The sequence below is a fragment of the Ruditapes philippinarum genome, unplaced genomic scaffold (genome assembly GCF_026571515.1).
Source record: "Ruditapes philippinarum isolate M1 unplaced genomic scaffold, ASM2657151v2 ctg368_1_1_1_1, whole genome shotgun sequence".
Classification (NCBI taxonomy): Eukaryota; Metazoa; Mollusca; class Bivalvia; order Venerida; family Veneridae; genus Ruditapes; species Ruditapes philippinarum.
This window is the reverse complement of record NW_026856704.1, coordinates 399,089-471,177: the sequence shown is the minus strand read 5'-3', so window position 1 is coordinate 471,177 and position 72,089 is coordinate 399,089. Positions and strand designations below refer to the sequence as shown.

The window sequence follows — 72,089 nt, the reverse complement described above, 5'->3', positions numbered from 1 at the left end:
GTCAAAATTTCAAAAATTTAATGAGAAATATAAATTCATTTTGAATGATATTTAGCTCATCTATTTGAAGAATATGGAGACTGAGCTAATTTACTCACACTGGTGACCGCCTCCGTGGTCGAGGGGTTAGAGTCAATGACTTCTAATCCAGTTACCTCTCTGGCCTGGGTTCGATCCCCGGGAGATGCTTTGGTAGTTTAGCACGGAGGAAGGTATTCTAGTACTGATGTAACTCTCCAGGAACGATGGTTAGAAAACTACCCGCCTATATGACTGAAATACTGTTGGAAAAAGGCGTAAAATGAAACAAACAAACAAACAAACAAACTCACCCTGGTCTCGGTTAAAATTTCACATGCAAGTTGATATCTCCAAAACTACTGAAGACAAAAGATTGACATGCTGGTTCTATGCCCCGTTTCTTACTGTCAAGAACTTGGAATAATAAAGCATGTTTTGTGTTTATAGATATAACTTTCAAAAATAATTGCTACTGTAACATAAGATATTTTCACAAGACCAGAAGTTTCAGGAAGTCCAGATTTTTGACTAACTAGTGATAATCGATATATTGAAAATTGCTTTTTTCAGTTCTGTTAATTTTTTAGTGAACATTTATTTTCGCAAAATTCATTAATTTATTTAATAAGCAAAATTAAACCACTGGTGAAAATTTAAGGCCTATGATATTAGTGTAGCTTTGAAACATCTTTTTATGCCCCCGCCATATAATGGCATATAGTGTTACCCAGTTCCATCATTCCATCCTGCCGTCATTCTGTCATTCCGTCATCATCAGTTTCCATTAATTATCTTAGTAACGGTTGCACACATTCAACTCAAATTTGACATATGGATATGTCATGAGAAAATACAGGTCAAGTTCGAATTTGGTCATGGTTCGATGATTTTTGGCAGAGTTATGCCCCTTTTACTTTGAAAATAATATGAAATTTTCAGTTTCCGTTCATTATCTCCCCAACGGTACAACAGATTCAACTCGAACTTGACATATGGATACGCCAAAGGAGTGCGCAGGTCAAGTGATGACATATTTCTAGTTTACATCTTTTTTATACGCCCGTTTGAAAAACGGGACGTATTATGGGAACGCCCCTGGCGGGCGGGCGGGGGGCGTCCAATTTTGTCCGGAGCATATCTCCTACATGTATGGAGGGATTTTAATGAAACTTCATAGAAATGTTCACCACTATGAGGAGCAGTGTCGCGCACATGAACCAGGTCTCTAGGTCAAAGGTCATGGTCACACTTAGAGCTCATTGAAAAATGCTTGTCCGGAGCAAAACTTCCACATGTATAGAGGGATTTCAATATTACTTGGCACAAATGTTCACCATTGTGAGGCGGAGTGTCGCGCGCAAGATTCAGGTCCTTGCGGCCAAGGTCAAGGTCACACATAGAGGTCAAAGTTCAGATAAAAATATGAAGATGTGTATATGGACCATTTAGTCATCATTTATTGAGGGATTGTAACACAAATGGTCATTATCAAGACTATGGCTGTAATACATATAATTTATGTCAATATATACAAGGTCAAGGTCACTAAAGATGATGAAATATCCAGATTTTCAGATTTTGTCCCGAGCATATCTCCTACACGCATGGAGGGATTTTAATGAAATTTCATAGAAATGTTCACCATTATGAGAAGCCATGTCACGCACATGAACTAGGTCTCTAGGTCAAAGGTCAAGGTCACACTTAGAGCTCATTGAAAAACGCTTGTCCGGAGCAAAACTTCCACATGCATAGAGGGATTTCAATATAACTTGGCACAAATGTTCACCATTGTGAGGCGGAGTGTCGCGCACAAAATTCAGGTCCCTGCAGCCAAGGTCAAGGTCACACATAGAGGTCAAAGTTTAGATAAAAATATGAAGATGTGTATAGGGACGATTTAATCATCATTTATTGAGGGATTGTAACACAAATGGTCATAATGACTATCATGACTATGGCTGTGACACATGTACTTTAGGTCAATATATGCAAGGTCAAGGTCACTAAAGATGGTGAAATATCCAGATTTTGTCTGGAGCATATCTCCTACATGTATGGAAGAATTTTTATAATACTTTATGGAAATGTTCACCACCATGATATGTATTGCTCCATGCATGATCCAGGTCTCCAGGTCAAAGGTCAAGGTCACACTTAGAGCTCATTGAAAAACGCTTGTCCGGAGCAAAACTTCTACATTCATAGGGGGATTTCAATATAACTTGGCACAAATGTTCACCATTGTGAGGCTGAGTGTCGCACGCAAAATTCAGATCCCTGCGACCAAAGTCAAGGTTACACATAGAGGTCAAAGTTCACATTTAATTTAGGTTAATATTTGCAAGGTCAAGGTCACTGGAGATGATTAAATATCCAGATGTCGTCCGGAGCATATTTTCTACATGCATGGAGGAATTTTAATGTTACTTTATAGAATTGTTCACCACCATGAGACGTAGTGCCCTGCACATGAACCAAGTCTCTAGGTCAAAGGTGAAGGTCACAGTTAGAGCTCATAGAAAAACGCTTGTCTGGAGCAAAACTTCTACATGCATAGAGGGATTTCAATATAATTTGGCACAAATGTTCATCATTGTGAGGCTGAGTGCCGTGCATAAAATTCAGGTCCCTGCGACCAAGGTCAAGGTCACACATCCTGTGCATATCTTCCCTACTGATTTGTTTTAAGGTTCATTTAACAACACAGTGCCAAGAATAAAAACTTGCTTGCTAGATAACACTTATCCATAATGCCCCCATCTCCATCTAAAAATTTCGTAAACGGGCGTATTTTGTGACTATGGCACCCTTGTTTATGTGTTAACTGTCACTATCGGGGGATTTATTATAATTTGGTATTATTACAGGTACATGGCAACTTCAGGTATAGACAGAACGTTAAAGATATGGGATATGAGAACATATAAAATGTTGCAGTCATACAAGGTTCCGTCAGGGGCAGCTCAACTTTCCTTCAGTCAAAAGGGACTGTTAGCCTCCTGTATGGGAAATATAATACAGGTAAGACTGTTGTTAGGGCCTCCATGGGCTGATAATAAAGTACCCCTTATAGCTAAATCTTCAAATTTTGCTAGGAATTTCTTTAACATTTTCTTGTGAGGGAGCTGAAAGTCAATTAGAAATCTGGAAAATAGGTGATCCCTCATAAGCAATGAAATTACAAGAAGTTAGTTCATGAGAGATAATATTAAAGCGCAACATTGGTCACTGCCCTTTGGACCAGCTGAAGCGTAATTCAAACTCAACGCTAATGTGCTTGAATCAATGATCCTGTAATACCCGAAAAATATAACAACGCTGTCTGCATGAAGCGATGCTGGTAGGGGCCTCTTAGGGGCATTCTTTTGAAGAGAGCGAGTTCTATAAATAGTAATTCTATATTAATTCTATTTTTAGGTATATAATGACTGTTGCAGACAAAAAGTAAGCAGTCCATATTTAGTTCATGATGTTCATGCATCAGCACACAGTCTACAGTTCTATAAATAGTAATTCAATATTAAATTCTATTTTTAGGTATATAATGATTGTTGCAGACAAAAAGTAACCAGTCCATATTTAGTTCATGATGTTCATGCATCAGTACACAGTCTACAATTCTGTCCATATGAAGATGTTCTGGGAGTAGGTCATGCAGATGGATTCAGCAGTTTAATTGTTCCAGGTAAATCTTGTCATTAACAAAAAAATCTTTAAGATTTTGAGTAACTTTGCCAGTGGTATTCTGAAATTGTATATGATTCTTGCATTCTTTTCACCCCAGTTTACAGGAATAATCCTTAAGTGGTCACCTTAAAAAGTAGTAAAAGGAAATGAGCATAAATATTCAGTATGATGCAGTGCCTAGTGGTCCATGATCAAACTTAAATAAAACATGCCTCAAAGGGGTGTCTATGTTCAAGTGATTAAGTCTGTTGACGTCAAATCACTTACCATTCACCAGTGTAGGGTCATGTCCCGCCTGGGACTTCTGATTCTTTTACATGAGGAAGCTATCCATCTATCTTTCAAATGTTGGTAGTGCTACTCTGGTGCCCATTCCTGTATGAAATAATGCATTAAGGGTCAAGGTCTTTCTTCACCGCAAAAGCTTGAAAGTTGTCACATGGCCTATACTGTGATGGTGTGCCATAGAACCCTACCAAAAGTATTCAGTGGTCAGTATTAGGTCTCTTATTTCATATCTATTGGTCAACATGATTAACCACAAGTGTATCTTGTTGTCTGAACCTACATGGGCCAAAGAGGATGGGGGAAGGGTGCTGGTAATGATAAATAAAATCTAAAACAATTATTTGCAAATATTTTGTATTTAAGGTGCTGGAGAACCAAATTTTGATGCTCTAGAGACAAATCCATACCAGACCAAGAAACAGAGACAGGAAGCAGAAGTTAAAATGTTGTTAGATAAGGTATGTACAAGTTTATTTCATTTAACAATTTCATACACTATCGGAAGGGGTTCTCAGTGGCTAACCAGCTCATGGAAGGTTGGGTGGTTCTACTTGCACGCATGCCTATGTTGCTGTTGCTTTTTTTCCTCAAATAAAACTGGACCAAAAACCAAACCTATTGGGCAAGGTAAATTATTTCATGTGAGAAAGCTATCAGGCTGCACCAAGGTGGCTGCTTGTGCCCCGAATGATGCACTGTAGGGCCATCTTATGTCTATCTCCACCAGTAAAAGGTAAAGAGTGACCACAGGATATGACTGTCACAGTGAATGAGTCAAGGCCAAAGTGATACAAACAAATTGACATTTTGCCAAATATAAAAAATGTGCGCATAATAGAAGAAAAGTAATTATACCCCCAAAAACGAAGTTTGGGGGGGTATATAGGAGTCACCCGGTGGTCGGTTGGTCGGTCGGTCGGTCGGGCGGTCGGTCGGTCGGTCCAGACGTCCGTTGCATTTTCCTTGTCCGGACCATAACTTGAAGACTAATGGTTGGAATTCAATATAACTACATACAATGGTCAAGCACATTGAGAGGAAGTGCAGTGCACAAGAACCATAACTCTATCTTGACTAATTACAGAGTTATTGCCCTTTGTTACTTTTCCTTGTCCGGGGCATAACTTGAAAACTACTGGTTGGAATTCAAAACAACTTCATACAATTGTCAAACACAATAAGGGGAAGTGCAGTGCATAAGAACCATAACTCTATCTAAAGTAATTACAGAGTTATTGCCCTTTGTTACTTTTCCATTGCTTTCTTTTGTCCGGACCATAACTTGAAGGCTAATGGTTGGAATTCAATATAACTACATACAATGGTCAAGCACATTGAGAGGAAGTGCAGTGCACAAGAACCATAACTCTATCTTGACTAATTACAGAGTTATTGCCCTTTGTTACTTTTGCTTGTCCGGGGCATAACTTGAACACTACTGGTTGGAATTCAAAACAACTTCATACAATTGTCAAACACAATAAGGGGAAGTGCAGTGCACAAGAACCATAACTCTTTCTAAAGTAATTACAGAGTTATTGCCCTTTGTTACTTTTCCATTGCTTTCTTTTGTCCGGACCATAACTTGAAGACTAATGGTTGGAATTCAATATAACTACATACAATGGTCAAGCACATTGAGAGGAAGTGCAGTGCACAAGAACCATAACTCTATCTTGACTAATTACAGAGTTATTGCCCTTTGTAACTTTTCCTTTTCTGGGGCATAACTTGAAAATTACTGGTTGGAATTCAAAACAACTTCATACAATTGTCAAACACAGTAAGGGGAAGTGCAGTGCATAAGAACCATAACTCTATCTAAAGTAATTACAGAGTTATTGCCCTTTGTTACTTTTCCATTGCTTTCTTTTGTTCGGAGTATAACTTGAAGACTAATTGTTGGAATTCATTATAACTTCATACAATGGTCAAGCACATTGAGAGGTAGTGCAGTGCACAAGAACCATAACTCCATCTTGACTAATTACAGAGTTACTGCCCTTTGTTACTTTTCCATTGCTTTTTTTTGTCCGGAGCATAACTTGAAGACTAATGGTTGGAATTCAATATAACTTCATACAATGGTCAAGCACATTGAGAGGAAGTGCAGTGCACAAGAACCATAACTCCATCTTGACAAATTACAGAGTTATTGCCCTTTGTTACTTTTCCTTGTCCAGAGCATAACTTGAAAACTACTGTTTGGAATTCAATACAACTTCATACAGTTGTCAAGGACATTAAAAGGAAGTGCAGTGCATAAGAGCCATAACTCCATTTTGACAAAATACAGAGTTACTGCCCTTTGATACTTTTCCTTGTCTGGAGCATAACTTAAAACGTACTGGTTGAAATTCAAAACAACTTCATACAATGGTCAAGCACAAAAAGAGGGAGGAAGTGCAGTGCACAAGAACTATAACTCCATCTTCAGTATTTATAGAGTTATTGCCCTTTGTTCCTTTTCTTTGTATTTCTGGACTTATTACAGAGTAATTCAATAAAACTTCTTCAATGGTCAACCACATTGAAAGGAAATGCAATATACAAGAACCACAACTATCTTTAATTGCCCACAACCATAACTCTATATTTCAATTCTTTTACAAGGTATTCTGTTACTAGTAACATCCTCATTTCGGAAGCAGTCTTGTGGGGGTATTAATCACATTTAGTGATAGTTCTAGTTTGATTTGTATTGGATGTCTGATAGTTGTAAAACTGATTGTCAATAAAACTTAATGTGAGTTTTTAGATTTTGAAAGAGATATTTCACCATATTGTATGTTTCTGTTGAGATGGACACAGGTTTTGCCTGAATATTTTCCTCCACCAGTAAAGCTGGAATATTTCCGCATGTGTCTTACAATGTTAGTGTACTTTGACCCATACCTAACAGTGATCAGCCTTTGTCCTTAGTGTAGAGTCAGGTCAGCCTGCACATCTATGTAGTTTTACTCTGTTGGCTTACAAACTTTAAATTTTTATCTAAATATTCCCAAAATTTGTAATGAACAGTCCCAAAAACTGGAAACTGCTCATGTTTATGTGAGAAATTCAGCAGGTTAAGGGTTTAACATCTAATCAGAGATAAAAAATATCAATTTGAGCCAAACAGTTTGATACAACATTGATTTCTTGTAAATGGAAAATTTAATGTTTAATGATAGTACAATATAGTGTTGTTATATTATAGATCCCAGCAGAGATGATACATATTGACTCCAGCATTATTACACAAGTTGATAAGAAAACTCTCCAGGATAAAATAGATGAGCACAATAAAATCAGGGTATAACTATTATCTTAATATAACAATAAATTGTGTATTTCAAGATGTTTAAGAAAATGTCATTGTATGCTATGTTATCAATCTTATCTATTAGGTAATAGCAAACTTATGCAAGAAGCCTTGAAGTCAGGCTAGCCTGTATATCCATGCAGTCTTAACAGGCTATATACTGTACACATTTCAAAAGAGCTAAGTCGATAGGTCTTCCCTAACATGAACAATAAGGGCAAGTCCTGTATAGATTTAAATCAACATAAATCTGTTTATTATATTAATCTTATGTACATTAACTTAGTCCTTCATTGCTGTGGGTTGAAATCCTGCCAGGGACTTATGACTCTTTCATGTGAGGAAGCTATCCAGCTATCCATTTAGCTTACAGAAGGTCAGTTGTTCACCTCGGGTGCCAGCTTGTGCTTTAACTAATACAAAGGGGGCGCTTTAGGCCCCAACCCCCAACATGAAAGCTTGAAAGTTGCCATTTAATCTTACCAGTGTCAGTGTAACTAAAAAAAAAACAGTCTAAAATTTGTTAAGAAAATGTGAATATTATTGAAATTTATCATCTTTTTCAGCCCTATGCTGAACCTCTGAAAATGGAATATGAACCAAAATACAAGAAGAAGGGTCGGTCAAAAGGTGCGAAATTGGTTCAAAGAAAGAAAGGCTTTGTGGAGGAACATAAACGAAAAGAAATTAAACAATCCCTGCACAAGAAAAAACACAAAGCCAGACAGAATGTTGTGAATAAAAATAGAAACTTAACTGGTGGCAATGTTTTAAACAGATTTAAGAGGAAGACATAGTAGTTATTGTTTGAAGAAGATATGCAGGTCTATTATATACATCATATTTTCATCTAAGCAAAGACATATATTTTGATCTAAATATGAGTTATTAATCAATTACAATAGTTTCAAAGCAAAGCAAGGAGTTTATATGGAGTGCATCAGAAGTGAATAGTTCTAAGTTTTTAAATCAAGTTTGCCAAGTAAAAAGAAATCTGCTTTGAGAGCAGCAATTACAGATCTTTGCAATCTTTCTACAGCTATACTTTACTGGCTGGCCTAACTTTGAAGACTGAGCAGACTTTGCTGGGTCACCAGACTTTTCTGGTTGACTTAACTTTGCTGGTTCACCAAACTTTGCTGGATGTCCATGCATTTCTAGTTTACCAGAATTTAAAGACTGACCAAACAGATTTTTTAACTGTCCAGTCTTTGCTGGCTGACCAACTTTTGCTGGTTGACCAGACATGCTTACTGAGCAGTTTGTTCTGAATGACCAAACTTTGCTTGTTTACCAGATTTTGCTGGCTGACTGGACTTTGCCGGCAGACCAGACTTTTCTATCATCCCAAACTTTGCTGGTTGACCAGACCTCTAACATCACTTAATTTGCTGGTTGACAGCTTTTCTAATTGACCAGAATTATAATAAAGTTCTCCAAGGTTATTGACTGCTTGCCTATCACAAAGGTATATTGAGAAAAGTATCTAATTAGTTAACTAGGTTATGTTTGCGTTTCAAGCAGTGTACCCTAAAAATATCATATGGAAGGACATGTAGGGTATTCCTACACCAGTAAAGCTGCATTGTGTAAATGAATCAACTTGAATCCCAACAAAGTAGATAATGTTTTTTACTAGACATAATGTGTTCAGGATGGTTATGTTATTTACTCGCAATATTTCTTTCGAATCATGTAGAATTATGTTGAAAATGTAATTTTAAGTCCGTTGTTAATAGAATTTCAAATAAATTGTTGAACGAAATCATATTTGTTATCATTTTTGTCTTCAAGATGATAGTACAATGTTTGACTGGTTTGGTAACTTGTCTATATCACTATTATAGATGTACTTGGCATATACATTGTATACAGCCCTGTACTGTTGCATCTAAATTTATAGATCTGTCCTTAAAGAAAAAGTGTGGCTTTTGTCATGACCCACTCAGAGGCATTGGTTAATTTTCTTTTTTGTTAATCATTTTTGGTTAAGTTTTGGTTTATTATAATTATTACTTCAATATTGAAAAGTCTTTCACTAGTTTCCTACCAAGAACTGAGAAAAAGGAGCACCTCGGACTGCTTTATTACTTTATTTTTGTAAATTCTTTATTCAAAGCATGGCAAGTATGTTTTGCAAATGCAGCTTGATTGGGGCTATTGCACAGTACCCATTACCACCAATTTTAAAGGAATGCAATGCATGATTATTTAAATCACTTGTTGTATTTTCATTTTATTATATTAAAACAAATTTTAATTTCATTCACAATCTGACATACACATGGTGAAATTCGCCAAGTTCAAGAGCTAATTTAAGCACAAAAATTTCTTGTCCAACACTGAAGACATAGAAAATTACACTGCTGCTTTTTCTTCTGAATATACATTATCACCTACGTTGACAGTGTAAAATTTGTATACCAACTTGTCCTGTGGTCTTGTCAGAATACATCTTTTCACAGCTTGAGTAAAATATATTACCTCAGATAAACATATTCCATATTAATATAACTGATACACTAAATTGCATTACTGAAAAAAACTACATGTATAACAAACAACAATTGTGGTTAGATTTCTGTATTTTATTTCATGACAGATAAAAAAAAAATGTAACAATTTATCTTATTAATTAAATAAAACTTTTTGTCAAAACACAGTAAGTTTTTTATGATCATTTCGTTTTTGTTGATGTGTTTGCATGGTAGACTCGGAGGTTTTTAATCGTTCAAGATATCTCTCCATGGACTGTATCTTCTGTCTCACCTGACCCGCCATATTCCTATCCCTGTAATTAATTATAATATAGTTTGTTAAAATCACGGAATAATCTCCTCGGTTGAACTGGGTGATGCTCCCCAAATAGGTTTTGGACACAGGAAGTTATACTAGTACCTCTTGTAGTGTAAGAGTTATGTCACAGACAAAGTTCAAAGTTTTAAAACAAGGTAAAAGCGACCCAAATGTTGCAAGCGACAAGTCTTCTCAATATGATCATCATTTCTGTGAAATAGTTGTAAAATCCGACTTCAAATAAAGTTATGGGCCGGACACAATTTTGCTGCAAGGTCATGCTGTGACCTTGACCTTCAAGGTAGCGACCCAAATGTTGCGGGAGACACGTCATCTCAATATGGTGATCATTTCTGTGGAATAGTTGTAAAATCCGACTTCAAAGAACGAAGTTATGGGCCGGACACAAATTCGGGATGTTTGTACGGACTTTCTGACTGACGGATGGACGCACAACCCGGCGACTATAATGCTCCCCAGAAATTTTTCGGGGAGCATAAAATCAGTAATCATGGATAAGCCTAACACAGACTACAGGTTCTTAAGTCTTAAATTCAGGACTTGAGTATTGAAACCACTTAAAATTATCAATGAAAAGGTCTTAATTTCAAGCAAATCATATCTATTTCATCAATAGATAACAATAATGGGTTCTTTATTTCAGGTTTTCACTATTAAAATTCCATAAAAATAATGGGTGGCAACAAATTTTAATCATTATACTTAAGAAATGGCATTTACTTTGTCTTTCAAAATTTATCGTAAATAAAGTCTGTGAGATGGACCTATTGGGAATGGAGTTTTCTATCTGAGGCAATTTATATAAAATAAACTGGAAAAGTTTTATCACAAATTAGTTTGAACTAAAGAAAAGTCCTGTTGCTTCATCTGTTAACAAGTAGCTCCACAAAAATTACAACTAGAATTGTGCCTATAATTATGACATATAACTGTCCCATATGCATGACATGGGACAAAAAAAGCTTCGACCTCTAAGTATGACCTTGACCTTTGAGCTTAGAGCATAACACATTGTTTTATGATGGTTGAACATTTTTTGCCAAGTTATTTCAAAATTTATTTAAAAATAACAAAATTATATTAACCAGAAACTAATTTGGCAACATTTAACATTTTTATGTAGACAGTGACAAGGTAAAAACTACATGCCTAACCAATAACAAGGTCAGGTCATTAAATAAAGATATTAATAACTATAATATTTACCTATTCTCATTCCTGGACAGGGATTGTTTTAACTTGACAAGTTCTTTCTCCACAGATCTCATTTCCTCACTGGTTTTTAGTAACTGGAAAAAGAAAGAAATAAAATAAAACTGAATTTTCATAATGCCAATTGAGTGACTTAACTAGAAATATTAGAAATATTCTTCAGTACAAATGTTCTGCAGTTAATCTATGACCTCCAAAGTGTTAACTTGACCAGATATACTATGGAAATAAAAATTGTTTCCTCAGATTTATAGTTTGGTGATTTTCAAGCTTTACTGATGGGGAAAAAGTCGGGTGCACCCATTATGAAATATTTCAGACTTGAGCAGGTACCTGAATAGAACCACTAACTGTTTGTATGCTAGAATGATAGCTTCCTCACAAGATAGAATCCAAAATCCCTGTTGGGATTCAAAGTCAAAGCAGTCAGGGGGCAGGTTATTAGGGGTCAAAGACCTTAAAGGGACTCCACTGAGGTTTTTGACGTGAAGGGACCGGAAATAATTTTTCACTAAATGTATGTCTAGACCAGTAACTCATGTACAAAATTTCAGATCATTTGCTCACTCCGTTTCCCAGAAATAATCAATTTTATAAATGAAAACTCTTTTAAAAGCACTCAAATCAGCCAAAAATCGCATAAAAATTGATTATCAATTTAATAACGTGTATATTTATATATTATCTATTGCTTGGTTTCAAATTTGAATGTTCCAGTTGATTTAAGAAAGAATTTCAAAAATTATTATTTTAAGGCTATTGGACCTCAGTGGAGTCCCTTTAACCACTCGGCAAAAGATAATTTACTTATTAATATTTACTTTTTAAATCATCTTTTTACGTGTAGACCAGTGTAGGAAGTATATTTATTTTTAGGAGTTATTATGCCATAAATAAACATGCCCATTTTCTCTCTTTGCTATGAATAAAAACTCTGAAAAACATTATATCTAAGTAAAAATTGTATGTTTTCTTTTTATCAACATGACAATTACTTTGTTTGATTACAATTAAGTAGTGACAAAATTTATACTGTGCTGATATCAAAAATGTATTTTCCCAATACACAGCCATTTTTACATTGTCTATGAAACCTTCAATTTATACCTTTGTTCAGTCAGGTGTACTTCATGTTTTAATTAAATCACATTTACTAATGTATCTATCTCTCCCCTTTATCTTATTGTTCGTGTCTTTTATTTCTTCAGACGTAACATCACGCCATACATTACAATCACCCTTCACATGTTTGTATTTATTTTTCCATGGCCTGAAGGGCAATTACCATACACATGAACGTGATTGAGAATTCATTAAACAACTACATTGTATAAACAATCTATTTGTAGATTGTTTAGTTCAGATTGGTTATTATCTATAGGGGGAAATCATTCAGGATGCTATTTTTAACTTTAAATGTTTTTGGCGAAATAATTTTGTTTCAAGTAAAAAAAGGCTGATCTGGTATGGATCAGATAAAAGTCCAGTAAGTGGAAAAAAACACTGAGTTTATACAGTTTGTATCGCCAAATCTGTTTCTTTGTGGTGTTTAGATTTTGTTTTATCGTAAATCGTTGAAAACTTGACAAAAAAAGCCCACCAATATAGACCTGCAAAAATCATTTCAGTGAAAATATTTTAAATTTGTATAATTATATCAATTTATCACTGAACCTGTTTTATTCCCATAAAATCTAGACAGACAGATGTAATGATTAAAATATATAAACATGTTTAAACATGTTCATTTACATCCTGAAATAATTTTAAAGAAACTCAACTGCGGTCCTAAAAACATAAAATCTAAATTTATTACATAGATCAAATGGGACACAATAGTGACTTAAAACAAAAGATATTCAAATACATGTAATAATTAAAATTGTATTTTTTATGCTTTTCTTTTCAATTTGAGTGAAAAGCACTTCAATGCTTTTCACTTAAGGGCCATTAAGATTAGAATAATTATTCTGGAAAAAAAGAAGTGAGCAAATGATTTGAAATTCTGCACCTAAGATATTGGTCTTGACCTACATCAAATGGAACATAAATATCGAAAAATCATTTAAAGTCCCGTCTTGTCACCTCCGTGTAGTCTCTTTAAGAATACTTTCAAAACATTGCTTCACATTATGTTTTAATATGTCAATTTGTAACTGCACTATTTTTATGGTCATAATGCCTAATGACTCCTGCTTGTGGCAACAGCTTCTACCTATTATGCAAGCAGTACAGACCAAGATTAGATGGCACAAATCATAGTCTGCTCTGTCCACCATTCAGTCAGTAGTTATTCTTAAATTTTCCCTAATCAACATGAATGGTTTTTTTCAGATTGAAAGAGGGACAAGTCCATTTCATGATATCTAGTGGGGTTAGGGTACAAGAATATCAGTAATATAGATTATTTATTTTTTGATCTAATTGTTATTTTTTGTTATTTTTTTTTCTCTAGAAATTTCTTACCATGTCTTTTACATGATTGAAATAAGATCCTTTGCCTTTACAATGTGAAATCTTATAATGTTTATATGAATTCCTTTGGCCATGTGAGCTCACGTTCTTTCTATTATGATGATTATATTTGTTACCTCCATTTCACGTTTTGAGGACAATCAAACCGTAACTGTTATTTGCCACTTGTTTAAACAGGTTAAACCATCTTGGATTAGGAACAAAAATTAATTCTTTTCATTATGAAACAAGATATTGCTAATGGCCATGGATGCTCCCTGAAACCTGCACATTTGTCACTGTATTTTATAGACATTGGTCAATAAATACAGACTATATCATGTCATAACATGTAAACCAATATTAAGAATGAAAAAGGAGTTAACCTGTTAAAGTACTCAGTTGATGGTGCAAGCAAATGTGTAAAAACCTATTTTTAACAGTGGTGACATTGACCCAGGTGACCCCTAATTCAATTAAAAGTTCAAGGATGACCGAAGGTAAATACATACCTTATATGAAAGTAATTGATCAATAAATGACGGCTTTGTGAGCAAATGTAAAAATTTGTTTTTAGTAGTGATGACCTTGACGCAAGTGACCCTTACTATCTGAATGCAGTACCACTTGTAACACAGGTGCACAGTTGAGTAGGATAACCTCACAGTTATTCAAAAAGATGAGCTAAAAATTGTCCTAGTCACCCATTAATTAATATGCATCCTTAAACTGAGAATAATAATGTCAATACATTACAAAAATAAATCTTCACATATCTATAACTTTCGACATTACCTGTATATTAATATTCCTGTCTGATTTAGATTTCAAATCATGTTCTGATATTGTTCTTTGCATCCCTGTTTGACCTTTGTTTGACCCTCTGTGACCTTGACCTTCATGCTTGTGTATCAGCTCACTAAGCTTTCCTGAAAAGATGTAAAATGTTATTTTTTGTAAAATCTGCAGCAACTGATAAGATAATTTGAAACAATGATTGGTAAGCTATTAACCAGTTGGTAAGATAATTATCAATTGGTAAGATATTAACAGATTGGTAAAATATTAACTGATTGGTAAAATATTAACTGATTGGTAAGATATTAACCAGTTGGTAAGATATTAACCAGTTGGTAAGATATTAACTGATTGTTAAGATATTTACTGATTGGTAAGATATCAACTGATTGCTAGGATATTACCCAATTAGTAAGATATTAACTGATTGTTAAGATATTTACTGATTGGTAAAATATTAACTGATTGGTGAGATATTAACCAGTTGGTAAGATATTTACTGATTTGTAAGATATTTACTGATTTAGATATTTACTGATTGGTAAGATATAAACTTATTGGTAAGAAATTAACTGATTGGTAAGATATTTACTTATTGGTAAGATATTAACTGATTGGTAAGATATTTACAAATGGTTAAGTTGCATGGTGGATATTATGACTCATTAATGATATATATAAACTTTTCTTTTCATTGTTGTAACAATAAGTCATTAAGCAGGTGTTTAAGCAATTAATTTATATCATAATAAATGAGAGTTAAAAAAGAAAGAAAACAACCACAAGAATAAGGTCTCTATTTTCTTTTTCCAAACAAATAACACCAAAATTTTAATGATGTATAATTCATTTAGCACACCTTCCATGAAAGACCCTAGGTGCCCCTTTTTTAACATGTATTAATTATTGATGACACTTTATGACAACTATGCTAGGGAAATTACATTCGGCATAATATTTTCACTCTAACACTACTATAAAAACATTATATAAGCTTTCAGTTTGTAAATACATGTATTCATTGTTAATTTGCATTTATTCTAACACTATATAGCCTTATATAGCATATAGCCTCTCATCATTTTTTGCATTTGTACTTTATAGTTTACAATTTGTAAACATTTAGAATGATCATCTTGTCAATTGTAAGAAGGAAATTACAAACATACAGACCACGATTTTATAAGGAAATTACATACTAATTTTCATTAGTTGTCCACTTTTTATTGAAATGCATAGTAAACATAAAACTGTCTTCCTCTTTGTTCACTTTTCTTTTTGGCTAATTTGGGAAAAAAATGTTGAGCCTTTAAAATAAAATGAATGTTGAAAAAAAGGGGGAATTCCCCCTTGATCGAGGTGAAACAGTATATAAATAACTTTGACATTGGACAGACTAAACATTATTAAGTTATTGAGACACTAAGTACGTATCCTGCTCAAAACATCGTTTTTATGTAATATTTACGTGTTTATTTTGACCTAAATGTTTATAGACATCTTATTAGGACATAAACTTTCCTTGTTCCGATGACATTACAAAACCTTCTTTGCCGAAAATTGTATAAATACATTTAACAATCATGTTTGATTAAATCTATGGGAATATTAAGTCTTGGATTGTGGTTTAAATGAGAATGTTAAAGTGGATGTGCATATAAAATGACATACACAGTGTTACTTTGTGGAATGCTAATGTGCATACTTTATGAAAACTGCTATGCTTCCATAACAAACATGAGGGACAATCAAACGACAGGGAATAAACAGGAGAATCTTCTTAACAATTCACATTTAGAAAATCAAGGTGAAGGAAAAATACAGAGAAACAATGTCAGAAGATCCCTTCAAGGTCACTTGCCTGTTGCTTGGCAACACATGTGCACTGCTGAGTTCAAATTTGTGACTGGTTCAAATTTCACCAGTCAAAATGCAGTATTTGTATCATGTGATCTAAAGCAGGATGATCATTGGTCACTTCAAACCTACAGGGACTGGATATCAACCAATGAGAAGCAAGTTTACAGTGCCATACCAATAGAAAGAGATGTGCTATTTGCATTTGAATTTAAATGTTCTCACCAGAATGCAGAAGTATCTCTACCATGGCCATTGGCAGCAAAATACCTTTGGTTTGTTTCTGTTTTTAACTGTACAATTTTAGACTATTTGGAGGAATATGATACTGAAGTTAGTATACCAGACACACTTAAAGTGGTTGAATTTGTAAACTCAGAGTTAGAAATTAACAGCGAAACATTTTTTGAGATTTTAACAAATTATGGAAATGTAAGCAAACAGTATGATTGTGGAAGCGAGGTTCTGGAGAAATATGTCTTTAGAAATTGTACAGAATACTTCAGTGAGTTGATACCAGACAACACTGAACTAGTTTTCTTAGAAGCTGAAATAGGAAAAAAGAATATGACAGTTAAAGACACTGATATACTTGAAAAATCGGGAAAATCTTTAAGTAACAACAGTGGTAACATTACACCACCCAGTTTGATTCCCTCTGAAGAGAAAGAAATGCTGGATACAATTGCAAGGTTTGGTCAAGAACACAATAAAGTTGAACATCATTGCAATTTCAAACATCTATTGTACATAGATCAGAGTTATACTTCTACAACTGCTAGACATCGAAGTAATCTAATGACAGACAGATATATTTATCCTGCTCTGCAGTACTACAATATGTCACATTCCAAGGTCAGTCAACTTTCTCCAATGTTTCTTGACTGGAGGAGATATTTTCCCAAAATGAAGTATCTTGATCTTTCTTATAACAAAATCAAGTATTTTTCAACACTCACAGATCATGGGTTACAGAATGGCAGTAAAGGTGTCCTTGACCTTCGCCATAACAATATAACAACCTTGACCTCTGAAGACATTGACACACTGAGAGTGCACAGCAACACAGTTTATGTTGACCTTAGAAATAATCCACTTCACTGTGACTGTAAACTAACTCACTTTGTCAAGGAACTGAAAAATGATTCAAATGAAATTTTAAAGAATTATAAATATCTTCAACATATGAAATGCTCAAGTCCAAGCCAATGGAAAGGATATGTAATTTCCGAGTTAGATGTAGACTTTTGTGAGGAACTTGAATTGATTATCCTGGCTGAACCACTAGCTGTGCTTGGCACATTTGTTGCCCTCTTGATAGTTATTTTACTTATCACAATCAAGTGTAGAAAGGAAATCATGATCCTTGCATTTACGAGACTTAACGTCAACCTGCCATGTCGGAAACTCATTAGACATGAGAAAAAGGCTTACGATGCTTTCATTGCATACAGTGAGCATGATGGGCCATGGGTTATTCAAACATTATTGCCAAGATTAGAAACGCCCTTGGAGAATAATGGGCCTGGGCTTAAACTGTGTATTCATCATAGAGATTTCCCTATAGGTGGCAGCATTGCTGAAAATATCCTTGAGAAGGTAAAAGACAGTCATCACACTGTCCTTGTTCTGTCCAACAACTTTCTCCTCTCAAACTGGTGTAGGTATGAATTCAAAACAGCCTTCTCTCAGAGCTTGATGGAAAGAAAGCGTCATCTGATCATGATCATGAAAGAGGAGCTTGACAAACACTTGATTGATGCTGATCTGAATAGGTGCTTGAAAACATTCACTTTTGTAAAAGCAGATGACAGGCTGTTCTGGGATAAACTGATATATGCTTTAAATGATAAGGCCAGACAACATAAGAATGGCCAAAAAGACATTCAAAATGGGATAGCTGACAATGAGAACAGAAAGCCTGTAAACCAAGAACATGTTATAAACGTAATCATTAGAAACAATGATGTTAATGATAATATACCAGGAGCTCTTGTGAATAAAGGTACCAGAAACAACACTGAGATTCAAGGGGAGAGAATAAATCCTGCCTTCATTCAAGATGGAGTATGGAAGTTGTGATGACTTCAAACTTAAGACTAATTTTCATAACAATATGCTTCATAATCATTTGTGCCAATATGCAAACACTGATAAAACTCCTGTACGAAGTTCAGATTTTACTATGCAACATGGCTTTCAAAAAATATATGGATATATTGTGACAAGGTATGTGTAGCTTTATGTGGAACAAACAATTTCTTATTACGAGAAAAACAAAAATGTTGAAATGGAAAGTTTGTTTGTTATATTTTTACGCTCGGCCGGGTTTCAAAACATTCAAAACATTTTTGGGGCATAAGATAAACTAAAGGGCCTATGTACATGAGTCATATAACTTACTTACTTAATAACTTACTTTCAATGGTATTAAATTCTGGAAGAGTTGCTATGTTAACAAAATAAATGCTTATACATTAGAAATGCATGGTAAATGTGTTACTTTCAAATAAACATATTGTTAAAAATTGACTTTTAAGAAAAATATACCTTGAGCCCCATTGATTTATAATGCACAGGTGACATTGAATATTCTGAATAAAATTCAAACAACTTGTAACATGGGTTGAAATGTAAAAACTTTTTTTTCAACTGACTCTTTCCAAACAAACTCCTAGATCTTAAAAATACATCAATTAGGCTATTTTACTTTTTTCCTGTTTTTGAAAAGCCTTAATTGTACAAGGTTTTCCTTTAAAAGCAAAAGAACTTTCATTGTTTATGAACAAAAAGTTAAGTGTATAAGTGTTATATTATCTTGAAATAAGTATAACAAACAAAGGTCTTTTAAATACGGTAATTATATCCCGAGCAAAAGTTACAAAATAATATTGGTTCTAATTAAAGACCCATAAATTTATTAAATTAACAAGAGCTGTTAAACAGTCAACCAGCCACCCATGGTATAACAATTTATGCAAAGGACTTTTTATACAACAATTTTTTCTGGCAAAAACCTTAACAATCAAATTTATTAGGTTTATGCACTTGATAATGAATAAAACTGTGGCCTAACTTTTGAATTGTGCACATGTGAGTATTAAAAAGAACACTTAAACTTGACTATTATTTTCAGACAACAACTTTTTCCACACTGAAGAACATGTCTTTTAACTTGTTTACATGGTTTATACTACAAAACCATAAATTTGGTACTTTTACATTTGCATCTACTGTCTTTACTTATAATTTTGTCATTCAATCCTTTGTCAACACCTTATAACTACGAAGAAGTGCTTTGCATGGATGTATTTTAAACGAAGTTTGTAAACAATTTATAAAGGTGTCTCTCAATTGAATTAATCATTAAAATGCATCTATACCAATGTAAGAGTTACAAACAGCCCTGAATAACAATTAATCATACTGTCTGATCTAAAAGCCATACATTATGTGGGCAACACCAAATTCATTCACAAGGCGAATATATTTGCCAAAGTGAAGAGGAATAAAATTTACACTTAAATTTCTAAATCCCTCTAAAATTGCATTTTAAACTATAAGTTACAGTTTACATTTAAATTTTAAATTTTAAGTTAAAAATCTGCTGACTCGACTATTTTTTCAAAATACCTGAAGCACAGTTTTATATATATAGCTATTTTGGGTAAAGACAATTTTATCTGCTTATTTATTCATACACTTATACCGAGGTCAAGATACATTGTATCTCTTTCCGAGATGCCAACAAGGTCATATATCCACAAGAAAATGATATTATATAGTTTTACATACAGATGAAAAAATAATAAACAGTGAAATTTAATCATCTTTTTAGTTTAAAATTTAAATGCACTGATGCCAAAAATAAAGATACATACATGTTCATGATTATACTACTCAATAATTAATATTAAAAATTTCAGACTTTTACCAACATTTAAAATCTCCAAATTCATCAAAATTTAAAATCTGGACATTTTCCACATTTAAATTCTGGACATTCATCTACAGTACATTCAAAATTCTGGACTTGCATAAAAATGCAAAATACCATGGACATTCATCAATATTAAAAGTATAAAATTCATCAACATTTGAGTCTAGAATTTATCAATTTTTTAAAATCCTTAAATCAATATACATGTATAATAATTATAAAGGTCTTAAATTTGCTAAACATGTCATAGTTTGAAATTTATCAACATCTTTTTCTGCCATTTGAACATATCCCTTAAAAATATTGATATTTATCTAACCATATTCCTAGTTTCATTGAAAAAACCTTTAATTTTAGCTGTACTAATATGTTTTTTTCATACATTGTATAACATTGTAAGATCATTCAGCAGATAAAATTCTATACTAAACTGGTCAAATAGCCACTTTCCATTATTACTGGTGGAGAAAGACCTTGTTCCTTGAGTTAATGCATAGAAGGGCACCTGAGTTGAACCAACATTCATTAAGCTAGCTAGAATGAAAGAGAGAATAAGAAGCAGGATTCTAACCCACAGCAGAGGGCCTGAAGACCGTAACCACTCAGCTAAGGGTATACAATGACCTGCTTCTGTACTGGTAGCACAGGCAAGTCATACTAATTTAACATACTCAGGTCTTGTGCAGTGCCAAGGAGAGCATTAATAAACTGGAAACACACAAACGTCTTTTCATATTCAATTAAAGTCCTTATATGTTTACTTTAAACATTTTATTATATATTCAAAAGAGCAGAATGTTTACTGTGGTAACAATAGCTTTGATAAAAACAATAAAACTGCATTTGGGACATCAAATATTATCTTTGTTTATTTATTTACCAAAAACCACACATTATATCTTCGCTTGGGATTTTATGAATCTGCAGATGAATAATTGGTCACAAGTCAACAACTTCATAATACATCAACAACCACATAGGATCAAGTAATAGGTATATTTTCAAAATAGAATTTTAGTGTTACGATCATTTGCCTACAAGTTAAATGTATCAATGTATCAAACTGTGCAATTAAAACTGTCATGGAGTTACTGAACGGGACATTATACTTGCATGTTTATTACAAAATCTAAAGTATAAACATCATCGGTAAAAAAGTGTGTCTTTCTTACATGCAAACTTCTATATCACTGGAAATGAAACTTATCAGTTTTTAACATAAGCTGTATTCATATAGTGCTAGAATAAGCTGGATTTAAACATTTAAAGACTGACCAAGATCTACTAAGTTTTGTTTGTGTGTCTTTATTACATGTACTAAAATTACATTATTCAACCAGGATATTACCTTGGTTTTTTTCCACCCTTTATTATGATGCTCGTGATTTTGGGATATTTATTATAAGGTAATTAGAAACCAATATTTTACCTTAAGATAATTTGTTACATTTTCATACTAAATACTTGCCTAAAAGACACATAATTTAAAAGTCATACTTTTACAGTAAAACCTGAAGATCATTTATAAGTTAATTGCATTTATAAGTTATATTTTATATTAAAATCACCAGATCATCAATAAGTTATGTCCTATGTCCGCTACCGGACATTTGTCCCCCAAGACAGTTGCCCCGCCAGACATTTGCTCCCTTTTTTTTTTTGCAGTGGCAGACATTTGCTCCCCTCATGTCTTTGGAAGGGTAGGACATTTGTCCCCCCTAAAATATTTGAAGGGTGGACACTAAAATATAAACAATTTGCTTTTACTTTCATATGTTTTTCTGAGAACTTTTCAAGATCCAGTTATATGAAAAAATGCATTGCAAAACCCTCTAAAATTAGTTAGTGTTAACGGGGAAAGCATTGCAAAGCTCTCTTAAATAAGCGTCAAAAATGTGCCTTAAAAATTGACAGTTCTTACAAGAAATATATTTTTCCATGATTGATAAGGATTATTATAAATGTAACTAGAAAAGAAGTTAACTCTCATTTATCTTTATTCTAAGGTTTATACAAGTTGTCAATTTTCATTTTCAAAGACAATAACTATTTAAATTGATTTTTCTAAACAATTTGATATATTAGGCTGAGATTAAACAACCCTGTCCCAAAGAGTAAGATTATTGTCTGACGCAACATTTCTAAAATAGTAACCCTGATAATGACCTTTACATAGGGATGATGGAGTCATGAAAATATTAATAAAACATAACAATGTACATGTAATATAAAGAAATATCTTAATGGTCATATTATTTTGTCTAAAACAATGTCATGTGACAATTAATATTTATTATGTAATGGAAAGTGACAGAATTGACTGAATCTATAGAATGTTACAAAGGCTATTATACCTTAAAGCCCACCAGTAGCATATCTTTTTTAATTTTTCTTTAATCTACATAAATAACATAGCCAAATATTGTGTAGTGGTGGGGCTTTAAGTGTTTTTGACTCATAAATTTATGATGGTGAGCAATATTCAATCAGTCGGCCAGGCTTTAAATCCCAGGCGGCCGATAATACTGGAAATTATATTTAGAATATTTTCTGCAGCTGACATTGCCATAGCAAATGTTTTCTATAAATAATATTTTAAAAGGATAAAACCAGAAAAGGAAAAATGATTTTTTTTATCATAAATTTTTTATCATAAATTTATAACAAGACTCGCATGTGATAGCTTACATTAAATTTTTATATCATTCAGGAAATATTCAAGCTGTTGTATAATTATCTGGAGATGTGACTCTTGCATGTATTTTGCTCTGCTATTTCATTATGTGTTAAAGAAATGCCTAGAAAGGGTGCTTAACATAGCTTAAGGTGCCCAGGGTGTCACCCATCATATCTTGCAGGGGATTTTACCTGAAGCTAATGGGATCATAATTTAAGCCATGCATAGGTGATACTTTAAATGTGTTTACATTTTATCACATAATCACAATCTATCATCAAATTCAGTTTTTTTTTACTAGTGACTCATCCTCAGTTTTAATTTATTTTTTTCTTCACTTTATAACATTTTTTTTTGTTCCCACATTGTACTCACCAAGTTCTTGTCTTATGCATAGATTCATCACATAACAATTAATCTAATTCAGTTAATTTATCTTGATTTAGAGAAAAAAAATAAAAAATAAAAATAAAAAAAGATTTATTTTTTTTAAAACCATGCAAATTATTTTTTGATTCTTAATTTTGAATCACTATGATGAATTTAATTCCACAATGTGAGATTTAACTATCAATTAAGTAAGGTCAAGGTCAGAGGTACTATGCAGCAAGACTTTGCGCTGGCTGTTCATTGAAAGGAGTCTGAGTGTAGAATATCAAATTTTCTACACTAATAAAACATGAAAATGGCAAGCATTTTACTTGTGGGTGATCAATTATAGTATTTTGATATTGGAATCACTTAAATTACTAAATGGGACTGTTGCAAAATTTAAATTTGCACAAATCTAAAAGTGTACACCTTATAAAGTATTAACTACAAGTATCAAAATGCCTAATGTATACAATTTCACAATTGGTAACAAATCTACTTCCTGTGCTCACAAAAAATGATGCAAGTTGATCAAATGATACATTAAGCTTGCAATAAATGATACAGTGATCAAAAATAGTGCTTGCAAAAGAACTCACAGGGTAGACTTGCAGTAAATGGTAGAGTGATTCTGTTTCTACTATCTGAATTTACAGACACTTTAATATATTATTACATGTATATGAAAAAAAAAATCTGGGCCGTTGCGTTATTATGTCATTATTTATCAATTCATCAAAAGTAACTGATAATTTACCGCTTGAAGTCTGCAAATTATTGCTCAATTATCATAATTTTACAGTTGCTTCCACACATGGCATTTGAAGCTCATCAATGTACAAATTCTGCATAGTTTAGATCCAACAATATACAATATAGCCAGCTGTCTGAATTATGACACAAAATTAACTTTCAGAAAATTTTTACTTTGTCAGAAAATGTTCAGAATGTGAATGATTGTGAAGACTAGTGTTAATGACATCAGTATTGAGGGGATTTCCAAAATCAAAAATGCCTTGAAAACTTACTGAGTCAACTGTTAAGGACCTTTGACCTTGACATATGACAGGAGAGCTTAACATGTACATTTATAAAATACAGTACAACCTCTGCACAGCAATACCTCTTGAGAGGCAAATATTTTGGTTGTTGCTAAGGGGTGTTGCTCTAGAGAGGATATTTCTGAAACCCAGAGGTTCTTGTACAAAGGTTATTGCTATACAGAGGGTCACTCTGTAGAGGCTGCACTGTAAATATGATAATTTATCTACTTATTATCAAGGTGTATAAACCATCAAATGATCATACAAAACTGGCACTTTTTGTAAAATTTTAGCAAAACAAAATAACTCCTTCCTTCAGAAGTGGTTTGAAAGACTAGCTTGACAATGTATGTGAAAGAATATCAAATCTTTTTTATCAACATGTTCAAACTTTAAAGTACAACTGGTCTTTCTTAAAAGGTAATGTTTATTAATGGGTTCACAATATTCTCTACTTTTAAATATCTTTTTCTTTTTTTTTCTGTTCAAGACTGAAAAAATATCTTCAGCTTGCCAAGTTTTTTTTAATATAACATGTCAAACACACACAGTTTATCCATTACAAGCTCAGTAGGACATTCAATTTAAAAATATTCAAATCGCCTGAATTTTAATCGAACCAAAGCTGAGTTTTTTAATGTATATTTAATCTGTAAAAATACCCAAGCTCCGTTTAATTATAAACATATGACCAAATTTTATGTATTCCTATATGCGAGGAAATGAATCGAGTTATTGTTACAGTACTGACCTGATGTTGAAATAACAGCTTTATAAGTAGAAAATAATACATCATTTCTTGCTTTCCATTTTATTACTTTGACTTATTACATCGGCAATATAGCAAAGTTTTGGGTGAAAAAGCATTTATATGACTATATTCAAGCCAACAGGTGTTGTTTTTTCATGTAAAAATGTTTATATATTAAAGAATGTTATAGAAATTTTTCGAAAGTTATGTTATATATATTTTTTAGAGAGATTATACATTAAATATGTGACATTTTTCAGGTAAGAGTCAACTTAAATTGTTTGCTGTTTGTAAACAAAATGATATTTGTCAGGTGTAACAATCAATTTCATGGTGTGGCCAATTATAATTTTGTTTCTTTCTAAAAATCTCTCAGCATTCAAGTAAAGGATTTTTAAATGTTAGTTATATGTAAAAAAGCAGGCTAAGGCCATCCTTAAAAAAATGTTTGTTTGCAGTAACGCGACCGACTCACAAAATTTGCCCCTACTCAAATGTTTTTTCATGGTCTGGATAAAAAAAAATTTTTTTTGAATCAGAAAATTATGCCGTGTGCTTTGTTTTTGTTCTTTTAAAGGTTAATAGAAGAAATAAAATGTAGTTCTTATTAAATTAGAATTCAGTTATCAATTATTACCAGATTATCAAAGCATATATTGTCCAGCATTTTGAAATTCCATGTTTATTTGGGAGTACAGTTCAATAAAAAAAAAAAAAAAAAAATCGACCTACCTACCCACCTTGAAAATTCTGTGTCGGGTTACTGCAAACAAACATTTTTTTAAGGATGGCCTAAGGATCAACCATGCTGTAAATATTTTAGCTTCTTTAATTATTGTTTAGCTTTTGTTAATTTCTGTATTTTTTCAAAATGAAAGGGGTAGAATCAGTTCTTGCAAGCAGGACTGTAACTTAATCATGTTGTCAATTTTTCAGTCCCTTAAAATATTAATTGCCCATTAGGGTTTTCCTAAAAGAGGCACATCATACCCCAGAAACAAATAAATAGTTCATTTTATAGCAAGTAAACATTTGTTTTATAATGGCTAATAATGATTTGAGAGCATGTTAGATGCTGATCACCTGAATAAGTGGTGCTAAATGTTAAATTATTTGTCATAAAAGTAGCAGAATGTAAATAAAGTGGGTATTTTGACTTTAATATAAAATACTAAATCACTATACCTGCACTAGTATCAGTACTAATTGCCAACATGCAACAAATGCAAACAATGGTTCAGATAACTTAAGCCACTGAATAATTTTTTCGGTTACAAAAATGCAACAGAACACCAAAACATGAGAAATAAAAATAAAAGCATTTCTGGGGCATAATGGGCCTTTAAATAACATATGTATTCTTTAAATAACATATGTATATCTTCTATGAAAACATACTCATAACAGGCTCATTCTGGGCTAACATAAACATCAAAATCACTCCAGACATGTATCTAAGTCAGAATGACACAAAGTTTAATCTTCAATGTATATAAAGTCATAAATTAAACAGACATTTAAATTTTACTGCCAATAAACTCAAAGAAGGATATTGCTCTTTCTCCATGAATGAGTAAACAGGTGTTAAATGGAAATTTTGTTTTCATGTAAAAGCATCATTAAGTTTGATAGATTATATACACAAACAACATACCACAGTCAGACTTGTCTTTAAAGACCAGTCATGACAAACAGAGAATGTGGTTGTAATTGACAGGTTGTCTCTAAATTCAGGTTACTTTGAACTCCAACTATTGCTCAAATGGGTAAAATAAATGTTTGCTTGCCTTTTGAGACATTTTTTCTTCACATGTAACTATATATTCTTACTTTGAGCAGACCTTATTTAGTGCTGGTTTTAATTTGAAGATGGTCTTCTGCTGAATTTGCTTTAAACTGGAGGTACTTTTCTATATGATCGTGGCCTTTTTGAAGATAATTGTTATTTGCAGGTAGTTTTTATTTGATGATTGTTTTTATTCGGAGGTGCATTTTATCTTGTCTATAATTATCATCAATTTATGCAGGCAAAAAGAAACTTGTTGTCTAGTATTTTGCAAGTTTGCGTGCCTTGATTGTAATCAACTAAAAATGATTAACTGTCAAAAATAAGTTATATTTAGCCTTGAAACCACAGTGCACTTTGCAGTAAAACTTGTTGATTTTAATTTGTTATAAACTTGTACATGTATATGATGTTATATTTAAGGTATTATTTAATCAACATGAAAACTACACTTGTTCTTAGCATGCCCATAGACTGGCAAGAGAACCAATCAATGAGACCAATGTAGAATGTGTACGAAAATCAGGGTCATCATGGTCTAAATGCACTGTTTGTTGTTCAGTCAATAAATATTTTGAAATTCTCCCTAAAAGATGAATGGTTTTGTCTATATTAAAAGACGGACAAGTTCATTTAAAGAATTTAGCAAACCACTGGTTAATGGCTAAATGAAGGACACTGACGCTAAGATAATAACTCAAACATAACAGTACCCCATCATTGATAAAAATTTTAAGCCAAATCCTAACAATTATTTATTCACATGCTAATCAACCTGTTCTTAAAAATGAATAGCTAAGAGAATCCTTCCCCTATCCACTGTGGGTAAGAATCCCAGCAAGATCTTTGGGTAACTTAAAGTGAGGAAGCTACCTGACTCAAGCTAACAGAAGGTCCCTGGTTTTACTCAGTTATCCTTTTGTGCCTAAATATTGTATGGAGAGAAACTCGGAAAACAGACATTTGCCCCGGGACAGTTGCCACCCTTGGACATTCACCCTAGGGCAAATCTTGGCCATGCAAAAAGGGAACAACTATCTGGAGAAGTGAGCAAATGTCCTAAAATCAGGGAACTCTGGCTATACAATTTAAAAGTTTGACATGAAATGGTCTGCAAGTTATCCTAGCTTTATACTTGTGGAATATAAAAGCATCCAATTCATGATCGCCACTTGCTTTCCAGTTGATAATGTTAAAATTCTTGATGCTGTAACACCTCAGCTATGAAACTACAAGAGAGATTATTAAGCATTCACAGAGAAACTGCAGATAAAAAACTGGGATCAATTTCATTACATACAATAGAAACACAGTATTAACTGATTAAAATCACTCAATTATGACTAGCTGCCAATGCATGTGTATTGATTTTGTCACATTTAACACTGTTACAGCTCTCAATCTAAAGCAGATGCCAAAAACATTACAAGTTTGCTAGTTATAACATTAAATTATAATGCGCAATTATAGGCATTAAGTAATTCATTTAAGTAAAACTGAATAGAAATCCTTGCAAGATATAAACAGATGAAACTAAATATGTGAATGATTGAATGAATGATTGAATGAATGAATGATTGAATGAATGAATGAACAAACGAAAATAAATACATACATACTAATGAATGAATGACTGACTGACCAACAGAGAGACCGACAGACGGAATTAAAAGGGTGACTGTAACACAGCTTGGTATTTGACAAGATGCTTAGGTCACTCATCATTTTGGTCCTCAGGTAACTATGTCCTTGTCTGTTACTTGATCTTGCTGGTCAAGTCAGAATCAACCAATCCATGTTATTTTAGAATATATACGGTATTTTAAAGTCAGAATCAATCAATCTCCCAGCTTCTATTTTAAATTCTCTATAGGTACCTGCCTGACATAATCAATATAATGAATTTAATACAGAATCTCATCAATAAACACCTATCATTTATACAGTGATATCCACTTTTCCATGCATGTAGAAAACATTGACCTTTGCCCTCTATGTTGCTACAGTATGAAAAAGTTCATGGGTTGCAAATTCAAATCACTTATTTCAGCTACACCTGTGTAGTCTAAGAAGACCCTATATTGTTGCTTAAGCTCAATTTTTGTATTTTGAAATTGAAAACCCTGAAACATTAAATGGAATGTTCCAAATTCAAAGCTGGACAAGTTCATTATAGAAATTCAGCAGGTCAAGGATTTATCATTAGTGCAGTCCTGAGAAATATCAAAGATCATCATGTATTGCCAAGTATTGCCTATTGATTTGTAAAACTATATTTTCTTTTTATAAAAAAGAAAAATGTCATGCTATCTTTTTCACTTTAGAATTTTAATAGAATTTTGATATTAAAATGTTGATATTAATTTTGTGTTTAAAACTTAAAATAATACCTTGGGCTATATTTTCTGCATGACTCAAATATATATATATTTTAAGCCCATTCCCCATATTAAATGACCAGGAGTCATGGTCACAGTTTTTTGTCCTTGTCTGTCCGTATGTCTGTCTTTAATTGTATTGGTAGCAACACATGCATGTTCTCAAACTTGAACAAAATCTACTTCTGAACAAGAGCACGAGTACTATGATTTTGACATATAAATGACCTTTGTCCTTTGATGTCATTTTTCCAAAGTTCTGGAAATTTTGCTACAGTTTTGTTATCAATAAACAGATATAGAATGAGAATATTTTTTCTTAATATATATATACATTTTGAAGCTACAAAATTGTTTTTGTTCTAAACACTAACCATGTATATATAGGTTGCCTAAGGTTTTATCTAAGTTATCAAAGACAATCAATTGTTGAATAAAGAATGCTTTTAACAACATTCATAAAAAGAAATATCTATTGTTATACATCACTAATAAAATCTAAAGTTTAACATAATTTATAACTCGGCACATATTGTGTAACATGTGAGCACCTGATTGCCAATGGACATAATAATTATGTTAATTATTATATCAGTAAACAATCCAGTTCAAAAACTCAATAAGTCTAACTTGTATCATAGTATGGGGACCTTTCTGTTGAAAAAGTGTCAGAGTTAAATCATACATTATACATGCATAGTGCGTTAACTGGAGTGCAGGTATTAGTTACCCGCACTCCAGGGCATGCCCATTGATTGGCTCATTTTTGCTGGGGTTTACTTATTGTTACGGCAGGGAAAGGGAAAGCGCTAGAAATATCACATTCAGATGCTCGTCCATTGGTTACTTTTTTCTGGGGTTTCATATTGTGACAATAGGGAATGTGTTTTTATGGCTGACTATGATACAAAAAAGAAAGAATATCAAAACACTCTGCAATCTGATTAATACTCGGGAGCCATGCCCCCTCGTACAAATCAGATAGCTTCATGTTTCAATGCTCTTTCTATTACAAGTAATTTTATCAGCTGGTATGTTATTGTCCCTTTTGATTCTAGGGCATTTGCCCCCCCCCCCCCCTCCAGACAATGGCCCTAGAACATTTCTATTAACAAATATCAGCCACTGCAAAAAAAAGGTGGCAAACGTTCAGAGGGGCATCCGTCTAGGGGTCAAATATCCTAATACCATCCCAATTCTAGTTAAGTGTGATGTCAGGCTTTGAATTAAGAAAAACTGTTTCGGTGGACCAAGCAAAAAGATATTTAAGACCAGAAAATGTGTTAAAGTCAACATAAAAGCATTAAATCAATCAATCAATCAATAAATCAAACACAAAAAAAAATAATCAAACAAACAAACAAACAAAAATCAATCAATCAACAAACAAATGCACTTTACATTCAAATGTTTAATAATTCAGCTAACATAGAGAGCAACTAATTGCTTGTGAGGAGAAAATATGTAAATTATATACAAGTAAACATATGTAGATCAAAACTTGCAATAGTACACTTTGCTAATTTCTGTGAAATAAACTTTTAAAGTTTCAACTATAAATTTTCTGAATCAAAATACTTCACTTGTGAAGCTGTTTGCAACAAACATAAAACAGAAAAAGAAAATATAGACTATTATTGCAAACAGGAGATTTATGAAGTATTCATACTGGAAAAGTTGAATAAACACTAGAATTGACTGCCGTTCTTGAATAGAGTGATTAACATATGAATTCTAATAATTTCCCTGCATTAAAGTGGAAAATTGCTGAAGGTTTTCATTCTCAGTAAATTCTATATCGATCATCAACCAGTTTAAAGATTTTTCATTTTATCTTTCTTTCACTTAAAACTGCTCTTGGATAGATTTATATCCTATTACTATTCTAGATCAGTGCTTAAGCTACATCATATAAAAAAAAATCATAATTTTTGTATGGTTTATGTTGCACCAACACAGTATAGTGAAGACAACTTTTCAGCTATAGAGAAAGACCTCAGGTGCCTCTTTTTGCATGATTTCTGGCATGAACAGGCACCTGAGTAGAACCATCAATGTTCATAAGCTAGCTGGATAGCTTTTTCACAATCATGTATAATCCAATGACGCGGGCACTGAGCTCCAACCTACAGCAGTGAGATGCAAGTGGTTTGAAGTCAACACTTGACCAAGGACACCCCTAAAAACTTTTCAAACTGGAAAAGAACATTTTCAACTAAAATGTATTTAGTATTATGAGACCAATCTACATGTAAATTAGGCTGTGATAATGTGAAAATTTACTCAAGTCATTGTGTGTATTTAATCGCCAACGGTTGCCCTTATGGGCAAGTCGTCCAGAAGAGTTTTAGTCATTTTAGATTTTGGAGGATAGTGCAAAAGATGCCCCAATTCCAGATTACTTCTTCTGGTTCTTTTGCATTCTAAGTGTTTAAGCACTTATACACGGACCTCGATTTAAAGTCTTATCCGAAAGACTGATTAGTAATTTTAGTTGGCCAGCACAGAAATGGAACCCATAATGTGGATATTACAAGTCTCACGCTCTTAACGATTGAGCTTCCGGGGCTTACTTAATTGCTTACTCAAGTCAATAATCACTCTAGCCATATCACATCAGAAATTTTAGAATCAAAATTCATAGGCTGACCAGTTATAGTAGAAACATGTCAGAATTGTACCTAGTATTCAAGGACTCCACAAACAAATATAGAACTTTTTAATGTGGTAAACTTGTCAATCAATAGACATACAAAGGAAGATAAAAAACATCAATAATTAATTCAGGTCAAGATAATTAAACGATACAAGTTTTTACAAGTAATAGATTCATCAAAGTCTTCCATAATCAATGACTCCTCAATGTAGGCAGGAAATAAATGAAGGACTACCATAATGTGTTAATTAACTTAGCTGTATGATACATAAATTGTGTAAACTCTTCCCTAATCCTATCTAATCCTATCTCACAAAAGATACGAAATAGTTAAAAAAAATAATAAATAAATAAAAAACAAAAAATAATATGGTGGAGATAATATTTCAAAATTTCAAGCAATACAGTCATACCAAGATTGTACCCAATTTCAAAACAACATACACCAAAGTGACAGCAATATTTTTTAAAAACAAACAAAACAACACTGCATACTAATAAAATAATGACTCTAGATCTCTTGAACCTCAAGCCTCAGAGATCCATAACCAGCCAAGGTCATAATTTCTTAAATGTTGAAGTAAGTCAAACATAAAGATATCCAAGGCCAATAATCTTTTTAACAAGAGCTGTCGGTAGGACAGCAACGCTCGACTATTCTAAGTGCTTGATAGTAAAAAAATGCTTGATACAGTTACCTCCTCCTGTTTACAGGTTGGGGTAATGATGGTGAACAAGTGTGCAAAGTTTCAAAGCCATATGTCAATGGACTTTGAAAATATTTTAACTATTACAAAAACTTTAACGTAAATTCTAAGTCGAAAAAGGGGCATAATTCTGTCAAAATGCTTGATAGAGTTACCTCCTCCTGTCTACAGGTTGGGATCAGGATGGTGAACAAGTGTGCAAAGTTTCAAAGCCATATGTCAATGGACTTGGAAAATATTTGAACTATTACAAAAACTTTAACGTAAATTCTAAGTCAAAAAGGGGCATAATTCTGTCAAAATGCTTGATAGAGTTACCTCCTCCTGTGTACAGGTTGGGGTCATGATGTGAACAAGTGTGCAAAGTTTCAAAGCCATATGTCAATGGACTTTGAAATTATTTTAACTATTACAAAAACTTTAACGTAAATTCTAAGTCGAAAAAGGGGCATAATTCTGTCAAAATGCTTGATAGAGTTACCTCCTCCTGTCTACAGATTGGGGTCATGATGGTGAACAAGTGTGCAAAGTTTCAAAGCCATATGTCAATGGACTTTGAAAATATTTGAACTATTACAAAAACTTTAACATAAGTGGTTACGCCGACGCTGGCGCTCGGGTGACTGCAATAGCTCTACTTATTCTTATCGAATAGTCGAGCTAAAAAGTATTTATTGTTTTAATAAATTATCTAAATAGTTTTACATGTAGCTACAACAGTCAGATTACATAATTGACAGACTATTTCTAATTCACATTGCAAGTATTCAGTTTCTTTTGAATTTATTTTAGTTTGATTGTGAAGGATTAGCTATAAGCCTATAGGAACACTCTTGAATCTGTTCTTGAACCAAACAGTACTGTGAGGAATGAGTGTAAAAAATTTTGCTAAAGAAATCAACAGCTTGACCATGATGGGGTTTAAACTCACCTGGCTAGCAATTCTTAGATTAACGCACTTGGCTTGCAAATCTTATATTACCAGTCCAACATGTTAACCAATTAGCCATACGTCTTTGATATTAAGTCAAGAATTTTCATTAACTCTTGCTTATACCTTTATTTGAAATATTATGGTATCAAAACTTTCTGAGAATCAGTAGCATAACAGCAATGCCTTATTGGAGTTGATGACCTGATGGAGATATGTTTTTTGTAATTCATTCTTTCATGTTTCTATGATTTATGCTGAATTTGTGCAACACGAAATTTCTCTAAAATGACAAGCATGCTACCATGTGAGTAAATGAAAGAATCTAAGAAATCAATACATTTAAATTGCTCGTAATTTTCTGGTTTTGTTTGGCTTAAATATGAGGATTTTAATTATTTAATATGTCAAAAAGAGAAAGAGTAAAATAAAATTTGTTGGATGTTAATTAAACATATACTTTAATTTTCATATGAAAAATTAATAATTTTCATATGAAAAATAAATAAATAACAAGACTTAATTTTACACTCTGAGTATTGATTGGTTCCAGGAACAGACTGAGGATTTTTATCACACAAAACAATTTTTCAACTTTAGTGTAAATGGATACAAAATCATAATTTATACATGTATACTGTTTGAAAAACGAACCAAGTCTGGATTTTAAAGTTTTTGTATTTCAGCATTAATGAAATGGATAACAAAATTATAATATACGACGGAAAACAAATTTGTCAGGATTTTAAAGTTTTATATTTTCCCTTTTGAGGGATTACCACAGATCTATCTTATTAATAAGTGCTTTGACAAAATTAATGCAGGATAGGTGCCCTCCTTCCTTGTGAAAATTTCTGTTAAATGAAATGTTCAAGATTTACATCAACATGTTTGGTGGCAATAAAGGTACCGTTACCGACTGCCAGTACTTTAAGTACAAACAAGTCCACTTTCCTTGGTTATTCTACAGTATTTTTTTCACTGAACTACACTGTTAAATCACTGAGGAAATTGTCCTAGATAAAGTTTGATGTATTAATTCAGCAACAGAATTAATAATATCATCTTTCTTTTAACACAGTTGATGTAAACATGGCAGACCCACGACTGCGACAGCATCAGCAGTTTGATCTGATACGCTGTAAACTATGTAACAAGATTTACGAGTTACCACGGATACTGGACTGTCTCCACAGTTTCTGTACTGATTGCCTGCAGTCCTATATCACCGAGCCTTCCCAAGATCATGTGACTTGTCCTGTATGCCAGGAACCAACTCAAATCTCAGGCGATGGGGTCAACAGTCTCATGTTAAATACCCTCCTTGTCAGGTAAATAAGATATTTATTTTTATGATTTGATCATCCAGGCCTCGGACATTTCCCTGTTGAGGGGTTTGTAGTCTTTCTAACATTCAATTCCAAGGAAAACCAAATGAATGTCAACCTACCAATCCACAATAAAATGCTGGGTTCCTTTTCAAGTAATTACCTCTTTAGTGAGAGACTGACACCTTAATATACAATATCACAGTCCAATAGTTGAAAGCATTGAATTAAAGATAACTATCTGTAATTAGTAAAGGGCACATTAAACACTTTAAAATGGCAACTATTTTTTTTCAGGTTTCTAAAATGGTAATTTAAACATTTCAACATTCCCTAACATTTCAATTTTATTCATCATGTTTAAAAGTTCTTGTAACTAATATTCAAGAATTATAATAAATCCATAAAGTCATGTTCTTGACAAATATCAATCAAGTATGCCAAACTCAATTCCCCCTTTATTCATCAGGTTTATAAATCAAGCACAGAAAGACAAAACAACAGTAGTAGCAGGTCGAGAGGTGTTACAAATGACACAAGAGGCCCTGACAGAATCAGAACTAAAATGTCCCGAAGTAGTGGCAGGTATACAGGATATAGCTACCACTGCTGGACATGTTCTTGCTGATAATCTACAGGAAAACTGTACGGTAAGCACGTCAAAAGTGCCCCAAATTTTTTCCAAAATTTAAAAACAAGGGGAGTTTCAAAATCCCCTTACATAAAAAACCAGTTTCTATTTACATGTGTTATATTATTTTGGAATTTTCCCTTTTATTTAAAAAATCCCAAAAGAAAACCTATGTTTCTGAAATTTCTTAAAAGCTAAAAAAATAAAAATAAAGAAATTTTGAAAAAAAATTTTTCCCCTTTTCAAAACTAAAAATTTAATTTTCCCGAAAAATTTTATACTTTTTAAAAATACCTTTTTGGTTCTCTATGAAAAATTTATAAACTTTATTTTTGTTTTAAAAAAAATAAAAAAAAAGGGGCCCAATAAAATTACCGATAATAAACATGTATTTTTTTTCCCCCCCAACTAGGTTTTTTAAAATTTACAAAAACTTATTTCCCAAATTTCCCTTTTCATCTTTAAAGGGCTAACAGTAAAAACTCTTTTAAAAAAAATATAAAGCTCATTAAAAAAAAATTAAAGATCATCCTTTTTTTTTTTTGGGCCCTAGAATCCCTTTAAATGAAATTTAAATAAAGAAGCATTTTTTGAAAAAATTATTATAAAAAATATCTTAAAAATAAACTATCTTTTTTAACAAAAAAAAGGGCCAATAAACCAAGAGAGTTCCGGATCAAGCAATTTTTGCAGCAAAAAATTGACCCTTTTACAGGTAAAGGGCCATGGCCATTTTTCACAGCAAAAAAAAGAAAAAAAAATAAATCAAGGTCTTTTAAAGTTTGGCAGAAACAGAAAAAGCAGAAACAAGAAATCAGTAAAACCCAAAAGGTAAAAAAAATTTGGTTTTTTAAAAAAATATTGGTAAGGGGAAATTTTTCTTTGACCTTTTACTTGCTAAAAATTTTCAAATGTAAATTTGCTCATTTTTCCTTTTTTGGGAAACTGGTTATTATAAATTTTTTTTTTTTTTGGGGAAATTTTTCCAAAGATGAAAATTTATTGGGGAAAGGCCCCAAAATAGTGGGCGGGTCAACATGTCACCAGAAAATTGGCCCGGGTTGGCTTTGGTTTCAATACTGGTTAAAAGGGCTAGTCATTTCATTCCCAGGCAAGGAAAGGGGAAATTTTAAAAACAAGGAAAAACCAAAACAGGGTACATGACAATGAATAAAAACAGTTAAAATTTAAAAAGAACATTAAAACAAAAGACTAGGGTTGAAAAAAACCCTTCCTTTTTTTATACTTTTTCAATCAAAGTCTAAAATTTAATTTTTAAAAAAAAAGGGAAAAAAGGTGAAAAAATTTAAATAAAATTCAGAGAAGAAAACCCAAAAAGTCAGAATATTCATCCCACCCCCAAAAAAAAAGAACATCAAAAAAATCTGGAACTTACTCCCCGGGTTCATTTACATTTTTTTAATTTTATTTAATGGGCCCCCAAGAAATAACTGTTCAAATTTAAAAATTTCTACTTTCCTTTTACGACTTATAACCCTTAACCCCTACCATAATAAAATAACATTTTACAATAAATTAAAAATTTTTTTATGGGGTAAATGGAATTTTAAAAGAATTTGGGCTGTTTCCGGTGAGGGAAAAGACGTCTGCCTCAAAAACTTGAAGTTTAAAGATAACCATACTGACCAAAAAAGATGAACCCTTTCAATGTAAAAAAATAAGTTACAAAAAAACCTTAGAACCCCAGTCCCCGGTGTTGTGACTTCCTAAGACTGGTTTCTAAAATTTGGGTTTAATAGGGGAAGAACTGGAAAAATCATTTGCTTTAGGAAAACTGAAAAAGAGAAGGAGAGATTTTTTTAACTGAAAACAGCCCTCTTTTACGGAAAAAAACTTTTAGCTTTTAAAAAACACCTTTTCAAATGGAAATATAGGGAAATAATTTTGGAGATGATTTTTGGCATTTTTGGTCTGAAAATCAGGGAAGAAAAAAACTGTAGGGGGAATCCACAGATTTTTTTGTGTTACATGTTTTACCCTTTGGATCACGGGAAAAAAACCCCTTTCCCCAAAAAAAAGCCAATAATACCTAAAAAACGGCCCCAAAAAATTTGATCTAAATTTACAGAAAAGGAAATGAAAGAGTTTCATTATCTTTGCAGTTTTCATTTAAAGACACCGGAAATAAATGTCCCCGATTTTAAAAACCCGGAAAGCATTTCCCCAAACCCCAAAGGTAAAAGGGGTCTTTCAACGCCACCCCAATTTGAAACAATTTTTGATGAATCCAGCCCATATGATTATGTACGTAGTGAAAATGAAGATTTCCAAAAAAAGTTTGCTTATCACAAGACCCAAATTTTACACCCAAGATTTAAAATACTAAAAATTGAACAGGGAAAACCAAAAAGCGATACAGGGTCAAAAAAGGGGTTTAAAAAAGGCCACGTTTTTCCTTTCCCAACAGCAATTTGCATTCCTTAAATCCAGTTTTTAAAAAAGGCAAGCCCCAAAGGGGGTTTTACAGGAAAAACAATGTAAAGGAAAATTTTTTTGGGCCCGCCTTAACTTTTTAATTAAACCCCCCCTTTTGCGAACGCGGACTGAGGGCCCCCATTTCCCGTTTTCTGGAAGGGGGGCCCAAATCAAAAAAAAGGGGAAGGGGGAAAATGTGACTAGTGAAAATAAAAATTCAGGAAATAAATTTTGAACCAAAGGCTCGAGGGTTTTTTAGAGGAAATTTTTAAAGAAAAAAAGGTTCAAGGAATTTTTCCCAAGATAAAATAGTTTAAATTCCCAATGGGTTTTTTGTTTACAAAAAAGGGGGGTTTTTAAACTTTTGTGGGCATTTTTTTGGGAAAATTAAAATAAATGAAAAAACAAAAGCATGAATTTTTACATGACACCATTTTTTTTCAATTTTTCAATTAATAGAAAAGGGAAAAAATTTTTAAAGGTTTTTATTGCAAAAATATGTTTAAAATATGATAAATTTTGCTTTGAAGGATTAATCCCAAATTTAAAATTTCATTCATAAAATCCAAAAAATTTAAAACAATTTTTCTTTAAAAGTTTGTTTTAAAACTTTACTTTTACTTCCCTTTAAAATTTTTCCTTCCATTTTCCAATTGAAGTTTAAAGTTTTCTATATAAGTTTTTACAAACTGATAAAAAAACCCAATTTAAAACCCTTGGTCACCTGCTTTATATTTCTGCCCGGGGTTTATTTTTTACCCCCAAACTTAAAGAAACCTTTTGGGTTTAAAATTCAAAAATATTTTCTCGAAAATTTTTAAAAAAAGGGAAACCCCACGAGGTTTTTTTTTAAAAATCTTTGACAGGAAAAAATTTTTATTTACAAAGTTTTTGGGGAAAACATTTGGGGTTAAAGTTAAAAAAAACCCAATTTTCTAACCCATTTTTTTAAAACCAAAATTTTTAAAACCCAATGGGAATAATCTTTTTCTTTGTGCAAAATGACCTAAATCACTCAAATCTGACTAAAAATCGCTACAAAATTAGTATTAAATTTGATTCTAAGAATATTTCTTTTTTTCCCCTTGTCTTTTTTTAAATATTAAATTTTCTTCACTTGCCCCCAATGTAAAAATTTTTAAATTTTGAATTGAATATCCTTTTTCCCCTCAGTTGAGTCCTTTAAGGTGTTTTTCCCCCAAAATGCGGGAAAAATGCCGGGCATATAACCTATTCACTATCTTTCAAGTTTTGTTTTTGAAGTATAGGCTTGTTTAGTTTAAAAAAAATGTTTTTTAATTTGTTAAAAATTTTAAAATTTATGTACAATTTTTTTAATTCTTAAATTGTTTCTCTATCCCTAAAAAATCCCAATTAAATTTTACCCCTTTATTCCCCTGACAGGGTTTTTTTTTGTTTATTTTATGCCGGTTTGGGTCATTTTCCCCAAATTGAAAAAGTATATTTTTTTCCCCCAATCCACAAAAAAAAATTCCCAAATTGAAATTTACAAAAAAAAAATTTTAAAAATTAAAAAAAATTCAAAAATTTTTGCAAATAAGGGTTTTCTTCACTTTTAATTTTGGGGCTTAAAAATCTTAAAGATGCATCAAAAAGCCCAAGTAAACAAAATTTTTCATATTTTTTTCATTTGAAAATTTTTCAGCCCCGGGCTTTTTTCCCAAATTTTTTAACAAAAAAACCAAACTGAAATTCCCAATTTCCAAGAATTTTTGGGTGGGTTTTCCCCCGAAATTCGGGAAAAAATCCCTCCCTTTTTAAATTTAAAATTAAAAAAGGGCAAAATGGATCACCCAAAAAAGGCACCCTTCCCGGGGGTAACGGGCCTTTAGGCCCTATTTTTCACAAAGAAAAGGCATATTTTTCTTTAAAAAGGGTTATAGTCACAAATGCCCATACCTCTTTTTGAATGACCTAAAAACTCAATAAGGTCAATTTATGTCCCAATCAAAATTTTCCCAAACTTTCCCCAAGGGTTTTTGGGTTTGAGACAAGGAAAACAAAAATACCAAAGGACCCCCCCATCACAAAAGCTCCCAATTTTAAAATTTTTAGGGGGATGTATAAAAAGGGATTTTGTACAACTTAATGAGGGTGGGGAACACATTTTAATTTTAACCCCAATCTTTTTTTGGGTTCATTTGGGAATAAAATCAAATCTTTAAATTAAACTATATTTTGTGCAGAAGACATTTTCCCCCCCAGTTTCATTTCGGGGAAACCCCCCCAAAATGGGAAAGACAAATGCTACATTTTTATATGCCTCTAAATTGGTGGCATAAAAATTTCATCCTATAATAAAAAAAAAAAAATTTATTAAACTAAAAAAAGAAAATCTTTTCCTAAAAAAAAAATTTGAACAAGTACAAAAATTTTTTCCAACAACAAAATTGCCAAAAAAGTTAAATAAAATTTAAAGTCTAACCCAAAAAATTAAACCTTTTTTCTTCCCATGTATTTTCTGTTTTTAAAAATTTTTTCAAAAAAAAAATTTGGTACATTTTGGTCTGCCGGCTGTTTCTTAACTTTTTTCTCTTTTTTCTTTTTTTTCTTTCCTCCTTTTTCTTCATCCCCATCAAACATGTTTTCTCTCTCCAGCCATTTCCCCTTCGCTCCATAATTTGTCCAAGGGAATTTTCCGGGGAAGAGGGAAGAAAAAAATAAAGTAAAAAAATTTAAAAAAATTTTGGTGGTTATTTTTGAAAAAAAACCCAAAAACAAGAACATGGCATGCTTGTGTTTAAAAACCCTCGTCTCCTTAAAATAAACCAAACAATTTGACCAAAATTCCTATTAAAAAAGGGGACATAACTCAAATCCAAAAATTTCCCCAAAATATTAAAGGCTTCCCAGAAACTATGCCCCCTTTTGGTTCTTAAAAGATAAAGTATTTCCAGTTTTCCATATATAATTCCTTTTAAAATTTTGTAAGAGCTATTGGCCTTTACATTATAAAGTTTTTGGAATAATGAGGGAACACTAAAACCCAACAAAACTCTTGAAGCCGATCATTAATAGCTTGACTCTCTTCCGAAGCAGACGAGGCTAAAAAAAAAATAGGTTGAAGTTTGATGAAGCAGTTTGTTTTATTACTAGAATTAGTTTGAATATGAATATTCCAGTAGCCTCAGTTCCGAAAATGGCAATTCATTCACATCAATATTGATGGAGTCAGTTGATTGAGGGGATTTTGAAATTTTGGTTGGTTGGGTTTTTTAATTTTACTTTTTCCAAAAAATTTTGTAAAATCATTGCCACTTTCCATTTTTAAACTGGGGGTTAATTTTCCTTATGTGAAATTTTTTTCCCCGGGTTTTTTGAAACGGGGCGCTTGAAAAACCCAACCAAATGTTCCCTTTAAGCTTTGTTTTTAAAATTACTTAACCGGTTACATAAAATGGTCAAATTTTCACCGGTTTTTGGGAAAACCTAAAAAAAGACAGGAGGCAAAAATTGGTATAATTTTAAATTAAAAACCTTTAAAACCATTTCTCAAAAAAAACGGTTTTAAAAATTCCCCAAGTTTCTATATTCAAATTCTAAAAAATTTTTTTCACTTTAAATTCATAAAAATCCCTAAATTGGGTCTTTAAAATGAGTAAGCTTAACACTTGAAAAAAAAAGGTTGAAAAATTTGAAAAAAAATTAGATTTTTTGGGTTTGTGCACAAAAAGAAAATTTGACTTTGGGCAAGGGGCAAAAAAATTTAAAAATTTAAAACAAAACCCAAGGGATTAATTTATGAACTTGCTTAGGACACAAAATTAACTAAAAATTAATGGGTTGGAACCCACCAAAAAATTAAAAAAAAGAAAATCTCAAAAAAAAGTGTGACATCCCCCCGAAAATTCAAATTTTGGTTTTTTAAAAAAGTTTTTTAATTTTTTTCCAAACTAGCAAATAGTTGCACTAAAGACAGTTATATGCCCTTTGGGATGCCCAATTTACACAGGGGGTGTGTCAATATTTTTTAAAAGTCAAACTGTAACTCCCAATGTATATCAAAAATTTTTGGGCACAAACCCAAAGGGGAAAATTTTACAATTTGATATACCTTAAAGGAAGAAGTTGTAGGGGAACGGGGTTGAATACGACCTTCCCCGGGCCCTTTAACCAAGCCCTTGCCAGGAACCATAACCCATCTTGGTCAATAATTTATTTCCCTATCCCCTGAAATAATAGTATAAACAATACATGAAATTTTAAACCATCGCTAAAATTCCCAAAATCATCCCTTTTGTGGTCAAAGGGTATAAACTAACAGTTATTTGGGTATTTTTGTTGAAATGGCATTTTACCTGAAAGGGGAAAGGGAGCTGGGCCCTTTGGGTTCATACCAGGCAGACGGGGTCCCCCAAGCAGAACCACTGACCTTCCCGCAACTTGCGGATAGAAAAACTTTACATGAAAAAACTAATAAAGTTCTTAAAAAAGATTTCACCCCCCATGGTGAAAGGAAAGTAAATTAGAAGTAAAACGAAAATTAAACCCCAATGTCCCCACAGTTTTGTTTCATTCTAAACCTTATACTGGCCATGTTGTCACTGGTATTTAGAGAGATCTCTGTTATTTTTTCTATCACCTTTTAAAATAAATGACATTTTTTAACAAAAAGATAGGAAAGCAACAGTTTTATACCAGAAATGATTTGAAAATAGACACACATTCAATAATTCTAATTGAATACATTTCATTATACTTCAAAATCCATTTTTTTAACTTTGAGTAAATGAAAAAAAAAAAGATATTTTTTTTTTTAAATTGTCTACCTTTGTATGAGCTTCCCACTGACCTAGATCACCAAGACCATGTGACTTTGGTTTCCATAGAAACACAGGAAGTTCATCATCTGAATCTGAATCTTGTCTGTTGATTGGACCATCATCAGAATCACTGGATTCTTCTACATTGTCACCTAAAATAAACAATTATCCTTGACTTTCAATCTTACAATAAAATATGTGAAAGAAATAAGATTACAAACAAAATTATTTGAAGCTCAAGCAATTTAAAAGGGAATAAATAAATAAAACTCTACACAAATATGCTTTTTTTTATATTTGTAAACAAGACACTTAGTTCCAAAACTATAATAGAAATATTTCATAAGCAAGAGGTCGCATGTCATTGATTTCGTTGGCATTGACATCCACAATATCAGTGACTATTTGGGTTAAATGCTGACTTTCCATTTATACAGGTAGATTAAAATCCATGGTGACGATACATTGGTTTATTTGGCACTAAGATTATGCAGCTTTGGTAAACAGTACTGTAAAATTAGAAATTTTCACAAGGGATTAAATTTTCTGCTAATTTCACAAATAAAAGATTCTCAGTAAAATAAATATTTGCTAAATAAGTATCAACAATATAATTGTCACAGAACTGAGGGTAGGGATTTGCAAATATTTAACTTTGCCAAATAGTCCAAAATGTTGATTTGGCAAATTTTTGGCCTCATGAAATCATCTGATTTCACAGTAGCTAGATAGCCTGTCATTATGAAATTTTTTTTCCTTCAACCATTAACCTTCTGGAACCGAAAGTTATTAACTTTTGCCAACAGTACAGAGCCAGGCTCTGTACTGTTGGTACATGTAGCTTAATTTTTGTATTTTGATGTTGAAATTCAAACGGATTGTTCCCAATTTAATGCAAGACAAATTAAACAAAAATTCAGCAGGTTAACAGTTAAAAAAATCACACTTTGCAATGTGGTACAAGTTGTTTGTAATATACAGAGCAGGGACTGCGTTTAGGGCAAAGTCGGGAGAAAACTTCGCCAAAAATATTTTCACATTGCCCTATTTGAAGGGAAAAGTCACTTCTCCATAATTTTTCAGTTCAAGGTAGACCCTGCACAGAGTAAAAAATAAAGTAAGTGGTTTGGCACTAATAAACATGACTGAAATAATTACAATGTTTCATGAAAAAGTACACACCTAAGGGAAGAATATCCTCGAAGCACAGATATAGAGGTGTATCATTATAATCATCAAATGTTACCGAAGCGCCCTCATCATGTAGATCAACTATAGTGGCTTTATACCATAGATCATCATCCTCGTACCTGGCCAGGCAACGGGACTCTAATTTCAATATACTGAAATGGTAGAAAAAAATTGAATTGAAAATGAGATACATTGTTTAAGTTAGTCTCATTATATTTCAGATTTACTGAGTGATGAAAGCCTTTTAGCTATCATAATTCATACCTATGTGTGGAATGAAAATAGTATTACCGAAAGATGAAAAGACATATATCCAGACTAATTTTGCCTTATTTCATACTGATTTTCCTTCTTTGAAACTTATTTTTCCACATTTCACAGATTTTTTCTCACCACATTTCACACAGATTTTTTCACATTTCACACTGATTTACCTTCTTTCCACATTTCACACTGATTTACCTTCTTTCCACATTTCACACTGATTTACCTCCTTTCACACTAATTCGCCCATATTTCACTTTTTTTCCCTATTCCACACTGATTTTTTTACATTCCACACTACGTATTGCACAAGTTGTAAAGCTAAATACACTACTGACATTATATTCATAACCCTGCCAAAACAACATTATAACCTCAAAGACACAAAGACTTTCCTAATGCATAGTCTATTGATAAGGAAAAAACAATTATTTTCATTTTGTTCTATTCTTTTTATCTATGTCTGATATTCTCTACAAGTTTTACCTTTCTTTAAACATCTATACTATGATTTTTCCTTTTAATTGTTCAACTGATTTTACTTTTGCCCTGATATTCTCTATATATGTTTAACCGACCTATAAAAATCTGGATTCTGATATATCTAGTTAATAACCAACCTACCTATGATCTGGATCCTGATATTCCTAGTAAATGTCCAACCTACCAATGATCTGGATCCTGATATTCCTAGTAAATGTCCAACCTACCAATGATCTGGATCCTGATATTCCTAGTAAATGTCCAACCTACCAATGATCTGGATCTTGATATAACTAGTACATATCCAACCTTCCTATGATCTGGATCCTGATATTCCTAGTAAATGTCCAACCTCCCTATGATCTGGATCCTGATATTCCTAGTAAATGTCCAACCTACCAATGATCTGGATCTTGATATAACTAGTACATATCCAACCTACCTATGATCTGGATCCTGATATTCCTAGTAAATGTCCAACCTCCCTATGATCTGGATCCTGATATTCCTAGTAAATGTCCAACCTCCCTATGATCTGGATCCTGATATTCCTAGTAAATATCCAACCTCCCTATGATCTGGATCCTGATATTCCTATCCTTGAGTCATCGGTTTCGACGCCCTTAAGCAGTGTTATAGCTGAATTATTTTTTATTCAGATTAAATGTTAAATAAAATATCATTTAAAGAAACAAAAGTATGTTATCTCTTCAAGCAAACCTAATTTACTATTGCCAGTGGTTCAACTGAGTTGATTTTCGTAGTTAGTCAGCAGACCATGGAGGCATCCATCTTCGTTTACGGTCATATGAAATGACGCCTTTTGATTGGCTTGCTATTTCAAGTCTTTTTCACAGTATTGTAACATGTACAGCAATTGATAATTTTGGACGAGCAAAAATATAAGTTAACAACACCATGAACAGATAAAATTATTTTTATTTCATTATATTTTTTTTTTATTTCATTATTTTTTTTATTTCATAATATTATTTTATCTTTTATTCTTTATAGATTTTATTGAACATTTATACAATGAGGGCACAAAAAGTTATCACCCCTCCTGACAACTCTGACTTTTGTACAATACATCAGATGAACCCAATGTTCACAGTTACTACATTGAACCCATTGTACAAATATCAGGGAGGAGCTATTGCGTACTTCTTTTGGTGTAAACAGATTGCAAACACAGCATAATTCAGTATCTGCAGTGTCAGAATCATCAGAATCAACATCTTCAGATCTGCTAGCTGGAAGGTTTCTTGGCTTGGATGTACCAGAAGTGCTTGGTTTTGGTGCTGGCTTACAGGTCTTGTGACTTTCATGCTGTGTTATAGCATCCACCATGTGGTCTTTTGTAATTGGCTTGCCACTAACTACATAACTTAGATATTTACGCTTCTTCGTGGGTGGCTTCTTGGTTTTAACTGTTGCCTCTTTGGCAGTGAAGAATTCAATTGGACATTCAGTAGCTGTTTTTGGTGTTTCAGCATCAATAGGTATATTTTCAGTTTCCTGTTGAAGAGGCTCAGAAGGCTTGAAATTTGTTGGATCCACCACATCAGGATTGAATGGATAGATATCCGTTTTTCGGAATGAAGAGCGAAGATTTTCTGGAGACATGGCTTTGGTATATGCTGAGCAGCCACGTTCACATATAATGTACCTAGTAATACATTTTCCACAGTTCTAACGAATGAACTTATGACATACATTATTGTAGATTTAATCAAATTTTCTGTTTTAAACCCCATTTAATTGGGAAAAATTTTATTTAGGTAAGACTTGTAACCATAAAATTTATGATCAACCCCCTGGATTGTTTTTTGGGAAAACGTGCAGGTGGGGTAAAAATTCACCCAAGTGGTTTTCAAATGAAAATTTTGAAAAATTACTGCGTTACTCCAGCCAATTTCACTTAAAATCTCCAAAAAAACAAAAAAGGAAAAGCCCCCAAAAACCCTTAAAGTAAAGAACCCATTCTTCACCTGGGAACAAAAAAAAGGGGTTTTGGGAAATTCCCTTTCCCCCGGGCTTCCCACACCCTTAAAACATTAAAACCCACTCCCTTACAAAAGGGTTACGGGCCTGAGGCTGGAAATTTAAAATACCCTGAAAACAATGAGGGGCTTGTCTGATGTGTTTGGGGGCCCTTTGCTTCTTGGGTATAATCTCTCTGGTTCTCTAAAATTAAAAGGTTAAAATTTTTTGGGTGGAAATAGATCCAAGCTCTTTTTTTAAATAAAAAAGAGCCCACAACGGGACTGTTGTTTTTTTAAAAGCTCTCTGCATTTCGAGACCCCCGGGGTTTCGGGAACTTAGCTCCGGCCAAATTACTTAAAAACCTTTTTGGATGTACCATTTAAAAAAAACCCCTAAAGGGGTTTTTCCAATTTACTCCTTCTTGAACCCAAACAAACGGGCCTTTCCCCTCAAAAAAGCCAAAAATTATCAACAAACCTCAGCCCTGCCCCGTAACCAAAAAACCAAAAATGGGCCTTTAAAATTTTTAAATTTTTAAAAAAAGGTGAGCTTCTTCCTCTTAAAGGGAGAAAAATTGGGGGTGGTCCAGCCCTGGTAGTTCCGGTTTAAACTTTTCCGTTTTAAACTTTGCCCTAAAGGAAAAATGCCAAAAATTTAAAATACCCCCCTTTTGGGCAGTGGGTTTTTTGTTGCCCCATTGGCCTCCCCTTTTTAAAATTTAATCATTTATTTTTTGTTTTTTGGGGCGAAATAAACTGGTTTTTTGTCTTGGACCTGGAAATAAAAATAAAAAAATACAAAATTTTTCAAATTTTAACCCCTATTTTACTGCTAAATTTTTAAATCTAAAAAATTTTATTAACTCCATTTAATTATTAAAAATTAAAATTAAAAACCAAATTTAGCGTTTTAATTTAAAGGAAATTATAAAAGTTAACATTTTTCCCTAAAACGGGGTAAAATTTAGAAGTACTTTTGGGTAAAATTTTTGGGGTAAAAACGAAGTCATGTGACTTTTTAAAAAATAAAATTTTAAGAAATCAAACGAACATTTAAGGTAAAAATTTTTCCCCCGGTTTTTTAATTGCAAAATTTTCCCCATGTAAAAACAATTCAATTTTTTTAATGCCTTTTAGGGGCCATAATTTTAAAAAATAACCTTAGTTTTAAATAAATAGGGGAATTTTTTTCCCAAAGGGTTTTCTTTTGATATTTTCCACTTTGTTTAAATTTAAAAGCGTTTTAAAAAGGGGCCCGTACCTTATGCCCGGCCTTTTGAAAAATTGGGGAAAAGATCATTCCCCCGATGTCGGTTCCTACAACAAATTTAAAGGTCCCAAAACAAAGATGGCGTCGAAACAGATGAGCGTAAAAACAGATGATCGGACGATAGTAAATGTCCAACCTACCTATGATCTGAATCCTGATATTCCTAGTAAATATCCAACCTACCTATGATCTGGATCCTGATATATCTAGTAAATATCCAACCTACCTATGATCTGGATCCTGATATTCCTAGTAAATATCCAACCTACCTATGATCTGGATCCTGATATTCTTGAAGGTCTTCTAAAGCTACTTCATGTCCATGACTATATCTGAAATATATCGGTAATGAACCATGGATTCTGGTTAAGTTATGAATATAGGTTTAAAGGTTATGCTTAAAGATATGAATAAGTTTTTGCTCACACATTATAATGACGTTTTATTTTTTCAGTCACTTTACCATATTTTGGGTCATATCTCAGCAGTCAATCAATCTCATTGGCTTTAATCGATAACAAACCAGTAATTACCAATTTCTTCCAAAGTTTGTTTGTTTGTTTGTTTAATTTTACGCCTTTTTCCAACAGTATTTCAGTCATATAGGCGGGTAGTTTCCTAACCATCGTTCCTGGAGAGTTACACCAGTACTAGACTACCTTCCTCCGCGCTAAACTACCAAAGCATCTCCCGGGGATCGAACCCACGCCAGAGAGGTACCTGAATTAGAAGTCATCGACTCTAACCCCTCGACCACGGAGTGATTACCGGTATCTGCTAATCATAAAAGATTTTTGAATTAGTAGTTAACCCATTACTTCATGAGCTTTTTGTGAAAAATGGCTGTTTTCATTGAAAAGTCTCCCGTTACAAGTTCAAATTGCTATAATACTATAAAAACTGCTTCAACACTAATCAAACTTGGCACAAATGTTGACTGGACCATTGCCCTTGCAACAACATGCTCAGGCTTAAATTTTCTGTTACCATGGCAACGAGGGGACATCTCAAAATTGCCAAAAATCACTATTTTTGCGTTGATTTTTTCCATCATAATTGATTTCAAAGTGCTGCAACTTCTCAATGGATTGAGATAGAGTCAAATGCTTTTCAGCGTTGGTTACACATTACCTTATGATCAATCTGAGGTCATTTTATAGCCTCTCACAAGTCCAAAATTTCTTGGCGATGAGGGGGACTCCGCCCCCCTTCAAACCCCCCAAACAGAAGGGGGCACATCCCCCTTCTTTTGGCAACCCCCTGATGTATCTTTTGGTTGGGGGGCCGCGCCGAAAAACTGGTCACTTTTTTTAACAACATTTCTCAAACAAAAACAGGTGTTGGGGGTCTAAATAAGGCATTTTTTTACCATTTGAGACAACAAAAAGGGGGGGGGTGAAAAAGGCGTTAAAAGGCGTGTATATGAAGTAATGGGTTAAGGACAAATGACCATTAGACTCAATCAAAGAATCAACTGTCAGGAATATATTTCACCTCCACTAAGGATCCAACCAGTGACCCCTTGTTAACAAATACTTTCAAACAATGTTGTCTTATATGAGTTTATAAATAAGGATGAGAAACTATAAAAGTTAATTTTGTTCTTGTCCCTTTCAATTATATGTTGACATATAAAATGTTAATGTGTTCTAACTAATAAGTAAAAGTATAAAATTCCATATTAAATATTATACACATATTTTTTCCTTTGTCTTTTAAATGTCCAATTAGAATTTGAAAAATATCATTATCTCCCTTTACCTGCATTCCCCTTCACTAAATCTACAACTTCCTCCGAGGAAATATTTACATGGTAACATAGCACTGTGTGTTGGATTACAGAACATCACTTTAACCTGCAACAATTAAAACCAGTCAGCAAATGGTTAATTTTGACAAGAAATAAGCATGAAATTTGTATAGGGAACAGTGCAATGCACGGATATTCTAGTTGATTTTGGTCTGCACAGCACCAACAAGGGTGTTTTCTTTCTCAACCAATATTGTTCAAGATATAAAAAGACTGTTTAAATTAACTTTAGATATAAGTTTAATTTTTTTTTAACATGTGTAAATGACACAGTTGTAATACTTTACTACAGCATATGCCTTTAATAGCAATACTATCAATTATAGGGGTGTCATGTTTAAACCAGTATGGTCAGTTTTTAGCTAAAAACCGGTTAGAAAATTCCGGTAACCGAGGTTAGTATTTGACTAAGGGGTGGAATTTTTTTTTAAATTGATTCTATATATTACCTTAGTTTTTTTATGACAAGATACGTCAATTGTTTGTACTTAAGTTGTACTCAACAATGTATTTTTTCCGATCAGATCGAATATGGTACGACCCTAGACGAAAATAGTTACTCCCTATTCGGATATGTATTGTAATCATTTTGAGTACAACAAAATATGAACAAAATTGCATATCTTGTCAAAAAGAAACAAAGCTAATGTTGATAATCTAAAGATTTTATTAGTTTGGTCAGTTAAACCTTGAATACGGTTATTACATCGGCATTTAAGCAACCAGAATATTTTTTCAAACGGTGGCACCCCAAATCAATTATCAAGACTCAACAGCAGTATTTTAGTTATGATACCATAACCTAGGATTTTCCCCTGTGTTCAAAGCAACTCTTTTTACAATATTGTACTTACCTTTGGTATCTCCAATTCTGAATCATTCACAACTCCAGCAATGAGCGCATTTCCAAATATTTTGGCTCCCCAGTCATGTGTGTATGGTGCCCGGCACTTTGTGCCTATAATATCATTATACATATCTGATAATGCCTGTACTGGGCAAGTGTTTGTATCACTGTTGTCTGGTATAACACCCTTATCTAAATTGTCTGACCCTGAAGGGTCAATGGATTTATCTCCCTTGGAAATATTAACTGAAGAGTTTGATCCCTTGTCACTTAATTTAGAACTGTCTTTATTGTTGTCACAACTGTCATTTCCCAACATTGCCTGTAAAAATGGTGATGTTCATATACAAATTCAATAGTAAAATTTCAAATTAATTTTAACAAGAAATTTGAAAAATAGACCTGCTTTGCTTGAAAACTTGAGCTGCCAATAATTATTTAAACTTTAGGGACTTAACTGAGGTTTTTTTCTGACATGACAGAAGTTGTGATATTTTTTTCCAGATTTGTGTCAATATAGGTATGTACCAATAACTTGTGTGCAATATTTTATCATTCACTCACTGTTTCAGATTAATTATTCATATTGAAAAGAGTTTATACACTTTTATTTCAAATTAGACCAAGTATCACAAAAAAGTTGATTTTTTAATTAATTCTCAGTTATCTTTGTTATCTTTTTGCATATTTTTTTTCCATTTTACATGTACGTGCCACGGTTGGCCTACATAAAGAGTTCAAAATTCTATTTTTATAAGCTTTAGGACATCAGTTGAGCTCCTTTAAGAAGTTTGACTTTAAGAAATAGCTAAATTTGTGCAGCCAACAGAACAAAGTCTGATCAGTGTGCATGGTCAGAATGTCATGCAGACTGCTGGCCTCATTTAACACTTTTGCTATTTCTCTGATAATTACCTAAAATTACTTGCCTGTCATTCACTTTAAAACCTGTTTAAATGATTTCAGTTGAAAACATGTTTTGTTCAGTGTCTTGTTTATAAAAGCTCATTGCATGATTTTTATCCAGACCATTTTTCTGTCCTCATTGCTGTGAAATATTTCCACTATGTAATAACAGATAATTTTAAACAAGGACATCTACTTCTGTATATGTTTTGGGTGAATTTTCCTAATTTCTAGACATTTAATTCATAAATCAAAATTATCGATTTTATGAAATGTGTATCGATTATTGATCAACAGAAAAATATCAATGATACATCGGTATTGTTTCTATCGATGACAGATCTATTCAATGGACAAGGGTAAGAAACTAAGATGAGAAGTATTATCATTTACCTGGAAAGCTGCATACTCAGCATCCATGCTATTAGCACCTGACCCACATCCTTGACCTTGATCATCATGGGATATATGCTCTCTATCTGTTTCCTCACCATCATGACTAGTATCCAGTTGCTTCAAAAGTTTGCTTTTCTTCAGTGACAATAAACTATCTGTTAGAAGAATAATATTATTCACATATCATTTTTTTTTTGCATAACATCACATTATTTGCTTTTTTGCTCAGTACATTATTTCCTTCTGTATTGAAATGAAATTCTGATGCTAGAAGTGTTTTACTTAAAATATTGAATTAATGTATAAGGCAGTCTCTGATTAGTTCAAAGTATGAAACCATTGTCTTTATACATTTTGTACATGATGAAAACAGTAGCTGCCTACTATTAAGATGAGGATATTTTTAACAGTTTGGAAGACAGTTGGAAAAAAATACTGTTTTTTTTCTGGCAATGTGATTCCCAATATCATCCAATGAATAATGTATAATAAGATATTTTGAGAGGTTAAAATTTCTTGAAAATCAACATTGAAGACATTGGCAAGGTGATGTACTGACTAATTTCTACTTTAAAATTCAGTTCTGTTAAATTCGTATCGTAGATAATAAGGGAACACTTATTTTTGTCATCTAGTTTAACTTTAAGGTAATAAGTTTAAAACATAAACACTTTCTATATTTGCATGAAAATGAAATCTATGCTTAATCCTTGCAAACATTATCTGAACTTTTCTGTACACCGCCTGAATCTTACATTTTCCTATTATTATACAACTACTTTCATTCAGTACATCTGAACTCTGTACGTTATAAACCAAGTAGAATGATTAACTGATAACTTTATAACATGATTTTCAGTACTTTATAGAAATATATCAGTGAAATATAAAACTGCTATTTTACTGTTTGAAACAGTAATATTATCAATTTGATATTTTTTACTGTTTGAATGTTGTATCAGTGAAATACCAGGATGCATAGTACTGGAAACCAACTTAATGATGTGACATGAACTAAACAATTATCCCCTATTTAATTTTAGTTTACCTTCTGTGAGTTTGATGAGGTCTTGTAAATCTGTTTGTAGTGCTTCAAGATCAGGGGTAGAACCAGCAGCTTGAATGGCCTGTTGTACTTGAGATAGCTGTTAGTATAGAAAATTACCTTTTAACATAATTTATAGAAATGAGAGGCCATGATGCTCAGCTTTGAAAGTTTGATAAAGAAAAGTCATAGTTCTTTAATACAGAAAAGTCAGTAACAACTCACATTAGTGCAAAGTCATTAATATTGACCCCATGCAGGGCCATGATTCATAAAACTTGTGTAGAAGTACTACACTAAGCAATTCTACATGTCTAATATCTAAGCTCAAGGCCATGTATTTCACTCAAAAGGATTTATTCATTTAAATGTGTTTTCCTACATATTATAAGTTCCTATAAAATAAGTGAACCCCCTTTTAGACAATTTTGACACTAGTTAATGACACACATGTCTAAAAGTGTTAAAAGTGTCACATGGTGATGCAACATGCCATATATTAGAGTCAGAGCTCTCAGAAAGGTCAGAATTATTTTCTTGCACAACTGACCTCATTCAGTTTATATCTTATCTATCTTCAATTGAATCAAACCCCTGCTGTGGACCTAAACTTTGCATGTCATTAGCAAGACGGATAAAAACAGGTATAAAAGCAGAATAAATGTTTTAAAGATAAAAACAGGATTGAGGGTGTCTAGGGTGAGACATGTTCAATCTGGCTTAGCCTTTCCTCAATGAAAAACAAATGAAATTGTCCGAAAAATTGTGTTGTCCAAAATGCAGCCATTTCACCAAAACTTGTATTGGAATGTTAAACAAATGTAAGATGAAAATAACAACAGGAACCTGAAGTTGATATGTTTGTATCGATGCATGAAGCTCCTCTTCTTCCATTCTGCGTGAAATTTACTAAATACTGTTATAGAAAATTTAGAAATAAAATTCTAGACAGAGTGCTAAGAGTTAACTGCCCTTGATCCTAGGACCTTAGTTCAGACGCCACAATATCTGCCTCGCGGGTAGTTAGATTTAGTGTTGGGATACTGAGCAATTAAAAAAGTCAAATCACACTTTATAAATACTTCATAGTCTTATACACCAGTATTCATTTTTTTAAATAGCCTTTTTACACTCCCGATCACAGTGAGTGCAGCCACTGTACCGAGTAGCCCGGGGTTCTATGATATCACGGTATTTAACGTTTATAAGAAAATTTTTAAATATAAAAATCATACATAAATAAGATTTTTCTTCTATTTAATAAGTGAAATTTTCCAAAACTGTTTGTCAGAGATTTATTTCAAAAAACTATTTTCATTGTCTGCCAATTTGGGTGATTTCAGAGGAGGTTACTACGGTATCACGGTAATTCCCAAAAAAATGCAAGTATGGGAGAATGGATATGTGTCAAAATCTTCAAATAAAGTTGTGAATATCTTCCATTAGCTAACTCACTATAAAATATATTCATTATTCACAAAATTAAATTTATTGGCAGATACTATGCGATTTAGTTTCACATTTTTAAGGTATCATCAACATGTGTTGCTTTCACATGCAGTCACAGAAAATGTAAATACCGTGATATCATAGAACCCGTTATATAATAGGAAGAGTGTTAAAAAATAATAAATGCGACGTGTATACATTGAAAAAAAAGTAAAACGTATGGAGGTGTATAATCTTGCATTGTGAAATACGGAAAATATGGCTAACAACGATAGGCCTTCTAAATGATTATAATTAAGACTGTCACTTAAGCCAAACTGTTAATTCTCTAACCATTTCCCTCTCACGATAAAATTTATTTAGCCTGTCCCCCCTTAATATTCTTAAAAAGTGAAATTAAAAAAAAAATGTATATAATTAGCAATTTGTCAAATCAGGGTCTTTCTATTTGAAAGACCCTGGTCAAATCAAGAGTATGACTGAGTGCGAGATTGTTGTTTTTTCTAATACAAACATGTAAAATGTATGATAAGTATTAAGCAAACAACAATTAATAAACATCATTATGTTAAGTAATGAACCGTTCTGTTGTTAAAATTCTTTCTGAATAAACATAATTCATCAATATTTTAACACCAAAGATAATAAACATTATTCAAATATTAATTGGTATCAAGTGCACCAAGTGTATAAGGTAATAAATATAATAATTAATATTATGAGAGCAATTTGTTTGTTGAAACTTTATGATCAAAAGCTAGAAAAATATATAATAACAAGTGCAACAAAGGTGAAAGCTAGATCCCGAAAAATGATTTGAATTGATATAAAAAGAATAACGTACATGTATGTCGTTAATTAAATATTGTGCAATGTTACACAATTATCAATATTATTTGCGCTTACGAGATCAATATAATGATTACATTGTTAAAATGATGCAACATGCCAAAACTGAATATAACTTAACAGTTTTGCACGATTAAACCGTGCACTGTTTATATAAATGTTGAATTTAAAAAGACAGAAAGAAAGAAAACAGAAATGCTTCGAAACTTTCTTTCAAGATATAAGAGGGAAAAAACAACAACAACAACAACAAAAAAAAACAAAAAAAAAAACAACAGCAACAAACACACGAAACATTTTGATTAATTACAAAACTTGCAATGCGACGACCTTTTGAACATTAGAGACGTCTTAAAGTATTGACAGAGGTGATTCCTTCGAATTTGTCATATGGGCATTTACATTGTCGGGTACGTGAAACGGTGCAGATTTTCCGTAATACGGTGCTTCCATCCAAGATGAAGGAACGGTTAAAAACAAAAAGATACGTGTTATTTTATTTTTATATGTATTAAAATAAATCCGTTTATATAGTAAAATAAAAAATCTGTCAAAATTATTCTAAACTATTTGTCTAGTTTTTTCTTTAGCGTTTAAGTAAACATGCACAGTTTATTTGGCGTTTGGGTATATCAATAATTTATTATAATTTAATAGTTTTCTTACCATAAAATGTGTCAATATTATTATGAAACGGTCGGCGCATATGCAGACGAACCTACTCCGAGTTAGAGGTAGAACAGTTAGGGAAGGAACTGCACGTGGTAAGGGGAAGAATAAAAACAATCTGACTACCATTGCGGGAATGACGCGGGAAGAAGGAGAAGCTTGTTATAGTTAGTCTCAGCTGGGATAACCTTCTATAGAGATTTGTTGTCTTAAACATCGACGAGAGCCTATGTACATTCAATAAGGCGGAGATCTAGTTGGCACCAGTTAAGCTAGGGACTGTCCATCCGAGATATGACACAATGCAAGACATTTGAACAGATCCTATATGACAATTTGCATTCAAGTTACGGGAACCAGACATGAAATGCGTATTCCGAACAATAGTCAAGTATACAATTGCCTAAAACGGCTATGAAATGGCCTGTACATTTCGGCATAGAAAAAACATCAGTTAACAGTTTAAAAATTACACTTATTGTCTCATGAAAGGTCATATTATGTTAATCTTACATTGTAAAAATCGATTTTAATCAGCAACAAGTTTTCTTTGAATAGAAATATACACAAAGGGCTTTGTTTCTTAGTTTTAACTTGAAAATTTATCAATCATCCATGGGTTTAAATAGAATATAAAATCATTTGGATGCTTTAAAAAAAGAACAAACAAAATAACACTGAATGATTTTCATCCAAAATAATATGCAAGCAGAATCATTACTTTCATTAAAGCAAATAATAAAAATAAAAACAAAAACAACTACAAAAAAAACAAAAAAACAAGAAAAAACAAAAAAAAAACAAGAAAAAAAAAATAAATAAAAGTCAACAACAAGGAATACATTTCTCTTTTTTGTCCATATCTTCATATTCAATTCTGGAATACTAAGTAACCCTTAAACAGCTTCTATAAAAGAATTTAGAATATAAAATAGTCATACTCACTGAACCATATTTTCAACTTAAAAGCGGTATTTTCAAAATACAGCTTCTAAGTGAAAATATGGATCATTAAGTAATGGTCATATGCGCTTTAAGTATTTGGTAAAATGTTTGTTTTTGTTTTTCTTTATTTTTGTATTTTTTATGTCTTGTTTCTTGTACTATAAGACGTCGTAAATGATTTGATGTATAAATAATACTACATGCTGTATAATTCTCGTCTGTTGATCACTTTTAAAAGAAAATACTACACTTAAAATATCAAAATAATATGATTATATGATTATTTTACACGGCCAGTACAATAAACGTGTACATAAATGCCTCAGGGTAACTGTTTAATCATACACTATGTTATCTGTTCATCTTTATTTTTCATCTTTGTAAAAACATTGTGTATAGCTTAGAAATCTTCATTCCGATTTCAATAAACAGAATAACAATCAAGGTGATGCCTGGATGCCTTGAAACAATTCTAACCTTAACATACTCGAGCATATGGCTATCAACCAAATTGCAGTATATTTATGTAAACTATTGTGCGCAGTGATTGTTGTAGCTATAATAATGGATCTACTGTTTGATAATGGCGACAACTCTAAATATAGAGATGATAAAAAGGAAGAAATTCCCAAAGAGAGAAATAACTCATATAGTGGAAACTACAATTTAATTATAAACACCTACATGAGAAGTGGGTCGACCTTTCTCGGGAAAATATTTTCAATTCGGAAGGATACATTTTACGTTTTTGAACCGCTCTGGAAGGCTCAGACATTTGCATTTTACTGGGGCTCAAGGGATGTTTGTCACTACAGTGAAAGTAAGTGCGCAAAACAAGGAAATGAAGCAGTGTCAAAGGATATCGGATCTTCAATAACTTGGGAATCATCAAAGAATTTCTTACAAGGTGTTCTGGATTGTTCTTTCACACACCATAAAACGTTCTTACCTGATCCAAGGCATTTTCCAAAAGAATTTCCGAGTGAAAAACATTCTTGGGTGTTTGGTAAAGGTCCGCTTTGGGATGTGTACTTTGATTGTGCAAATATGCCACAGTCCACTTACAAACAGTGTTTTTCATTAATACCGCCTGTGTGTCAAGGTGCCCATCACAAGGTAATGAAAGTGCTTCGATCAACACTTAATAATTTCGAAAACATGTTAAAAACCAACGTAAATCTCAAAGTTATACATCTTTTCAGAGATCCTCGAGGAATCGTAAACTCTCATCTTCATACAAGATTTTACCAATCGAGAGTGAGAACAACGTCACAAATTGAACGTGACATCAAAACATTGTGTGACAGAATGCAGTACGACATTAAAATTGCTTTACGACTGAAACGCTTGTTTCCCGGTCGTTTCAAAATCGTTCAGTACGAGACATTCGGAGATTTATTTAGCAGCGCACGCGCTTTGTACAAGTTTATGAAAATGGGATTAACTGATGAAATTCAGAAAAACTTAGGGAAATTGATAAGGGCCGAAAATTCAACGAAAGGATTTCATCCGTTTAATTATAGGCTTAGTTTGCCGTGGGCGTCAGAGAGAATGGCAAATAAACATTGCAGTATGGTCTTTACTTCTCTGGGATATCCTATGTTTTTGGGGTGGAAAAAATTTAAAAAGAAAATTTTGACCTATCCCAAAAAGCTTCCCTTTCACAAATGTACTAATAAAAACATTGTATAAATTTTAAATGAACCTTTTTTTCAAAAAACTTTACCCAAAGTTCGTACATATTGTGGGATATTTTTTTCAATGAACCATTGCCCTTAAAACGCTTGTTAGAAAATTTTATTTTTGTTTCAATTAATTTTTTCCCTACAATTTTTGTTTTTTAAAAAATGTAACCCAAAGGGAGTTTTAATTGCTGGAAATTCTAATTTTAAAAAATAAAAGCAACGTGTTTGTTTTAAAAAATCGACATAGGCACTGAACATTATAAGAATCTTACACCGGTTGCCGGTACAGACCGGAATATCTAGCTCGAGGGTAACTGTTTACGGCGGTAACGAGGCTCTGCCGAGTTTCCGCTAAACAGTTACCCGAGAGCTAGACATTCCCGTCTGTACCGACAGCCGGTGTTTGATTCTTTTTCTTGCATATTAAATATCAATTATTTTCGGCACAGAAATTACGAAAACTGATATTCTCATTACGCACTTTTTTCTAATAGTAGCGTATGAACATACAAACTTCATTCATTACGGAAAAATGACGTCATACTAAGGACGCGATTCATTCATAAAAGGCGCGCGTCAATGACGTCATTTAAAGCACGCGACTTGTCTTACATGGGGGGTGTAAGACAGAGTTTTCTAGCACCGGTGTAAACGGTAGATAATCCTGTCTGAGATGCAAGAAAACAATTAAAGACATGAGTGAGTTAAACAAAGCTAATTTAAAGCATTCAAGACAAATAATTTTATATTGCTGGATTGCCAATAAAGATGAATAAATGTAATGTTAAAATATTTGAAGCAAATGTTTGAGTCACGTCAACTCTCCAACTCCTCTTTAATTACTTTCCTTATATTGAAAAAAATTACGATGGCTTCAGATTGAAGATGAATATATAATAATCTTTTTTCTTTCAAATATTGCAAGATTGCGTTGATATGTTTTCAACAGCATACATAAATTGAAAAATTGCTTTGTAGCTTTTACTGTTAACTTAATGCTTTATTCACTTTTAGTTCTTCATTCATAAGATAAAAAAACATTAAAGGTAAAACTTCCTTAAGAAATCATCTAAGCTTGTATGCCATTATCTTAGGGTATAATTAAAATGTCAGTCATTGCGACTTTTGTTCCGATATAATCATCATACAACTTCCGGTCTACCAGAGCAGGTTATTTCCATTCAATAGCCAGTACTGTCATTTAAGGTAATGAGTGTTCTCATTGAATGTCTGTTGTTATGAAATCTGGTTTGATTTTGTAATTTAAAAAACAACAACAAAAAACAAACAACAACAAGAAAAAACATTCTAATATGATAACCATAAAGATAATTTGAATGAATTAAAGACTAATATTTGTTCTTCTTCATAAGCTCGGGAAGGGATACTTAGGGTAAGGGATACTTAGGGTGATATATACGGTAACTTACATCAACCACTGCTACTCATGATCAAGATCAATCGAGACAAGGCAGAAATGTTGATATTACTGCCGTGTCAGGCGCCATTTTAAGTTTCAACTTTTGCTTTGGTGCAGAAGAGAAGCTTTTATCATGATTGATTTATTTTCAGAATTATTAAGCTTTATTTCATGTGTTGCATATACCTCAAAACACGTCAATTTTCCGTAATTACCCCTTTAGAAAAGTTCTTGGAGCTATTGTATTTTCCATGGGACCTTATGACCGATCAGTTTAGATTAATATATTCATGGGAAGGATTTAATTGTATAATAGATCAATGCCACATCTGACTTTGTTTTATTTGGTTCTTTTCTCTTTCTTTGGATGTTAAAGCTTGCTATTTAAAAATAAATTTGTCATAAGTTGTATATAGAGGATATTCAAGTTTTTTCGATAAATACACGATTTATTTTCATCGAGTGGTATGAAAATAAATATTTCATGAGTGACGGCAGTCACGAGTGAAATATGGTAAGTTTCATGCCACAAGATGAAAATGAATCATGTATTCATAGAAAAAACTTGAATTTTCTATTTATTATATACACTTTTCTCTTTTTTGACATTACAATTTGAAAGACTTTCCCTTAAGTTTTGTGTACTGGCAGAATTTAAAAGAAAGTAGTCCGGCAAGACACCAGTGAAAATACGGAAAATATGTTTCACTGCAGTGAAAAATAAATTTTTACAGTGAAAATACGGAAAATGAAAATACGCATTTTATTTCATCAATATTTCTCAATATTTCATTTATAAGTATATAATAAATTTAGTATATGTCTCAATATTTTTTTTTACAGAAAACTATTCTGCCAATCCTTTTGTTTTACTTCTATATGACACAATCAAAATTACCATGCAATTCAAGTAGTTCTAAAATGATGACTTGTTTATGCTGATATTCTTACGATAAGTTTAGAAATCTAGAAAAGATTTTCCTGCCTTAATTGCTATCTGTCTTAACATCTGTAGATATGAAGTCAATTCTCATTTCCAAACGCTAACATCACGCATTCAAGACTTATTCTAACATATCAACACACGTCATTCATGATTGTATGACGTTTTTGTGATGGCGATATGTACTTTTATAGTTGAAAATTATAGGTAATTTTGTTATGATAAAAACTGATAAACAGGAGATCAACAACAGAATTATTTGAAAATTGCAGACTCGGCAATAAACAGGCAGATTCAACTGATATGTTAATAGCGACATTCAAATGAAATATTTGAAATAAGATGCACAGACGCTCGTTTATATTAAGTATTATTTTACAAAATTAATACAGTTATTTGATGTGCCAGAACTAATTACCTTTTTTTACGCCGGTATACAAAGCTACGATTACTTAGATCCATCCAAACATAGAAATTATACGTGGCGGAAAAAAAAGACGAATATAAAAAACTTACTGAAGGTTATGGCATTCAAGACTTTGAATACGACATCAGTTGGTAAGACAAATATCGCTGAAACATTAGTTTATCCAAATCAGACGTAAGACGGAACAATTTAAACATGCCCACACAAACATTGAAATATTTGCATTCTTGTTAATTTATCACTATTTTTATTAACTATTCTGTTATATGTTGATTTTGTGTACGGTATACAAAAATTTATAATAATATTGATTTCTCTCTTCTACCAAAGTATAATATTTATTCAAGGCTTGAGATATGTCTTGACCATGAAAGCCGATTTTCTATAAACAAAACATAAATACTAGTACACCGACTGAACGCTCTGTAAACATAAAATTTTGACTATACATACATGTACATGTAAATTTTATAGAGTTTTACTTGCACGAAAGTATGGTGCATTTTACGAACGTGTATTCACTTGATATATAGAAAGACCAAATAGCCGGTACCAAAAACAACCATGCAACGTGGAAATCTCACTGACATATTGCTTGGTTAGGGTTTTGACGGTCATAATGTGCAAAGAAGACCTTCCAAAGAAAATCCGACAAATCTCTACAGTATGGTCAAGAATAGGGCGCTTGTTTTAGAAACTTTATACACTTTATATAGAAAAAGAACAAATGGCCGTTTTTCTATGCGGAAATCTCCCGGACATATTACTTGGGATAAAGATTTGAGCTTATTGTTTTGGGAAAACGACCTTCTAAACTTGTACCAAAATAACTCCTCTGCGGAATCGGTTAATGTTGTTTAAACTGTCGACTCTAGAAAATGTTGTTTTTTTCGAAAATTTATACACTTTATGTAAATAAAGAACAACTCGGAGATCCACAAAAACGACCATAACACGTTGAAATCTCCCGGACATATTTCTTGGGTTAGGGCTTAAAGGATCATGATAAGCAAAGAAGACCCTCCAAATTTGTACAAAATCGACTTTTCAAGGAAATCTGACATATGTTATACAGTATGCGCGATAATAGGGCGAATTTCACAAAAGTTTATACACTTATAGAGAAAGAACAAATGGTCGTTTCCAAAAACGACCATTCCATGCGGAAATCACCCGGGCATATTACTTGGGATAGAGTTTTGAGCCTTATGTTGTGTGAAGAAGAATTCTAAACTTGTACAAAAACGACTCCTTTTCGGAATCAGTCAGATGTTGTTTACATTGTCGGCTCGAGAAAATGTTGTTTTTTTTCTTTTCGAAAATTTATACACTATACATATATATAGAACAACTCGGAGGTCCAAAAAACGACCACGTGGACATATCTTGGACATTATAGTTTGGTAAGGGCTTTAGTCCTCATATTGTGCACAAAAGACCCTCCAATATTGTAAAAAACCGAATCTGAAACGGAGTCAGACAAATGGTCTGTTAAAGGTTTTCAGTAGAAAAGTGTTTTTTTATGGAATTTCTTAGGCTTTATATACTTAAAAAAAATAATCATTGGTCCAGAAAATGACCATTTAACGCGGACTTTTTGCTAAAAGAAATTCTTTGACATTTATATTGCTGTGAAGAAAATCCTCTAAACTAATACATCAAACAGTATGCTCGAGAATATGGTGCTTTTTTACGAAAATTTATACACTTTATTTAGATAAAGAACAACTTGGAGGTCCAGAAACCCGACCATCTCCCGAACATATCGCTTTGGTTAGAGATTTGACGATCATAATGTGCAAAGAAAATCCTTCAAAGCTGTACAAAATCGACTGCGGAACGGAATCGAACAAATGGTGTCTTTATAATATGCTCGAAAATATGGTGCTTTTTACGAAAAAGTATATACTTTATACAGAGAAAGAACAAATAGCTGTTACCAAAAACGACCCTGCCATGCGGAAATCATACAAACATATTGCTTTGATTAGGGCCTTGACGATCATAATAAGACCCTCAAAAGTTGTACAAAATCGAATCGACAAGGAAATTTGACAAAAGGTGTCTTTACAGTATTCTCGAGAATATGGTGCTTTTTACAAAAAATTATAAACTTTATTTTAACAAAAATAGCTGTTACCAAAAACTACCCTGTCATGCAGAAATCTCACGGACCAATTGCTTTGATTAGGGCCTTCATGATTATAATGTGCAAAGAAGACTCTCAAAAGTTATACAAAATCGAATCCGCAAGGAAATCGGACAGATGGTGTATTTACAGTATGCCCGAGAAGGTGGTTCTTTTTACGAAAATTTATACACTTTATATAAAGAAAGAACAATCAGCCGTTACCAAGAACGACCATACCACGCGGAAATCTAACGGACTTTTTTCTTGAATTAGGGTTTTGACGATCATAATGTGCAAAGAAGACCCTTAAACGTTGTACAAAATTGAATTTGCAAGGAAATCGGACAAATGGTGTCTTTACAGTATGCTCTAGAATATGGTGCTTTTTACGAAAATATATGCGCTTTATATAGAGAAAGAACAAATAGCCGTAATCAAAACGACCATGTCATGCGGAAATCTCTCGGAAATATTGCTTGACGACCATAATGTGCAAAGAAATCCCTCCAACGTTGTACAAATTTGAATATGCAAGGAAATCAGACAAATGGTGTCTTTCCAGTATGCTTGAGATTAGGGTGCTTTTTTACGAAAAAATTATACACTAAATAAAGAGAAAATGAACAGATAGCCGTTTCCAAAAATGACCATTCCATGCGGAATTCTACCGGACATATAATTTGGGATAGAGTCTTGAGCTTTATTTTGTGTGAAGAAGACCTTCTAAACTTGTACAAAAACGACTAATCTACGGAATCGGTCAAATGTTGTTTAAACTGTCGGCTCGAGAAAATGATATTTTGTTCAAAAATCTATACACTTCATATAAATTCGGAGGTCCAGAAAAACGACCATTCCACGCAGAAATCTTCCGGACATATTACTTGGGTTAGGGCTTTAGTCCTCATATTATGCAAAGAAGACTCTCCAAATTTATACAAAACCGAATCTAAAACGGAATCAGAAAAAATGTCTTTTAAAGCTTTTCTCTGGTCTTTGTACTGACTTTCTTAAGCTTTATGTACTTAAAGAAATAATCATCGGTCCAAAAAATGACCATTTTACGCAGGCCTCTTGCTAACATTTTCCTTGCCACTTACATTGGTGTGAAGAAAATCTTCTAAACTTATACAATCTACTGGAACATAACATTTTTGTAGCGTACTTTATACAATGGCTTACTGTGAATGACGTGAAACGCTGTAAGAACGTTCTATGAGCGCGTTTTTGTCCCAAACAAGTTACATGTACATCAATTTAATTTATTTGCAGGGATGATTCCGCAAGTAAAAATCTATTTATGCACAAAGGGTACAGATAATTATAGAACATTTTGGAAGGCAGATTTATCTTTCAAGTTTTCTTTTTGATACTTTGAATTTGCGTGTCAGTTCCTTATTTTCCCCTTTCAGTTTATTTACTCTCGAGTTTGTGCTGTTAATATGACAAGACAGCCTGAAGTGTTAGTTGTTAGTTGTTTTCGAGGCAGGTAGTGCATAATAAATCAGTTTTACCATTCCAAAGGCAGCCCTATTTGTGCAGAGCAACGATAGCGCAATCTTGGCATTTAAGTTCTCATCCGAAAGGCCATAAGTATTGTTAGTAGTAGAAGTTGGGCGTTGGTGTTTCAACCTGCGAGCCCTAACTTTTAAATCACAAGCTTCAAGTGTATAAATGTTTTATAGAATAAAAATATTTTGTATTTTTAAGATGAGAATAGACACGATTTCATTAAACCATCAGAAGCGTGTCTATGTTGTATAACTCAGAATACATTCATGACATTACTGACAGATTATAATAGAAATGTCGATTATCTCGGGGTGTGTTAAGATATTTTTATACAAATGACGCAAATCTTTCATAATACAAAAGCATTATATCGTCAATATTGTATCATTTTGAATACATTTGCATACTTGAATCTTTTGGTAAAAACAGTAATGTTTATTTCTATTGTCCTGACATTCTCCTTGGACATTGTTCATTTATCCCTAATAAATGGATTTTCCCTGCATTTAACTTAGAATGGTCTACTAAAATACTCATTGAATTTAATTTGCACGACATCTTTAATATCTAATAATATTTAAGGTACAAATCTTTGCCTGGAGATTGTTATTGATATGTCAATCACTGCATTTAGTTCATAAACATTTGATACAGCTCATGAATACTTTATGTTATGTAATATTTATAGCTTTTCTATTATATCATTATTTGAAATATTTTGTCTTTATCTGCCAGTGATAACTTATGTATCAATCAATTAAGTGTACGTTTGAAACCTCGCCTACAGGACGACTGCGGTTTTTCCAAAGCAAGTAATTCATACTCATTACATTGTTTTTTCTCATTTACGGTGGTCGTTTTAACTATTTAATGCAATTTGAGGTGACCTGCCTGTTTTATACATTTTATAGATAGATCTGTTCTTTAAGTATTTATTAATTAAGTATTAATTTATTCAATACTTGGGTATTGAATAAATTATCGATTTTGATAGATTGAAGAAATGATGTTGCTTTTCTTAATGTCCTTGATTTGTCGAACATTTGCAATCAGTTTGATTTTACATGTGCGTGCTACAATTGTGACTCTACCAAGTGATAGACATCTTCATCCCGTTTCATCAATTTCTTTAGCTATATAATATAGTTAAAGAAATATAATACATGTTCTTCCTGTTATTTGCATGTTGTGAAGTGTAATTACGCGATATCATATTTATGATAAAAACAATAAAACATTATAAATGTACATTTTGCATGTTATATCTTTGCTCTGGCTGGTATGTTCTAAAATTGAAACTTTATTATATTTAATATTTTTCATACCCAATTTACAAGATCTATATAGGGTTATACAAAAGGTAAACATCAGATCAGAGTGTGTATTTAACCAAAGCCGAATGTGATGTTTCTTTCGCTGTCCAATTGGGATAAATTGGTTAATAAATTCCAAAGGATGTTTATAGAATATTTTGTGGGTCACATGAGTTATAGAAAAAAAATTTGGGTAGTAAATTATTTAATTGAAAACACTAAAGTTATGTTGTAAAGTTATTTTGACTTGAACACTGACACCATTGAGATTTAGAATGTTATAATGTAAACGATACAATTTGTCCATTCATTATGTTTTCTTGTTTCAGCTTGAATTAATTAGAATCGTGTTACATTTTTATTTTTTTCTTATTTCATCAGATAAAAACAACAATTTTGACATTTCATCCACACATATATTGCAAATCTTTATATTTAATAGTTTGTTCATATTCAGACATGACTGTTTCTACCTGTAGAATTAATTGCAAAAACGTTTTTCTGCATTAACTGCTATCTCTAATAAAGAGCAATTTCTGTGCAAAAGTTGCGCATTTAGTCATTTAAACTTGCTCATATCATAACCATAAATACTGGATCTCACGCCATCAATTACGTCATAGGAGCACAATAATGTCCATTGCAAAACGTTATATTCTTTGCAAAAGTTAGAGACCATTTGTACTGAAGCCTGCCGGATCTTTGCATTCAAAATTTGACTTAATTTAGAAAAGCACATACCAGAAAGTAAGAAAAAATACTATGCTTTACTATTTTCAATAATCATATGACTTTTTGTTACTGGCATTGAAATTTTTTATTGATGACTGAGAAATAGTCTTGCCTAGCCAAAGGAGGATTAACATTACATTTTCCAGACAAAATCTTAATATTCTAATGCAACTTCTTTGCAAGTGCAACGATTCAAAATTACCTTTTTTCATAAAACTGAGGCAGTCCGATTGATTAATTTGTTTGATAGTAATTAATAATTTCTTGATTGTAGTAAAACATATCTTCTAAGTATTTGCTTTTAACAATATAATACATGTAACCGTTTAGAGAAAGACGAATTTAAACATAATCCACATGTCGGTTGATAGAATATATATTAAGGTTTTTTAATGCTGTCATCTGAATTCGATTGCTTTAGAAAATAAATTGAATAATTGGTTTTAGGTTTAAAGATAATTTAAAGACATTTTCTGTCTTAAGAGTCATATGAGTGATGAAATTACAGGCAATGTCCATGTCCATGTTTGAAGGAAAGGTTTTTGCATTATATCAAAGTACAATGTGTGAAGTTATAAATGTTTAATACGGAAATAATTAAGCTGAATAGAATAACTAATTATTATGAATATTAATATAATGACATAACTGCCAGCTGAGGCTTTATAATTATATGATTTCAGATATTTTGCGGCATTTGCTTTTTATGTTTGTTCTAATACAAAGACTTGACCACTTTCTGGAATAATCTTATTGAATAAATGTATGCTTGTAAAATCGGCGAAAGTCACATTTTTTCCTATATTAAATGTAAGTCTTTTTATTCAAACGAAACATCATATTTTTATATTAAGTTATTCATTTCAAGTGTAGATATATGTTAAATAAATTTATCTCTAGAGCACTTATCGCTTAATTATATCTTTGTAAAATCCTTCAAATTGTGTTTATAACATAACAGTGCCCGCAAATTATGAGTAATATTTATTTGATTCAGTTATATATCAAATTATAATACAACAGCAGAATTTGCTTTTGTCAACTAAAAAACTTCACATAAATTGTATTTAAACTTTATCTGCGACAATATTTCTTTGAGAGGATATTACTTGTTTTAAATTGGAAATATGTAAGTCATCCCAGAGTTAAGATAGATATATAATATGATAAACAAGATCAACAAGGAAAGGCGGCGTTCAATGAACGCATCACTTTGATACTTAAAGTAAAACACGGACCGATTTTCATCGAATATGACATGAAAGCGGAATCTATATTATTTTGCTTAAAAACCTCAAATGATTGAAGCGAGGAGAAGTGATGAACAATATTGTTTTTGTCCATATCTTCATCTTCAAGAGGGTAATCTAACTTGACATGTCGGAATCATCTGAAATTCCTCTTCACAATACTATAGCTCTCTATAATCAAGAAACTGTCCGGAGTGAATTTTAAGAAATGCTGGTATTGTTCCGCCAATTTAAGTACATCTTCGAGAAAAATTTTACACGAGTCTAGAATATCAAAATGTATAAAGTCTGTTTTAAAATTCTGGACTGCTTATTTAGAAAGTGAGAAAGTTATTTTGAATTAAGCAGCTTTTGTCAAAATGGCAATAAGAAAAGTATTACATTTGTCAGAAGATTGACATCACTGAAAGAAATAATGACATTCAAACTTGTCTATTGGAATTAGGTTACTGATACAATGCATATATTGAATTGGATGATAATGAACTCCAGACTTTGAATACTTGATAACGTAGACAGGATAAGTTTTAAACTTATATAAGTTACTCAATCCTTCCATCTTGAATCAACTAGTGGAAGGTACGGTGTCATATCAAACGTTTAAGCTTCTAATCAAAACTACAGATTAATAAATATTAAAAGTGTAAATGTATATTCTATAACACAAGGTGGTATAAAGGTATCAATCGTTTGGCAAGGATATAGTATCTATCACTATATACATCTGATTCAATACTTTCGATTGGATTATTAAGCTCTTGTGTAGAATATATTTCATGATTATATAAGCTCTTAACAGCAGAATACAGAGTGGTCTAGATTATGGACAATGCAATGAACATGAAACGTGAAAAAACTTAATCAAATGATAAGATCTGTTTTAATCTGTTTTCACTAAGATAGCTTACAATGAATAAATACTTATAGTTTGTGCTGGAAAACCATTAAACCGCTTCTATAAAAGAATTCAGAATACAAAATAGTCATACTCACTGACCCATATTTTCAAATTAAAATCGGTATTTTGAAAAGACTGCTTTTAAGTGAAAAAATGGTTCATTAAGTAATTGTCATATGCAATTAAAGTATTCGGTAAAATGTTTTTGTATTTTTGTGTTTTTTACCTCGTTCTCTAAGACGTCGCAAATGATTTGATCTATAAATCATATATGACAATCTGGTCATAAATGCTGAAGTATGCTCAATTGTTGATCACTTTTAAAAGAAAATACTACCCTTACAAAATTAAAATAAAATAATTATTTAACACGGCCAGCACCATTATATATTTATAAACGTCTACCTAGCTGCCTCAGGGTGCTATTTATACGATCGAAACCAGATACCATAGGTCTGACACCAATTCGTAGTTTTGCTACATCAGAAAATCTTTCCCCGTGTAATTCAGACTTCAATCTCGGAAAAACGGCTTAAAATTATTGGAGAAGTAATGAGGCAATCGTCGTTAAGTCTTTTTTTTGAAAGCCAGAGATAACAGATCATTGCTGTATAACATCTGTTAAAAACTAGACTGACAAAGCATGCCATACACTCCACCATCACATTGGATTGCGACTACTCTGCTCCCAGCTGTTTGTCGTTTTTCCATATCATGGAATCACTCTTTGATTCTTGCTCATACACATACAGCCAAGTTTTATCCGTGGTAATAATGTTCGGTAGAAACGAAATGCCCCCATTGCCGTATAATCGTAAAAACTGACGACGCATCCACCCCACCAACATGATTCGACTCTGCCCCTTTCTGTCGTTCGGTGCGGTTTTTGTCTAAAAATCTGAAAACAAAGTGATCCCTCGGAAGCATAAATCACAACAAAATTACATAAGAACTGCAGACTCGGTTTAATTGAGTCTGTACATGAGTGATAATGAATAAATGCAATATCCTACACGCCCACTAGCACCTGCTTGAGCGATACTCAGTTCTTCACACTTAAAAGTGCTGATATCAATGATCCCGAAGGACCAGAAAAATATAACAACACTGAAGTGAAGTACGGGGCAACTATTTACAGCTGCCACACGGCACTTGACACCTGCTGTTGTGAAGTATAAAAATCTGGAAATAAAGTGACCTCTCGGAAGCATTAATCACAACAAAATTACATAAGAATTGCAGACTCGCTTTAATTGAGTCTGTACATGATAATGAATAAATGCAACATCCCTCACGCCCCCTAGCACCGGCTTGAGCGGTACTCAATTCTCAACACTAATACACTATCGTCCCCGCTTCTAAATCTGCTGTGCCATTTAAATTGTCTAGAACAATTTCCTGTCGAATCAGCTTTGGAAATAAATTTCCATGTCTCAGTCGGTGTCAGTTTAGCGTTGACACAAAATTTGATTACACTCCGTTTCTCCGTACGTGAAATTGACGTCATGACTTCAACAAAAATTTTACGCAGCTAATCGCATCCAACCGTTGTCAACAAGTTGTCTTTTAACGGCTATTGAAATAGTATTAAAGTGCTCCGTAAACTGTCAATCATGTTACCATGGTGATGGGTATGTTGCGAATATAAGTGTGTTCATCTATTAATGAAGATATTTGAAGCAAATGCATATATAAGCATAATATCAAAAGATCACATTGATACGACCTACTAACACTGAATTATAGACTTGTCTACGAACTTTCCGGACAGTCCTCGTACACTTTGTTATCTGTTGATCTTTAATTTTCATCTTCGTAAAAACCATTGTATATAGCTTAGAAATATCCATTCCGATTTAAAATAAACAGACAAACAATCAAGTTGATAGCTGTTTGCCTTGAAACAATTCTAACTTTAACATGTTCGAGCATATGGCTATCAACCAATTTATAGTTTATTTATGTAAACTATTGTGCGCAGTGATTGTTCTAGCTATAGTAATGGATCTACTTTTTGAAAATGGCGTAATCCTTGATATAGAGATAATAAAAAGGAAGAAATTCTCACAGAAGAAATAACTCATATCTTGGAAGCTATAATTTAAACACCTACATGAGAAGTTGGTTGACTTTTCTCGGAAAAATATTTTCAATTCGGAAGGATACATTTTACGTTTTTGAACCGCTCTGGAAGGCTCAGACATTTTACCAGGCCTCGAGAGATGTTTGTCACTACAGTGAAGCTAAGTGCGCAAAACAAGGAAATGAAGCAGCGTCAAATGATATGGGATCGTCAATAACTTTGGAATCATCAAAGAATTTCGTACAGGGTGTACTGGATTACTCTTTCACAGACCATAAAACGTTCTTACCTGATCCAAGTCATTTTCCACAAGATCGTTTCAAAATCGTCCAGTACGAGACATTCGCAGATTTATTTAGTAGGGAACGCGCTTTGTACATGTTTATAAAAATGAAATTAAGTGATGAAATTCAGCGAAACTTAGGAAAATTGATAAGGGCGGAAAATTCAACAACAAGGTTTCATCCATTTAATTAAAGGCTTAGAAGAAACATTGCAGTAGGATCTTAACTTTGCTGTGATAACCTATGTTTCGGGATGAAAATAGTTATAGAAATTTAGACGATGTCTTAAAAACATTATAATATACATGCTTATAGCGGTATTTTTTATTCAATGAAACATATTGCTTTGAGCGCTTTTCATTTTCCCTCATGTACAGACTCAATCAAACCGAGTCTGCAATTTTTGTGTAATTTGCTGTTTTTCTAATGCTTCCGAGGGAT

General features: G+C 32.5%; 5 protein-coding genes and 1 long non-coding RNA gene across 6 annotated transcripts in view; 4 read left to right on the top strand and 2 right to left on the bottom strand.

Moving 5' to 3' along the window:
• Positions 1 to 8,111, top strand: part of LOC132747446 (WD repeat-containing protein 46-like) — a 32,252-nt gene extending 24,141 nt beyond the window's left edge. Inside the window, exons 11-15 of the mRNA XM_060736829.1 lie at positions 2,892 to 3,045; positions 3,562 to 3,709; positions 4,363 to 4,457; positions 7,199 to 7,294; positions 7,870 to 8,111. Of these exons, the coding sequence (XP_060592812.1) occupies positions 2,892 to 3,045; positions 3,562 to 3,709; positions 4,363 to 4,457; positions 7,199 to 7,294; positions 7,870 to 8,100 (724 nt within the window). The 3' untranslated portion in view covers positions 8,101 to 8,111. The remainder of the gene's footprint in view (positions 1 to 2,891; positions 3,046 to 3,561; positions 3,710 to 4,362; positions 4,458 to 7,198; positions 7,295 to 7,869) is intronic.
• Positions 8,112 to 9,870: 1,759 nt separating this feature from the next.
• On the bottom strand, positions 9,871 to 12,577 carry LOC132747445 (uncharacterized). Its single transcript, XR_009628129.1, has 3 exons — positions 12,440 to 12,577; positions 11,327 to 11,409; positions 9,871 to 10,094 (listed from the first exon to the last, which is right to left on the bottom strand). It is a non-coding gene; the product is annotated as an uncharacterized LOC132747445 (long non-coding RNA).
• A 3,305-nt stretch (positions 12,578 to 15,882) lies between these two features.
• Positions 15,883 to 18,555, top strand: LOC132747444 (toll-like receptor 6). The gene has a single exon (XM_060736828.1). It carries the CDS (start codon positions 16,322 to 16,324, stop codon positions 18,521 to 18,523), a length of 2,202 nt encoding a protein of 733 aa, XP_060592811.1. The 5' UTR covers positions 15,883 to 16,321; the 3' UTR covers positions 18,524 to 18,555.
• A 15,335-nt stretch (positions 18,556 to 33,890) lies between these two features.
• Positions 33,891 to 36,114, top strand: LOC132747450 (tripartite motif-containing protein 2-like). The gene is made up of 4 exons (XM_060736833.1): positions 33,891 to 33,989; positions 34,764 to 35,013; positions 35,480 to 35,660; positions 36,109 to 36,114. Exons 1-4 carry the CDS (start codon positions 33,971 to 33,973, stop codon positions 36,112 to 36,114), a joined length of 456 nt encoding a protein of 151 aa, XP_060592816.1. The 5' UTR covers positions 33,891 to 33,970.
• Positions 36,115 to 42,253: 6,139 nt separating this feature from the next.
• Positions 42,254 to 54,060, bottom strand: LOC132747449 (zinc finger CCCH-type with G patch domain-containing protein-like). Its single transcript, XM_060736831.1, has 9 exons — positions 53,905 to 54,060; positions 53,062 to 53,158; positions 52,011 to 52,168; positions 50,719 to 51,033; positions 49,816 to 49,910; positions 48,324 to 48,386; positions 44,044 to 44,204; positions 42,868 to 43,013; positions 42,254 to 42,268 (listed from the first exon to the last, which is right to left on the bottom strand). Exons 1-9 carry the CDS (start codon positions 53,950 to 53,952, stop codon positions 42,254 to 42,256), a joined length of 1,098 nt encoding a protein of 365 aa, XP_060592814.1. The 5' UTR covers positions 53,953 to 54,060.
• Positions 54,061 to 57,405: 3,345 nt separating this feature from the next.
• LOC132747448 (carbohydrate sulfotransferase 1-like) lies at positions 57,406 to 58,662 on the top strand. The gene has a single exon (XM_060736830.1). The coding sequence runs from the start codon at positions 57,466 to 57,468 to the stop codon at positions 58,660 to 58,662; it is 1,197 nt and encodes a 398-aa protein (XP_060592813.1). The 5' UTR covers positions 57,406 to 57,465.
• The last annotated feature ends 13,427 nt before the right edge of the window (positions 58,663 to 72,089 follow it).

Excerpts from the sequence above, each read along its gene's own strand:
- LOC132747444 (XM_060736828.1), top strand. The coding sequence starts at position 16,322 with ATGAGGGACAATCAAACGACAGGGAATAAACAGGAGAATCTTCTTAAC.
- LOC132747450 (XM_060736833.1), top strand. Across the intron at positions 35,014-35,479 it reads TTAAATACCCTCCTTGTCAG|GTTTATAAATCAAGCACAGA; the intron begins GTAAATAAGATA and ends TTTATTCATCAG.
- LOC132747449 (XM_060736831.1), bottom strand. The coding sequence starts at position 53,952 with ATGGAAGAAGAGGAGCTTCATGCATCGATACAAACATATCAACTTCAG. Across the intron at positions 53,159-53,904 it reads TACAAACATATCAACTTCAG|CTATCTCAAGTACAACAGGC; the intron begins GTTCCTGTTGTT and ends CTATACTAACAG. Across the intron at positions 51,034-52,010 it reads CTGAGTATGCAGCTTTCCAG|GCAATGTTGGGAAATGACAG; the intron begins GTAAATGATAAT and ends CCATTTTTACAG.
- LOC132747448 (XM_060736830.1), top strand. The coding sequence starts at position 57,466 with ATGGCTATCAACCAAATTGCAGTATATTTATGTAAACTATTGTGCGCA.